General features: G+C 37.5%; 1 long non-coding RNA gene across 1 annotated transcript; it reads right to left on the reverse strand.

Moving 5' to 3' along the window:
• Positions 1-20,933: 20,933 nt before the first annotated feature.
• On the reverse strand, positions 20,934-42,693 carry LOC113886209. The gene is made up of 3 exons (XR_003509387.1): positions 42,576-42,693; positions 22,418-22,505; positions 20,934-21,660 (listed from the first exon to the last, which is right to left on the reverse strand). It is a non-coding gene; the product is annotated as an uncharacterized LOC113886209 (long non-coding RNA).
• Between the last annotated feature and the right edge of the window lie 29,396 nt (positions 42,694-72,089).

Raw genomic sequence — 72,089 nt, forward strand, 5'->3', positions numbered from 1 at the left:
GGAGAAAAGTGACATTGATGATTATACCAGGGAGTACATATAGTTACAGAAAAATGGAGTCTAAGCAACACAAAATGAGAAAGAGAACATGAGGAATTAGTAAAAACCTGAAAGGGACAATTTTATTGGTGTTCAAGTTGTGAGTCAATAATTATTAAAATTGGAAAACTGTAAGAACAAGAGGAGAAGATCAGACAGTGGGAAAGAAGAGTATCAAGATGTAGGGATAATGGTACAGCTACCCTTAATAAGAAACAGGGAGTGGATGGCTACATAGAATGAGCAAAGAGATCAGAAACTGAGGACCTAGAAGCTGAGAAGTCAGAGTGTTGGATTAATGGATATCAATACCACAATGACTATAGTGATAAAGGGAAAGTAGCAAGTAAAATATTGAAATTTTCCTGAATGAGGGAGTAATTATGAGGATTGTAGGTAAGTAAACTATCTGATAGAACAAACTTCAAAAGAGCTAGTGTTTTATGCATATTTGTGGGTAAATAAGAATTTATGTATCTCTATTTATTTGTTTTAATCAGTTCAGTTCAGTTCAGTTCAGTCTAGAGAAGGTCACTTGAATCAGCACGTACAATGTGAATATCCAACTTACCTCCAGGTCCTGTACTGACATAGGACATATGGAGAAAGAAAAAAAAAAAATAATAACATCTCTCCCTTAAGAGAATTCCAGAGAAAACAATGTTTTCTGGGGATGGCCAAGTTAGGATAAGAAGACAAAAGGAAGACAAATGCTATTCTTCATCTCTGTGCTTTGGCTGAATTCTTAAAACAGATTTTCAAATCTTGGAAATCTGCCTATTTTCCAAATTGGAAATCAACAGACATGGAAAGAAGACATTCTAACCAGTGCATTTTTTCTATGGAATATCCTTTTTCTTCTAACCAAGCAGAATGCAGAGGATGACCCTACCATCAGCCCATTTGTCTTGCGATGTGATGGAGATTTCCCCCTCTAAAATTTAATTTGTGGGAATTGCTTATAAACGTATCCTGGGAACAATTATGATTAAGTCCAAATAAATGATAAATAGCATGCTTAAGTCCATTTATATTTATTTCTCCTTTGTTAACCGTGTTGGCAACACCTCAAAATTTAGTGCTATCTGCAAATTTCATTAGCAGGCAATTTATTCCCCCTTGGAGATGATTAATAAAGATGGAAAATAAAACCTGACCTCATGCCAAAGCCCCTGCAGCCCCCCTACTAGCCACTTCCTCGCAACTGGACACACTCCCATTCATCACCCCCTCCCTTTGCACTGGCTCAGCCAGCGCAGCGAATGACGTGACGGTGCTCATATCCAAGCCAACCTCTTACAGGCGGGAATACTAGCTTTTCTGGGACACCCCATTAAATGCTTCCACTGTTTCCCCAATAAAACACAGATCACATTTCACAGTGCTACTAACTTTGTCCTTCCACAAGCAGACCCAAAATTTGGCATAATTTTTTTTTTTTTACAAGTCCGTATAGCCATTTTACTTAGTCTATTTGTTCTGGGGGTGTTTATAGATTCCTTTTCAATATCTGGACTTAAATAAAAAACAAGTACTGACATTACACATATCATATCACACTGGTTACTGTCTTCTGTTTGAAGTTTTGTACTGTCTGTTTTTCCTCAATTGCTTGGCATTTATTCCAGACTTTAATGATGTTTCAAATACTTTTCTAAGTAGTTTAACAAATGTCAGCCCACTTTACCTACTCCTAAGCGATTGTGAGCTAAACAATTCCGATATTAATATTTTTTGAGTTCAAATGTAGCCATGAGATCAACTAGTTTTTGATTGTTTTCTTTCCTCAACTTCATCCCCTCAATTAATATCTTTTGTTGAACAATTCTTGCATAGAATTCTTAATAGAATGTTATAAAATTAGTGTGATTTGGCCCTTAAGACTAAAATGTTAGAATAGCCTTTACTTTTCAAATTTGTTATTTTTTTCTTTTTTACATAATATAGCCTGTATTCTTTTTACACAGAAGTCAATGTGAACTATTACCTTGCAAACCTGATTAAAAAATCAGTTTACCATAAAAAACACTTTAATTTCAGTAGCTGGGGTTTTTATTTTTGGCTTAGTTTTCCTTTCTTGTTTTGCTTATTTCAACATAGGAGTAAAATTTCACAATTCCATATGTTTGGAAAAAATCTGCCTGAGACTCAAACTAGTCTTAAAAATATTTGAAAACTTTATTACTTTTATGTAAACACTAAAACAAATTCCTCCAATTCCCTTTTTTATTATTAAAATAAAAATTCCTTCAAAATTATTTTGTAAAACTCTCCAAAATGTCTGCTTCAAGGAAAACATATAATTAGTAAATAGCTCTTAAAAATCTTATTGTTAACATAGAGCTTCCCAGGTGGTGCTTCCCAGTGGTAAAGATTCCACCTGCCAATGCAGGAGATGTAAAGAAATGTGGATTTGATCTCTGAGTCGGGAAGATGCCCTGCAGGAGAGCATGGCAACCCACTCTAGTGTTCTTGCCTGGAGAATCCCATGGACAGAGGACCTTGGAGGGCTACAGTCCATGGGGTGGCAAAGAGTCAGATATGACTGAAGCACTACTGAAGCAACTTAGCTTGCACATTTTGTTAACATATATTTGATAATCTTGATAAAGATAGAAAAAAAAATGAGCATCCCATCACGTCTGAGGGTAAAATGTGAGCTTTTAATTAAATCAAATAATATCAGAGTGAATACTTTATATTTCGCAGTAGCACTAGGGAACATCTTATTACACTATTAACGTATATATACTGAACAGCCACAGCTTTTTTGATGTAACTGGCTTCTCTAGATCCTTGAGATATTTTGAAGCAACATTATAGTTTATAGACTAGTAGGTGAAATATCCATTAACTTATTTTGCATATGTGTTTTAATATTTCCACTTTAATTTTATCATAGACTGAACTGCTAGTTGCTGGAAATAGAAGTATTTATCTGATTTTCATTATTCATTTCCCAAGAGCTACAAAATTACAAACAAAAGCTATCATGACATGAAAAAATTTACTAAATAATTGATCACTTATAAAACCGTGTATGTGTGGGCATGTGTGTGTGTGCTCAGCTGCTCAATCATGTCCAGCTTTTTGCAATCCTATGGATGTAGCCTCTGTCCATGGGATTCTCCAGTCAAGAACCCTGGGGTGGTTTGCCATTCCTTCTCCAGGGGATCTTCCCAACCCAGGGATCGAACCTGCGTCCCCTGCATCTCCTACATTGACAGGTAGATTTTTTACCACTGCACCACCTGGGAAGCCTTATAAAATTTGCTCCCAATTAATACGCTTTCACACTTGAAAGAACACTGATAGTTGAGCTGAAAATTTTTGTTTGTTTTTTAGACAATGGTATCTTTGTTAGAGCTCATCAAAGTATATGCAACAGTTCCATGACCAGTTTTAGGTTAAAGACCTGCAATGAAGAATGAAAAACCAAAGTAAAATGACAGGAAATAGGAATATTTAGAGATGAGGGGTCAGGCAGAGGTTATTGTAGATGAATCACAGTGACTGAGACTGGAAAGAAAGCTTGCAGACCGACTGTGAAGGGTGTTGAGTAGCATGTCAAGAAGTGAATTTCTTGTGATAGGAAATTTGAAGCTATTAAAGGATTTAAACAAAATTATACAAATAAAGTTGAGCTACAGAACAATTAATCTGCCACAGAATGGAAGTTGGATGCAAAAGGAAAGTTGCTCCCTCTTGTCTGACTCTTTGTGATTCTATGGACTGTAGCCCGCCAGGCTCCTCTGTGCATGGGGATTCTCCAGGTGAGAAAACTGGAGTGGGTTGCCATGCCCTCCTCCAGGGGATCTTTCCAATTCAGGTATCAAACCCAAGTCTCCCACATTGCAGGTGGATTACTTACCATCTGAGCCATCAGGAAAGCTCAAGAATACTGGAGTAGGTAGCCTATCCCTTCTGTAGGAGATCATCCCAGCCCAAAAATCAAACTGGGGTCTCCTGCATTGCAGGCGAATTCTTTACCAGCTGAGCTACCAGGGAAGCCCAACACATCTATGTGAAATCTAAATATATTGCTATGTATGCAGGCTCAGTCATGTCTGACTCTTTTCAACCTCATGGACTGTAGCCTAAAAGAACTCTATCCATGGGATTATAGCAGCAAGAATACTAGAATGGGTTGCCAGTTCCTCTTCCAGGGTATCTTCCCAACCAAGGGATGGAACCCAAATATTCTGCAGCTCTGGCATTGGCAGGCAGATTCTTTACCATTTAGCTACCTGGGAAGCTCAAAAAATTGGTTTAGGTGATCTTATTTACAAAATAGAAATAGAGACACAGTTGTAGAGAATAAACATATGGATATCAAAGGGGAAGAGCAGGGGGTAGTAGGATGAACTGGGAGATTGGATTTGAGATGACCTAACAGAAGCAGAAGATATTAAGAAGAGACAGCAAGAATGCACAGAACTATACAAAAAAGATCTTGATGATCCAGATAACCTTGATGGTGTCACTCACCTATAGCCAGACATCCTAGAGTGCAAAGTCAGTGGACCTTAGGAGCATCACTATGAACAAAGCTAGTGTGGGGAATTCCAGTTGAGCTATTTCAACTCCTATAAGATGATGCTGTTAAAGTGCTGCACTCAATATGTCAACAAATTTGGAAAACTCATCATTAGCCACAAGACTGGAAAAGGTCAGTTTTCATTCCAATCCCAAAGAAAGGCACTGCCAAAGAATGTTCAAACTACCTCACAATTTAACTCATCTCACACACTAGCAAAGTAATACTGAAAATTCTCCAATCTAGGCTTCTCAGTATGTGAACTGAGAACTTCCAGATGTCCAAAATGGATTTAGAAAAGGCAGAGGAACAAGAGATAAAATTTCCAACATCTGTTGGATCATAGAAAAAGCAAGAGAATTCTAGAAAAATATCTACTTCTGCTTCATTGACTATGCTAAAGTCTTTGACTGTGTGGATCACAGAAACCTGTGGAAATTCTTTAATAGATGGGAATACCAGACCACCTTACCTGTGTCCTGAGAAATCTGTATGCAGGTCAAGAAGCTGGATGCTTGGGACTGGTGCACTGGGACGACCCAGAGGGATGGTATGGGGAGGGGAGGAGGGAGGAGGGTTCAGGATGGATTTTCTTTTAAAAATTTAGAAAAAAATAATTAATAAAAAAAATAATAAAAATAAATTTAAGGTGTATCCTACTATATAAAACACATGAATAAAAAAAACTACAATAACACACACACACACACACAAAAAGAAGCAACAGTTTGACTTGGACATGGAATAAACAACTGGGTCCAAATTGGGAAAGGAGCAGGTCAAGTTTAGGCTGTATATTGTCACCCTGCTTATTTAACTTCTATGCAGAGCACATCATGAGAAATGCTGGACTGGATGAAGCACAAGCTGGAATCGAGTTTGCCATGAGAAATATCAATAACTTCAGATATGCAGATGACACCACTCCATGGCGGAAAGCAAAGATGAACTAAGGAGCTTCTTAATTACGGTGAAAGAGGAGAGTAAAAATACTGGCTCAAAACTCAACATTTCAAAAACTAAAATCATGACATCCAGTCCTATCACTTCATGGTAAATAGATAGGGAAACAAAGGAAACAGTGACAGACTTTATTTTCTTGGTCTCCAATCGCTGTGAACCTTGACTGCAGCTAGACAGCATTTTAAAAAGGAGAGACATTACTTTGCTGACAAAGGTCTGTCTAGTCAAAACTATGGTTTTTCCAGTAGTCGTGTATGAATGTGAGAGTTACCATAAAGAAAGCTGAGCATTAAAGAACAGGTGCTTTTGAACTGTGGTGTTGGAGAAGACTCCTGAGAGTCCCTTGGACTGTAAGGAGATCAAACCAGTCCATCCTAAAGCAAATCAGTCCTAAATGTTCATTGGAAGGTCTGATGCTGAAGCTGAAGCTCCAATACTTTGGCTACCTGTTGCAAAAACCCAACTCATCGGAAAAGACCTTGATGCTGGGAAAGACTGAAGGGAGGAGGAGAAGGAGTTGACAGAAGAAGAATGGTTGGATGGCATCAACGACTCAAGGGACATGAGTTTGAATAAGCTCTGAGATTTGGTGATGGACAGGGAAGCCTGGTGTGCTGTGGTCCATGGGGTCACAAAGAGTCATATACGACCAAGTGACTGAAATGACTGACTGACCAATAAAATAGATAACTAATAAGAACCTACTATATAGCACAGGGAATTCTATTCAATACTCCTAAATGAGAAGGAAATCCAAAAATAAGGGTATATATATGTATGTCTGGCTGATTCATTTTGCTATATTGTAAAGCAACTACACTGCAATTAAATTGAAAAAAATAAAATTATAAGACAGAAAAAAAGAATAACTATAACTGATATGTTGAAAATAGACTGTCAGACAGGAGTGGGGCACAAATAGAAGACAAGAGACCCACTGAAATAATAAAAGGTTAAAATACAGAAGTGATCCAGCGGTGGATGAGGTGAGACGTAGTAACAAGGACCTGACTTGGTTTGGCTTTAGAAAGGAAAGGGTTTGAACTAAATGAAGATGGATAGGGCTTATTAACTGTAAATATGGGATATGGATGAAGGAATGTTTAATCACCGCTCTCAGTTTTCTACTTAGGATGACTGAGAGCGCTGCATTGACCTTAATAGAAACATGTAAGTCAGAAGCAGGGGCTAATGTGAAGGAAGAACAGCTGGTTTTAATCACACTAAATGGGAGAAGCCAGTGAACTCTAACAAGGCATAGAACTCAGAGAAGATATCGGTACAAAAAACTACACGTACATAAAAATGTATGGACAGACACAGGTGTTGTGGCCTGAAATTTATCAATTTATGGGGAGGGCATCTTTAAGAAAACTAAAGGAATATTATAAATACAAAATTCTGTTTGGGATTTCGAACGTGACTCGTGGAAATGAGAGGCACACGAGTTTAAATATCACTATGAATCCATCTCTTGTGATACCATGGAATGACTGAAATCTCCAAAGGACTGCACTAGATTTGGCTGTCACTTTTGGCAATTAAAAAAAAAAAAAAAAAACGCTCTTAAAAAGAGGAGAAGGTGGAAGAAGAACCAAGATAAAGTACCATCACTGGAGGCCAGGATTGGATTTGATTTCAGGAAGTAAAAAGGTGCCTGGAATGACCAAATATCTATAATTGTCTATTTGACAAGCTTCATGCTAGATGCTGGGATCCTGTCACCATGGCATATAATGATTAGGGTCTATTTCAAGAGACTGGTGAAAGTCAGATTACAAAGGCTCACAAATGATCCAGAAGGCAAAAATAAAGAGAGTACTCATCTAAGAAACATATCCACATGATTACCTGATTTTCTTACATCTCATACGTATAAGCTTATTATAAGCAAATCACTGCTTTAATGGCTGAGTATGAAAATGTACTGACTCTGAAAATACATTAAATTTCTTACCCGTGAGAGGCGACTTAGCATATCTGAGACCAAGGACTGTAATTCCCTCAGAGACTTTTCTACTTAACTGATCTTATGTGTCTTTGAATAATTTATTTGAATTTACTTACAGAGTTTGCCTCTTTTTGTTTTTTTTCAGGCCAGCAGGTTTTCTGTTCCCTGAGACCTCAAGGATGTCTCATATATATTTCTTTCTATAAAGAAAGCTAAGCACTGAAGAATTGATGCTTTTGAACTGTGATGTTGGAGAAGATTCTTGAGAGTCCCTTGGACTGCAAGGAGATCCAACCAGTCCATCCTAAAGAAAATTAGTCCTGAATATTCATTGGAAAGACTGATGCTGAAATTCCAATACTTTGGCCACCTGATGCAAAGAGCTGACTCATTTGAAAAGACCCTAATGCTGGAAAAGATTGAGGGCAGGAGGAGAAGGGGACGACAGAGGATGAGATAGTTGGATGGCATCACCGACTTGATGGGCATGGGTTTGGGTGAACTCCGGGAGTTGGTGATAGACAGAGAGGCTTGGTGTGCTGCAGTTCATGGGGTCACAAAGAGTTGGACACGATGGAGTGACTGAATTGAACTGAACTGGAGACCTCAAGAGAGTTGTTAAAAAATATTCAATTTTTTTCTTATTTACACAATTACACACATTTCACTGAAAGTAAGTTTAATAATTTTCAAAACCCTCTAACTTTCTAAATTGTTTGGTGTAGGAAAAGTCAAGTATGCTAAAATTACACTATTTTTAATTTCATTGCTTTCCTTATATTTTAGTGATTTGATAACTTTATTCTCACTTTTGTCTGTTTTGTGCAAGGTAGGGAAATTTAATAGGCATTTTTCCATTAATGAATTAATCAAAATATAACTGAGTAATAAAAATAAATGCAAAGGTGGTTTTCATCTAGATATAATATGGATTTAATTTTTTTCTCACACACACAAGCATGCACACACACATACTCTAAATCCATGAGAATTATGGTTTTCTTACCTGAACTTCTTTCCCTAGGGAAAAGAAAAAAGAGCCGAAAACATACTAAATAAGAAAATTAATTTTTAGTAACCTTGTCTTCTCTATTTTCAACCTTAATCCCCAAATTCTGAACTAAATCAACCAGTTACTCTTACATAATCATTGTCAAAGTTTACAAAGATTCTTCTTGAAAATAGTATTTTGAGAATCAATGGACCTTCAGTTTCCTGAATCTAGGAATAATGTCAGATCATGTTTTTTATATCACCAATAGTAACTATCTTTTTATTTTCTCTCAAAAAATTCTCTTTTCTATTATTTAAAAAATTTTGTAATGAAGTATAGTTGATTTACAATGTTGTACTAGTTTCTGGGGTATAGAAAAGTGATTCATATATATATATATATAATTATTTTTTATACTATTTTCTCTTATGGTTTATTATAGGCTATTAAATATAGTACCCAATGCCAATTAGTAGAACCTTGTTTTATGTGTTTTTTTTTTATCTTTTTTTTTCATTTTGGCCCCACCAAGCGGCATTCAGGATCTTAGTTCCCAGAGCAGGGATCAAACCTGTGCCCCACTGCAACAGAAGTTCAGAGTCTTAACCCTTGGACTGCCATGGAAGTCCCTGTTTATCTATTTTATACACAGTAGTCGGTACATGCTATTCCCAAACTCCTAATTGATTCCTCTTCATCCACTCTCCCCTTTGGTAACCTCAAATTTGTTTTCTACATCTATGAGTCCATCCCTTCCCTGTAAATAAGTTCATTTTTATCATACTTTAGATTCCATATATAAGTGGTACCATGTATCTTTCTCTTTCTGACTGACTTTACTTAGTATGACAATATCTAGTTTCATTGATGTTGCTGCAATTGGCATTATTTCATTCTTCTTTATGGCTGAGTAATATTGCCAAATTCAGACTTAAATTGAAGAAAGTAGGGAAAACCACTAGACCATTCAGGTATGACCTAAATCAAATCCCTTATGATTATACAGTGGAAGTGAGAAATAGATTTAAGGGCCTAGATCTGATAGATAGAGTGCCTGATGAACTATGGAATGAGGTTCGTGACATTGTACAGGAGACAGGGATCAAGACCATCCCCATGGAAAAGAAATGCAAAAAAGCAAAATGGCTGTCTGGGGAGGCCTTACAAATAGCTGTGAAAAGAAGAGAAGTGAAAAGCAAAAGAGAAAAGGAAAGATATAAACATCTGAATGCAGAGTTCCAAAGAATAGCAAGAAGAGATAAGAAAGCCTTCTTCAGTGATCAATGCAGAGAAATAGAGGAAAACAACAGAATGGGAAAGACAAGAGACCTCTTCAAGAAAATTAGAGATACCAAGGGGACATTTCATGCAAAGATGGGCTCGATAAAAGACAGAAATGGTATGGACCTAACAGAAGCAGAAGATATTAAGAAGAGGTGGAAGGAATACACAGAAGAACTGTACAAAAAAGATCTTCATGACCCAGATAATCACGATGGTGTGATCACTGACCTAGAGCCAGACATCCTGCAATGTGAAGTCAAGTGGGCCTTAGAAAACATCACTACGAACAAAGCTAGTGGAGGTAATAGAATTCCAGTTGAGCTATTCCAAATCCTGAAAGATGATCCTGTTAAAGTGCTGAGCTCAATATGCCAGCAAATTTGAAAAACTCAGCAGTGGCCACAGGACTGGAAAAGGTCAGTTTTCATTCCAATCCCAAAGAAAGGCAATGCCAAAGAATGCTCAAACTACCGCACAATTGCACTCATCTCACACGCTAGTAAAGTAATGCTCAAAATTCTCCAAGCCAGGCTTCAGCAATATGTGAACTGTGAACTTCCTGATGTTCAAGCTGGTTTTACAAAAGGCAGAGAAACCAGAGATCAAATTGCAAACATCCACTGCATCATCGAAAAAGCAAGAGAGTTTCAGAAAAACATCTATTTCTGCTTTATTGACTATGCCAAAGCCTTTGACTGTGTGGATCACAATAAACTGTGGAAAATTCTGAAAGAGATGGGAATACCAGACCACCTGATCTGCCTCTTGAGAAATATGTATGCAGGTCAGGAAGCAACAGTTAGAACTGGACATGGAACAACAGACTGGTTCCAAATAGGAAAAGGAGTACGTCAAGGCTGTATATTGCCACCCTATTTATTTAACTTATATGCAGAGTACATCATGAGAAACACTAGACTGGAGGAAACACAAGCTGGAATCAAGATTGCTGGGAGAAATATCAATAACCTCAGATATACAGATGATACCACCCTTATGGCAGAAAGTGAAGAGGAACTCAAAAGCCTCTTGATGACAGTGAAAGAGGAGAGTGAAAAAGTTGGCTTAAAGTTCAACATTCAGAAAAGGAAGATCATGGCGTCCAGTCCCATCACTTCATGGGAAATGGATGGGGAAACAGTGGAAACAGTGTCAGACTTTATTTTTCTGGGCTCCAAAGTCACTGCAGATGGTGACTGCAGCCATGAAATTAAAAGACGCTTACTCCTTGGAAGGAAAGTTATGACCAACCCAGGTAGCATATTCAAAAGCAGAGACATTACTTTGCCAACAAAGGTCCGTCTAGTCAAGGCTATGGTTTTTCCTGTGGTCATGTATGGATGTGAGAGTTGGACTGTGAAGAAGGCTGAGCGCCAAAGACTTGATGCTTTTGAACTGTGGTGTTGGAAAAGACTCTTGAGAGTCCCTTGGACTGCAAGGAGATCCAACCAGTCCATTCTGAAGGAGATCAGCCCTGGGATTTCTTTGGAAGGCATGATGCTAAAGCTGAAACTCCAGTACTTTGGCCACCTCATGCGAAGAGTTGACTCATTGGAAAAGACTCTGATGCTGGGAGGGATTGGGGGCAGGAGGAGAAGGGGACGACAGAGGATGAGATGGCTGGATGGCATCACTGACTCGATGGACGTGAGTCTGAGTGAACTCCAGGAGTTGGTGATGGACAGGGAGGCTTGGCGTGCTGCGATTCATGGGGTTGAAAAGAGCTGGACACAACTGAGCGACTGATCTGATCTGATCTGAATATTTTATTATATATATATTTATATATCACATCTTTTTTATCCATTCATTTGTTGATGGATGTTTAGGTTGCTTCCATGTTTGGGCTATTATAAATAATGCTGCTATGAACACTGGAGTGATACTTAGACACAAAAACCAAACTTGTGAGAGAAGACAGAAAGACGACTGTGCCTTTGGGATGCCTGAGTTTGAGTACAGAACCTTTACTACCTCCCTGGGTGACTTCAGGTATGGCATTCTATCTTTCATAATTCTATTTCTATTTAAAATAAGAATAAACATTCTTACTTGGAAGAGATTTGAGTTTGTACATGCCCAACATTTATGTATAAGCAGATTTCTTAGCATTTGTTTTTGTAAACAGTAGGAATTAAATACGGAGAGAAATTAGAATTTATTTTATAATTTTATACAAAGCAATAAGCTGTTTTGTATTTGTCCTCAAAGTTTTTGCTTCTGGGCTTGACTTGCTATTTTAGTGTCTTCAGGATTTAGGATAAAGATATGCATATCTTTACTGTATGATTATAGGAAAAATTTTTCTTGAACATCTAGTTTATTGTATTTGTGCCATTTTCTCTCCACTCAGAGGTCTTACTTTCATCCTTAAGCAATAATCATCTCGATTAACTTTGATCAAAAACTTGATCTAATTATTAAACTAAAGTGTAAAGACCCATACCTTCAAGTTCTATCTCTTAACAGGTTGCCAACATGTAAGTTAAATAATAAAACTCAGAACATTGGATTTCAAAGATATAGCACTTTGGAAGGAAACCCACAAGCAGATTTTTTCCCCTTTTTTGTGATAGAGTGGTAAAGTTGTCTAACTTTTATTTTTCAATATTTTTGGTTAATCTGTGATAAGCAGTTAAGAGACTAGTGTATATTCATTAATTCGTTTGTTCAATATTTGCTCAGCAAATATTTACTAACACAAGCTACTGCTCCTGCTCTTGTCTTTAGGGATATGGCAGTTACCAAAAATTTCTGATCCTTCTTGAAGTTAAATTATTAACAAAGAATAAACATACACACATAATTAATTGCATATTTAATTTAACTTTAGTAATACTCACTAAATGTCACTATTTGTCCCCACTGCCAAATGAGAAATTGAGACACTGAAGACTAGAAATTTAATGATGAGTTTGGGTTACAGAGCTTTAAAGTAAACTTACATGTATATGATCACCAAGACCATGATTTTCCTCCAGACCTTTTCATGTGGATATTCATGACTACCAATTCCTTCCCATGTTTTCAGCATGTCTCCTGAGGCTCTGTTCATCTATATTTAACTTGCTTACTTAAATCTCTCACTTAATGACAAAAAGCTCCCTTGACCCCATTTGACCGCTACCCACTATTCCGCTTCTCTCTCCTCACAGTCTGGTTTGTTGAAAGAGTTGTTTATTCTCACAGTCACTGCTTCCTGGTCTAACATTTATTCATGAAATTTATTATAGCCTGGTTTTTACTTCCCTCATTCAAATGAAACATTGTGTTAGTAGATTCAATGATCACTTGTCAGTCCTTATTTATATGCCAGGGACAAAGATACTATCAATCAAATCATGCAATTACAATACAATTAACATAAACAGTTTAGGGAATAAGTACCATCAATTCTTGGTAGGCCTATAGATCAATGTTCAATATGCCACAGCCATAAATTACCGTATTCCCTAGATTGTCAAATTTTGATAACAGAATATGTCAGTTCAGAGTATTTCATTGGTAAGTATTTCTATTTTTCTTTCACAGTTTTCCAGCAGTTCATACTTCGGCTACTGGCTTACTGAACTAGATATGAGAAATTCACAAAAGTTTAAATAAACTAAAGTTATTTATATGAGTGGACAAGAGAAGCAGGTGAAAATGTTTAGAGCAGAAAAGGAAATACAGAATAGGCCAAAGAAACAGATCAAGAGAACGTTTAAGAAGTTTACATGCATAACATAGTTTTATATGTCCAACTCAGTCTCCATAGGGTATTTAAAGATGTCAACGTTTTCAAGATGTTTTAGAATGATATGGGGCTACTTTTGTTATCATTTTACATGTAAAGTTGTTCCAATTTTATTCAGAATGTATCTAATTATTGGGCAAATTTAAGTATACTGACTGGTATAAAACCTCTTTTCTGTCACATTCAAGCCATTAAAAATGCTGTTTGCACTGCCTAATCACTTTCTTCCCTCGTCCATCAAAATGACTATATCTTCTCACTTTTTCCTCAGGCCTTAACCTTTGAAAATCCTCCCTAACACTAGCTGCCCTCATAATACACAACCCTAATTTAAGTTAACTATCTCCCCTTGTATCCTGTATACCCTATACTCACTGTCTTCTCACATATGACCATTTATCACACTACATTGTAATTGCCTGGAAATCTTTCCGACCTCAATTTCTCCCTTTTATCAAGAATTTTAAGATCTCCAAGGACAAAGATCATCTTTTCTATTTCATTATTTTTAGCAGAACCTAGCACAAATGACTATAAGCATTTAGTAAATATTTGCTCAATGAATCAATTAGTAATTAACTTAATGAATGAATGATTGAATAAACTACATTGCATTTCAATGCCCACCCCAAGATGCTCTAGAGAAAACTGTTCACAATTGGCGGCGTACCATGTATGAAATTTTCCCAAGAACATTTTCTCAGTGCAAAAACTTGAGTACAGCCCTTCTCCACCACAGTCTCTGCCCTCTAGAGTATAATTAATTTTCTGGGAGTTTTCCCTGATAGCTCAGTGAGTAAAGAATCTGTCCACAATGCAGTAGACGCAGGACTGACCCCTGAGTTGGGAAGATCCCCTGGAAGATCCACTCTGGTATTCTTGCCTGAAAAATCCCGTGGACAGAGGAGCCTGGTGGGTTGCAGTCTAAAGGGTTGCAAAGAGTCAGATATGGCTGAGCACACACGTTAACACATTAGAAGGCACGACAGTTTTGAAAAGGCTGCACAAAAAAGCAATCTAATCCACCTTCCACTGAGCTTCTGTGCTGTAGAAGGAAAATAAGGGATGTACAGTGATTGCAAAGATAGCACTGATGGACATCCAGGTACAAATGAGCCAGGTAGCTTCTCTCTGATTCTTGGCATGAGCAAATCCAAATGGATCTCTCAAATCAGATCATCATTCACTAGACATGGCTCTTGGTGGTAGCATGTGTGCTCAGTCAGGTCCGACTCTTTGTGACCCCTGTGGACTGTAGCCCACCAGACTCCTCTGTTCATGGGATTTTCCAGGCAAGAATACTGGAGTGGGTTGCCATTTCCTTTTTTAAGGTCTTTGTGGTAGGTGAATTTTAAAATTTTAGGTTACAGAGGGCAGTTACACACAATGGTTTTGTTTGGAAAAGGTTTTGTTTTGACATTTTACTGCCTTCAGGATTTCTGTCAAAAATGCTCATGCTACAACTATAATGTGGATTCACATGGTGGCTGACTGTTTTTGCATTTGAGAAAGTTCAGATAATTGAGGTAATTAAATACCTCATTTCTCTGAATTCTGAGTAATTAATGAAGTGTGTAGGAATTAGCAGCTGGAGGTAACACACTGATATTTTCCTTGATCATTGTCCACAGGAAGTGTTTAAAATAAGAAAATCATTCATTACTTGCTCTACTTATCAGCATTAGTTTAAAAATGCAAGAGAAATAGGAAAATATGGTGGTTTTGTGGTGAGTTTCTTGCTATGCTTCATCTTTTTTTTTTCAAACCTCTAGTTCAATAACAATATGTTCTTACAAGTGAGGAGTTACACACTGGTAGATAACAGATGCCAGCACCAGAGTGTGCTATATTAACAGACTGTGTGCCATAGGAAACATGGTTTGCCATGCTTTTGTTTGTTTTTGCTATAGAGGCATGGTTTGTCGTCTTTTGTCATGAATTTGCAATCAGAAACTTAAACTTGTGTATCAAAGTTATCAGTTGTCAAAATTCTCTATAAATGCTGGAAATACAGGCAAAATCAGTCAGAAAGCAAAAGCACTCTCCTAAACCAGATGTTTATGAATTACATTTTTTCTTTTTAACCCCGCAGGATGCCTGAAATTCCTGTGTGTCCAAAGTGATGGATGTTATCAGAGTATGTGCTTATCTCCTTCCTCTGTAGCTGTGCAATTTCTACTCATTGCAAGTCTCACTTCTCATCAGGATTCCATACCTAGAATCTTAATAACCATTCACTCTCTTAAATGATCCGGTTCTCCCAGCCCTTTGCCAAAGTGTCTCTAGCCATGAGATAACTGTTACAAGACTTCTTTTGAAAGTAATTTTAAATGTCTTCTCTTGTGATGGATTAACCGTTGATCACTATCCAAAGAGACATTTTTCATGAATATTCTTTTCAGAAACTTTCACACTAGTGCACAGTTTTAACAGTAACCATGAACTAGGCAGTATTCTACTGTCCTCTGCAAGCCCATGTGAGTTGAGGATCCTCTTAAGAGGGCCACACTAACCTCTTAATTATATTATTGTTCAAAATGTATCCTGCTGCTGCTAAGTCACTTCAGTCTTGTCCGACTCTGTGCGACCCCATAGATGGCAGCCCACCAGGCTCCCCCGTCCCTGGGATTCTCCAGGCAAGAACACTGGAGTGGGTTGCCATTTCCTTCTCCTGCATGACAATGAAAAGTGAAAGTGAAGTCGCTGAGTCCTGTCTGACCCTCAGCGACCCCATGGACTGCAGCCTACCAGGCTCTTCTGTCCATGGTATTTTCCAGGCAAGAGTACTGGAGTGGGTTGCCATTACCTTCTCCAAAATATATCCTAGCTTTTGCGAATTTTCAGTACTCAAACTTCTCTCTATAGGAAAGAACACTAAGGTCTGAAATCTCTCTTCCAAATGATACTTGCCTAATTCACCTTCTTATGCAAGAGGGAAACAATATAGCAAAAAAAAAAGTTGAATTAAAGACCACAGTGACCCAAAGATATCAGAAGTCCAATAAGACTAGAAAATTGTTCTAACTGACATGAGGAGCCTAAACATTTATGTTTATATTAACCTCTTAAAATAAAATCTCAACTCTGCAAATCTCACTGCTTTCTAAGGTTCAGGGAAGTTCAATACAAAAAAGCAGATTCTCTTTAGAAATAAAAGGAATTATAAATTAACTCTGATTGAAGAACCTTTTCCTTTCCTTGAAAATCGTTGAAGCTCCTCCCTTCAAGGAACTGCAGTCAGCTCCCTGTCCTTCACCTGATGTGATGTTAATTATATACCTGTCAGCCTACCTACTCTATTTAGAAGGCAAGTTGCACATTTTCTAACAACCCACCACTTAGTTCTCTTCCAATTTTTAAATAATGCTGACTGGTACTTTTTAATTAAGATTTGACAGTTGAAATTTGCATTCCAAAGGCTCATTGACTTCTATGGAATTAGATTGCCTATTTGCTCTACACAGACACACGCATACACACACACACACACCACCACCACCACCACCAGTCATTCCTAGGCCACTCTGTTAAGTGTACAAATATACTATCTTCTGCTTGGTCTTCAGTATCACAAGTTCTGCGGACTATAGGAAATTTGGCCTTTAAGCCATTTTAAATTGGCATTTGCAATTTGATGTTTTGTTAATGCAATATAATTTGGCATGATGGGGAATTTGGATAACTGTTAAAATACTTGTTCTTGTCATATTCATTATTAATTTATATTAGCTACAAGCAAAGGAAATTTTTACAGCTTACTGGATTTTTTTCTTATAACTGTGGCTAACACTGAGATTTTGATATGTACATATTAAGTGACAGATACTACACAGAGAGCTAAATATTTCATTCATAGCAGAAAAATCTAGATTCACAGAAAATTATGATAATGCCAGTGTTTTTATTTGAAATAACCAAAGGCTTACTCTATTAACATAAAAGAACTGATTTTCTACATATTTTAACAGCATATAAAATAACTATCAGTTTTCAAATATATTACTTACCAGCTATGCTGATAGCAGAAATGGCTTTCCACAGTCGATAGAATTCTAAAATATTTTCCATTATATATCAAATAGTATCATGTTATATATCATAAACATTGTGCTGCTGCTACAAATGAAAGAATAAAACATATTTTAGAAGCAAAGTTGTGTTATTTAACAAAAAAAAGAGGTTAATTGATAAACTACATATGAATATAGAATTCAACTTGTACCTAAATGTGTATAAAGAATGCTAAACAATTCATCACATCAGCTGATATTTCAAAATCATTGTGGAGTGGTTTTATTTCAAATCACAAAAACCTCCTTTGGTCTCAATCTACCAGAAGTCAGTAATGGAAGCAAGAGTAGAATTGAATACAGGAAGAGTTTTTGTTTTGTTAAATATCCAACCAGTCCACTAAACCATGTTAATTAAATTTATACAATATAAGTCAAAGTATTGTTCCTATTAGGTGAACTTAATATAAAGACAAATTCCTTAGCTGTCCCTTTTCAACATAATGACCAAACCTATGTACATTCAAAATTGAAATTCTTAAGCGGCTATTTAGTGATAAAACATATTTTATTAATAATATTATTAATAAATTAATAATCACTACTATAATATCAATACATTACATAATTAATGTATTTCAATAACATTAATGAATTATCACTAATTACTAATGTAATATTTATAATTAATGAATTAATATATGTGTGTGTATATATTACGTGTGTGTGTGTGTGTGTGTCTGTGTCTGTGTGTGTATGCATACATACAATGTAATATTAGTCAGGAAAAGAATAAAATTTTGCCATTTGCAATAACCTGACTATATGTAGAGGACATTATGCTTAGTGAAATAAGTTAGAGAGAAATAAATAATCTATGTTATCACATATGTGGAATATAAGAAATAAAATAATGAATGAGTATTACAAAACAGAAATAGACTCACAGATGCAGAGAACAAATTAGTTATTACCGGTAGGGAGAGAAAAGGGGCTGGACAAAATGGAGTAGGAGATAGATACAAATTACTATGTATAAGATAAACAAGCAATGGAGATATGTTGTACAACACAGGAAAACATGTCCTTTTTTGAAATATTTTAAAATGGAGTATAATCTGTATAAATGTCGACTCACTAGAGTATACATCTGAAACTAATATAATATTGTAAATCAGTTATACACCAATTAAAAAAAGAAATCAACAGAGGGCAAATGAAATGCAAAGCAAACAGAAGGAAGGAAATAAAGAGCAGAAAGTAATAAAAGTAATATAATTAAAAACTGAAAAACAACAAAAAGTCAAAGAAACCAAGCAGCTTTTAAAAAGTTGGATAACATTGATAAACCTCTAGCCAGACTGGTAAAGGAATAAAAAATAAAAATGACACAAATTTTAAATGTAAGGAATGAAGGAGGCAATGTCAATACAGATCCTAAAGACATTACAAAGCTAATAAGGGATTCTTAAGAATAATTCTATGACCATAAATTCATGTAAATAAACTTAGCTAATTTCTTGAAGAACACAAGCTATAAAAACTCGGAAAGATCAATAATTTAGATAATACCATATTCACTAAATAAATTGAATTCATACCTATAAATATTTCAATAAAGAAACCTCCAGGTACAGATGATTTTATCCATAAATTCTATCAAATATTTAAGGGTGAAATAATACCAATTGTGTCAAAACTCTTCCAGAAAATAGAAAAGAATCAAATATTCCCTAATTTATTTTTATGAGGCAAGATTTTTCCTGATACCAAAATCAGACAATGACATTACAAGATAAGGATATTAAGTACAGACTCAATTTTCTCATGAATATAGAAACAAATTTTCTCAATTTATTATTAGCAAACCAATCCAGGAAATATAAATTAAATGTCATGAATGAATGGGAATTTTCAGAGAAAGGAAGACTGTTTCAAAATTTAAAAACCAGTCAACATAATTGACCATGTGAAATGATTTATGTATATATATTAGTTTAGCTATATAGAAAATCCCTTGGAACCCACAACAAAAAAGCTCATGAAATTAATATATTTAGGTTGAAAATTTCAAGGTCTATACAGATGAAGTGCTTTTTTTTCTATGTACTAGCAAAAATAATTGAAAATTGAAATTAAAGAAATTATATCATTTAAAGTAGCATTAAAGTTATGAAATACTTAGATATAAGCCTAACAAGCTATGTGCAAGATATGAATGCTAGAAATTACAAAGCAAAGATAAAAAATGATTCAAAGGCTTAAGTAAATCAAGAGAATGATAGTGTTCATGGTCTGGAAGACGCAATATTTTAAAGATGTTAACCGCCTGTATTAGTGAAGATTCTCCAGAAAAAGAACCAGTAACATGTGTGTGTGTGTGTGTGTGTGTGTGTGTGTGTGAGAGAGAGAGAGAGAGACTTTGGATTAGGCACCTATTTCTTGAATATGCCTCCAAAAGTAAAAATTCATAAAAGGAAAAAAGCGTATAAATTGAACTTCATCAAAATTAAAAAATTCTCTGTGGAATCACGATGGCAAGAATGAAAGGGGAAGTTTACAAAATATAAGTAAGTATTTGCAAAACAAATATCTGACAAAGGACTTCTACTTAGAATATGTAAAATTCAGTAAAAAGAGAGTTTTAAAAATTAAAAACAACTGAAAAAGATTTGAACAAATACTTCATCAAATAAAATATACTGATGGTCGATAAGCACATGAAAAGATGTTCAGCATCATAATCAAGGAAAAGCAAATAACATCTATAAAGATATACTTCTACAACTTATTGAAATGGATAAAATTAAAGAATAAAATACTTGACAGTACAAATACTAGGGAAGAATCATCATATTGGTGTAAAAAAAAAATGTTACAGACATATTGGAAAACAATTTAGTGTTTGCCATTCTTATAACACTAAAACTTTGCTTATTATATGATCCAGCAATTCCACGCTTCTTATTTACCTAAAAGAAATAACTTGTACATGATTGTTTATCAGGGGTTTATTCATAATCCCTCAAACTGGAAACAACCCAAATATCCTTCAACTATGAATGGATAAACAAAATGTGATAGTCATACATATCCAATAACAAAAAGGAATTTACTGAAACATGCAAAAAATCTGTATGCATTGTTGCAAGTGAAGGAAGCCAGACTCAAAGAACTAGATGCCGAATGAATCCTTTCATAGAACTTCAGTAAAAGGCAAACTGAAGTAACAGAGGGGCTTCCCAGGCGGCGCTAGCAGTGAAAGAACACGTCTACCAATGCAGGCGACAAGAAAGGTGGATTCCATCTCTGGGTGGGGGAGATCCCGTGGAGGAGGGCACTGCGACTCCCGCTAGTATTCCTGCCTGTAGGATCCCATGGACAGAGGAGCCTGGTGGGCTACAGTCCATAGGGTTGCGAAGCGTGGAACAGGACTGAAGTGACTTAGCATACTCGTATGCACATAGTAACAGAAAACATGTCTGTGATTTGGGGAGTGGGTTGACACAAAGGCACAACAAAGTGTTTGCAGTTAAACGATTGCAAGGAACTGTCAAAACCAAAGAACTCTATACACACACAAAAGTAAATTTTATTAGTTTCAAATAAAATAACTGATTAAATATATTACAATAAAAAAGATCAGCAATGGAATCTCTCAGAGATTTTATTTTGATTGGCCTTAGTGTGTATTCTGGGCATTAGTGGCTTTTGTTTGTTTAATTTTCATCTCTTTCCGTGTGCACAAAATGCAAGGGGACGTTATCACTTAATTCTCCTTCATGGATGGATGAATTGGAATCTTCAAATTCCGTTCTAAAAATCAAAGAGCAAATGTATCACAAGTTTAGGAAGGTGATTCCTGTGGGGTACTAAAAATACCACCGAACTGCAAGTCAGGAGACCTGTATTTGCGATTCTGGCTCTATCGCCTACTTGCAGTCTGTTCTCAGGCAAGTAACATGGCAGCTCATGGTGTACTTGCTCTGGTTATTACGTAAGAGGTTTGACCTCATGGGCTCCACTCTCTTCTCCTCTGCCATGCTAGGATATGGGAGACCAAGATTCCAGCTCTGGATTGGTCCTTAATTTGGTGTGTGGCTTCCAAATCATCACTTTAATTCTTCTGAGTCTCAAATTCTTCACCTGTTAAGTTTGAAAAAGCAGAATAGAAAGAAATTTATATACTACTTCTCCCTGTGATCTTTTGTTGTGGTTTAGTCACTAAGTCAAGCCAGATTCTTTGTGATCCCATAGACTGTAGCCCACCAAGCTCTTCTGTCCCTGGGATTTCCAAGGCAAGAACACTGAAGTGGCTTGCCATTTCCTTTGCTAGGGGATCTCCCTGACCCAGGGATCGAATCTGCATTGCATTGCATTGTCTCCTGCATTGCACGTGGATTCTTTATCGCTGAGCCACCTGGGAAGTCTCTCTTCAGTCAGTCAGTCAGTTCAGTCGCTCAGTCGTGTCTGACTCTTTGCGACCCCATGAATCGCAGCACGCCAGGCCTCCCTGTCCATCACCAACTCCCGGAGTTCACCCAGACTCATGTCCATCGAGTCAGTGATGCTATCTAGCCTCTCTTACCACACAGTAAAATAGAAACTTCTATTTTTTTGAAAATAATCAGTAGAAACCACTAACTACCCTCTCTCGAATTTTTACTGGCTTCTCCCCACAGGCACTAAGAATAATCTATCAAGTTGTTAAAATGGCAAGAAGCTGATGGCCATCTATGCCTGGAGAATCCCAGGGACAGAGGAGCCTAGTGGGCTGCTGTCTATGGGGTCGCACAGAGTTGGACACGACTGAAGCGACTTAGCAGCAGCAGCAGCAGGGAGGGTAATATGCTAAAGGCCATTTGCAAAGGAGACTCTTCCTCTAAGGGCTCTCTGCTCTCACCTCGATGTGCTTCAAATCACGATCCTCTTTTCAGCTGACTGCTGACTTATCCCACAGGTAGGTCCCAATTTCCAGTTTGAGTTGGAGGCTAAGGAGTGTGAAGAAAACCATTTTGGTTACAAACACTAGTGAAAAAATGCTTTATTACTGGATTTTTGAGGACCTGGCTGAGCTCTGACATTTTCTGATTTCTCCAGGTTAAATAGACCAACTGTGTCCAGTTTTAAGTTACCAAAATGACATCACTGAATGTGAAGCTGGGCAGAGATGCTTGCTTGAATCCTGCAAACCATATAGCAACTTTAGCACAGCACTAGCTGTAGATTCCAGTTATGTAATTCAATCAAATTTTACAAGCAATAAAGCTGATACTTGGAAACAAACTACACTAAAATACTTTTTCTCCAGATTCACAGAAATGCAAAAGCTTAACAATATTCTCTGTTGGTGAGTCTGTGCTCCTGATTGCTGCTGGGAGTACAAAATGGTATTAACCTATGGATGAGATTCATCAACGTCCATGAAGTATACATAGATATTTATCTGTCACTAATCAAACACCTTTACCTGGATGAAGTTTTGTTGGTGAATAGGATATTCACAGAACTCAAAGTATCACAGATCATTTTTTTAAACTGTCAGTGGAAAAAGTTCTATTTAAAAATTTTAATGCATATATTAATAATAATAATTTTATTAAACTTATTTTAATAAATGCAATATATATTAAACAGACACCACCTTAATTAAGTGATGAAATTATTATTGCCAGTAATAGGAGAAACTGAAATCATGTGTCTTCTGATATGATGCACTGACAAGGACACATCAAACTATATAAAATTCCTGCTAAAGGCAGATTATGATAAATTAAATTAGTGGGTGTTTTGCATCTGAATTTTTAAAAATTATTTATTTCTGGTTGTGCTAGGTCTTCTTTGCTTAGTTTCTCTAGCTGCAGCGAGCAGGGCCAGTCTTCACTGCAGTGCACAGGCTTCTCATCAGAGTGGCTTCTCTAGCGAAGCACAGGCTCTAGGTGTGAGAGCTTCAGTAGCTCAGGATGTATGTTAAGCAGTTGCAGGTATGGGCTATAGGGCAAGGGCTCAGTAGCTGTGGTCCAGGGGCTTTAGTCATTCCACGGCGTGTGGAATCTTCCTAGACTGGGGATTGAACCTGTGTCCCCTGCTTTGGCTAGCAGATTCCTATCCACGGTTCCACCAGAGAAGTCCATTGCATCTGGATTTTTTTAACACCATTAAGAAAATTATTTGGACAATTGGTTTGGCTTTTTGAATTAGTTTTCTGAATTTAGTATTTGTACCATGATCACATAAGAGTATACTGTTTTTAGGAGATACACACTGAAATAGGGATGGGGAGTCATGAAGTGTGCAAGGTGTTCTTTAGTAGTTCAGAAAAAATTGTATGACTATGTGTTAATGAGAGTAATAAAATAATTAACAGAGAGAAAGCAAATACAGTAATTTTTAAAGAGTTAATGAAGCAAAGGAAAGGACAAACATGTTATTATGCATAGGACTATTCTTTTAAATGGTTTGTAATTTTGACACTTTCCAATAAAGATTTTCCAGAATAAAGTTGAGAAATAATATATACATGGAGGCAAAGTCAAATATGCATACATACACATAAGTATGTTTGCTGCTACAAGACCTTTTAGAACTAACACCCAAAAAGATGTCCTTTTCATTATAGGGGACTGGAATGCAAAAGTAGGAAGTCAAGAAACACCTGGAGTAACAGGCAAATTTGGCCTTGGAATACAGAATGAAGCAGGGCAAAGACTAATAGAGTTTTGCCAAGAAAATGCACTGGTCATAACAAACACCCTCTTCCAACAACACAAGAGAAGACTCTATACATGGACATCACCAGATGGTCAACACTGAAATCAGATTGATTATATTCTTTTTAGCCAAAGATGGAAAAGCTCTATACAGTCAGCAAAAACAAGACCAGGAGCTGACTGTGGCTCAGACCATGAACTCCTTATTGCCAAATTCAGACTTAAATTGAAGAAAGTAGGGAAAACCACTAGACCATTCAGGTATGACCTAAATCAAATCCCTTATGATTATACAGTGGAAGTGAAAAATAGATTTAAGGGCCTAGATTTGATAGATAGAGTGCCTGATGAACTATGGAATGAGGTTCGTGACATTGTACAGGAGACAGGGATCAAGACCATTCCCATAGAAAAGAAATGCAAAAAAGCAAAATGGCTGTCTGGGGAGGCCTTACAAATAGCTGTGAAAAGAAGAGAAGTGAAAAGCAAAAGAGAAAAGGAAAGATATAAACATCTGAATGCAGAGTTCCAAAGAATAGCAAGAAGAGATAAGAAAGCCTTCTTCAGTGATCAATGCAAAGAAATAGAGGAAAACAACAGAATGGGAAAGACTAGGGATCTCTTCAAGAAAATCAGAGATACCAAAGGAACATTTCATGCAAAGATGAGCTCGATAAAGGACAGAAATGGTATGGACCTAACAGAAGCAAAAGATATTAAGAACAGATGGCAAGAATACACAGAAGAAGTGTACAAAAAATATCTTTATGACCCAGATAATCATGATGGTGTGATCAATGACCTAGAGCCAGACATCCTGGAATGTGAAGTCAAGTGAGCCTTAGAAAGCATCACTATGAACAAAGCTAGTGGAGGTGATGGAATTCCAGTTGAGCTATTCCAAATCCTGAAAGATGATGCTGTGAAAGGGCTGCACTCGATATGCCAGCAAATTTGAAAAACTCAGCAGTGGCCACAGGACTGGAAAAGGTCAGTTTTCATTCCAATCCCAAAGAAAGGCTATGCCAAAGAAGGCTCAAACTACCGCACAATTGCACTCATCTCACACACTAGTAAAGTAATGCTCAAAATTCTCCAAGCCAGGCTTCAGCAATATGTGAACTGTGAACTTCCTGATGTTCAAGCTGGTTTTAGAAAAGGCAGAGGAACCAGAGATCAAATTGCCAACATCCACTGCATCATGGAAAAAGCAAGAGAGTTCCAGAAAAACATCTATTTCTGCTTTATTGACTATGCCAAAGCCTTTGACTGTGTGGATCACAATAATCTGTGGAAAATTCTGAAAGAGATGGGAATACCAGACCACCTGATCTGCCTCTTGAGAAATTTGTATTCAGGTCAGGAAGCAACAGTTAGAACTGGACATGGAACAACAGACTGGTTCCAAATAGGAAAAGGAGTACGTCAAGGCTGTATATTGTCACTCTGTTTATTTAACTTATATGCAGAGTACATCATGAGAAATGCTGGACTGGAAGAAACACAAGCTGGAATCAAGATTGCTGGGAGAAATATCAATAACCTCAGATATGCAGATGACACCACCCTTATGGCAGAAAGTGAAGAGGAACTCAAAAGCCTCTTGATGAAAGTGAAAGTGGAGAGTGAAAAAGTTGGCTTAAAGCTCAACATTCAGAAAACGATGATCATGGCATCCAGTCCCACCACTTCATGGGAAATAGATGGGGAAACAGTGGAAACAGTGTCAGACTTTATTTTTCTGGGCTCCAAAGTCACTGCAGATGGTGACTGCAGCCATGAAATTAAAAGACACTTACTCCTTGGAGGGAAAGTTATGACCAACCTAGATAGCATATTCAAAAGCAGAGACATTACTTTGCCAACAAAGGTCCGTGTAGTCAAGGCTATGGTTTTTCCTGTGGTCATGTATGGATGTGAGAGTTGGACTGTGAAGAAGGCTGAGTGCCGAAGAATTGATGCTTTTGAACTGTGGTGTTGGAGAAGACTCTTGAGAGTCCCTTGGACTGCAAGGAGATCCAACCAGTCCATTCTGAAGGAGATCAGCCCTGGGATTTCTTTGGAGGGAATGATGCTAAAGCTGAAACTCCAGTACTTTGGCCACCTCATGCAAAGTGTTGACTCATTGGAAAAGACTCTGATGTTGGGAGGGATTGGGGGCAGGAGGAGAAGGGGACGACAGAGGATGAGATGGCTGGATGGCATCACTGACTCGATGGGCGTGAGTCTGAGTGAACTCTGGGAGTTGGTGATGGGACAGGGAGGCCTGGCGTGCTGCGATTCATGGGGTCGCAAAGAGTCGGACACGACTGAGCGACTCATCTGATCTGATCTGATATGATGGAACAAAATATTGCAAGCAAACTCAGGTTCAGTATTAACAATGTCATTGAGTAAACTATGTTTCTATATGATGGATACAATAACTAAAGTGATGATATAGAGTTTTTAACTTACTATAATAGCCTTTGGGTATCGAGATTTCACCTAATTTGATTATATTTTCTTGTCCTTTATCACTTTTTTCTGAAATGTTTTTTTTGTTGCAAAAAGTAAAACCTTAGCATCTATAATTATAGCAAACCTGAAAAATTGTTTTAAAACACACACAAAACATAGGTTCTTAATATCTGTTAGATATAACAAAGTCTATTTCCTGATGGGGATTCCAGATCTCTTGAAGAAATTTTGTGTAACTTCTACAATATGAATGTTTCTCAGTGTCAATTTTTCTAGAAGTCTACTTCGAGAATTGGTCCTTTTATAGATTTAATGTTAATACATTTGATATGTAATACATTCTCTAATTTTTATTACCTGTTTTGTACTTCTTGTGTTCACTTATAACGAGTTTTCTTTTTTTTTTTTTTTAAGAATTGTGTTTTGGAAACATGGTGGTGTTTTACTATTGAAAAGAGAGTTCATTTATTTTAATTAAAATTATTTTTAATAAATACCTACGTTTCTTATTAGAATATTTCTCACACTTTTTATGTGGTTGTTTAATCCCTCAGTCCCACCCACTTTTTGCGACTCCATCGACTGCTGAACGCCAGGCTTCCAGGTCCTTCACCATCTCCCAGAGCATGCTCAGACATGTCCATTGAGTTGGTGATGCCAATCCAACCACTCATCTGTTGTCCACTTCTCCTGCCTTCAGTCTTTCCCACCATCAAGGTCTTTTCCAATGAGTTGGTTTTTCGCATCAGTTGGTAAAAGTACTGTAGCTTCAATTTGATCATCAATCCTTCCAATGAATATTCAGGACTGATTTCCTTTAGGATGGACTGGTTTGGGCTCTTTGCAGTCCAGAGGACTCAAGAGTCTTCTCCAACATCACAGTTCAAAAGCATCAGTTCTTAGGCACTCAGCTTTCTTTATGGTTCAGCTCTCACATCTATATATGACTACTGCCAAAACTATGGCTTTGACTATACAGAGCCTTGTTTGCAAAGTAATGTCTGTTTTTTTTTTTTAATATGCTATCTAGGTTTGTCATAGTTTTTCTTCCAAAGAGCAAGCATCTTTTAATTTCATGGCTACAGTCACAATTCATAGTGATTTTGGAGCCCAAGAATAAAAGTCTGTCTCTGTTTCCACTTTTTCCACATCTATTTGCCATGAAGTGATGGCATCGGATGCCATGATCATCATTTTTTGAATGTTGAGTTTTAAGCCAGCTTTTTCACTCTCCTCTTTTACCTTCATCAAGAGGCTCTTTAACTCCTGTTCACTTTCTGCCATCTCCACCATCTTACTCTGTACATCTTCTTTGGGGAAAGGAGATGGTGAGACAAATTGAGAAAATAGCATTGACACATAAGCTACCATGTTTAAAACAGCTAGCAGGAACTTGCTATATATCACAGAGAACCTGGCTTGGCACTCGGTGACAACCTAAAGGGTGGGATTGAGGGTGGGTAAGAGGGAGACTCAAGATGAAGAGAATATATGCATGCAGTTATGACTGGTTCACCTTGCTGTAGGGCAGGAAACAAAAATACATTGTAAAACAATTATCATCAATTTTTTAAATAAAGATTTTTAAGAAATGAGAAATTGTCTACTACAAATATTTTTATTGCAAAATACTATAAATTTTCTTTATTGCATATTTTTTTACACAAAATATTAAACTGTCATTCACTGCTCTGTAGAAGATTGAGTTTCTTTTTTAAAGTTTTCTTTTAAATTTTTTTTTTTTTTGTAAGTATTCTGTGACACCAGACACTTCAAAAACCCCAGCCATAAACTATCTTTTGTAGATCCAAATCTATACTTCAGGGATGAAAATATGCCCTGACCTCTTGCTGTCTTTTGTGATAAATCAAAGACTTTGTGTACTATACTGTTATCTAGAGCACAACTCTGTTTTCAGACTTTCTAAATCCTTGGATTATTTTTAAAGCATCAGAATGGTTGAAACTCAAAACCTTTGAAATGGTCCTCCAAGGGATAAGTCCTATATACCTATAGTGCTTTCTTATAATAATCTCCCTTGCGCTCTTTGGGCTCACTAGAAATAGAATCATCATCATAATAAAGCCTCTGAGATCAGGAGGCACTGTGTGAGAAGGCAGGCCATGAAAAGCAGAGCTCATGGGGCACTCTTTGACAGCTCTTATAACTCTGTTTGTGCCCCAAGCTGCAGGCATCACAACAGCTGTTTTGCTTCCTCGGCTGGAACCGCTGAACTCCAGCCTGACTCCCAGTGGCATCTTTTTAAAGCACAATATGCATGTCTGATCTCCCTAGCCTGAGCAGAAGGATCATTAAACACAACCAGGAGCCTATACCACATGGTTTCCAATAGACCAGATTTCTCCATGGCATATGGAGGATGAAATATCAGAACAAGAATTTGCAAACGTTAGGCCAATCTTAATTTCACTATTCAAGACACTTTTGATGGCCAATTTCTTCTGAGTTATCAGGGCATAGGGCAAAGGACTTAGGATTTAGATTCAAAATATTAAAGGCCAAAAAGACTGACATCCCAGTGGCTCTAGGAAAAATACTTAACGTTTGGTAGAAATCATTGTAATCTCTGACTGGTTTGTTGTGAAAATTATAAAAGATAAAAAGAGGTTGGCGAAAGCAGAAAATCCAATTAAACAATAGCCCAAAACTTCAACATACACCTCACCAAAGACAATCTTAAGATGAAAAAGGAGCATATGAAAAGATATCACACATTATAAATCATTAGGAAAATGAAAACCAAAATAGCAATGAGATACCTATACTCACCGATTATTGTTCAGTAGCTAGGTTTACAACTCTTTGCAACCACATGGATTACAGCATGCCAGGCTTCCCTGTCCTTCACTATCTCCTGGAGTTTACTCAAACTCATGTCCCTTGAGTCAGTGATGCCATCCAACCATCTCATCCGCTTTTTCCCACTTCTCCTCCTGCAGTCAATCTTTTCCACCACCAGGGTCTTTTCCAATGAGTTGGCTCTTTGCATCAGCCAAATTCCAGAACACTGACACCTGCAAATGCTGGCGAGGAGGTAAAGCAGCAAGAACTGTCACTTGTTACTTGCGGGAAAGTGAATGGTATGGGACAGCCCCTTTGGAAGACAGTTTGGCCGTTTCTTTTTGCAACCCCATGGAGTGTAGACCACCAGGCTTTTCAGTCCATGGGATTTCCCAGGCAAGAATACTGGAGTGTGTTGCCATTCCCTTCTCCAGGGAATCTTCCCAACCCAGGGATGGAACTCGGGTCTCCTGCATTGGCAGGTCAAATCTGTAACACAAGGTCCAGCAATAATTCTCTTTGGTATTTACCCAAAGGAGCTGGAAACACTCCCATACAAAAACTTGCATTCACATATGTAGAACAGCTTTATTCATAACTGCCAAGCTTGGAAGCAACCAACATGTCCTTCAGTAGGTGGATGGATAAATAAACTGTAGTATACACAGGCAATATTATGGCACTTAATACTAAAAAGAATTAAGCTATCAAGCCATGAAAAAACATGGAGGGAACTTAAATGCATAACATGAAGTGAAACAAACCCATCTTAAAACGTTATATACTGTATGATCCAGCTCTATGGCCTGTGTGCAGGCAAAGTCACTTCAATTGTGTCCAACTCTGTGGGGCCACGTGGACTGTAGCCTGCCCATGGGATTCTTCAGGCAAGTATATTGGAGTGAGTTGCCGTGCTCTCCTCCAGGGGATCTTTCCCACCCAAGGGTTGAACCCATGTCTCTTAAGTCTCTTGCATTGGCAGGCAGGTTCCTTATCACTCGTGCCACCTGGTAAGCCCGTATGACCTTTTGGAAAAGGCAGATGTATAGAGACAATAAAGTCATCTCTGTTGCCAGGGGCTAACAGAGTGTGGAAAGATGAATGGGGGAAGGCATGGAGGATTTCTAGGAAAATGAAAATACTTTGCATGATATTATAATGATGGTCAGGAAGATCCCTGGAAAAGGGAATGGCGATTCACTCCAGTAATCTTGCCTGGAGAATTCCATGGACAGAGGAGCCTGGTGGGCTATAGGCCATGATGTTGCAAAAAGTCAGAAATGACTGAGTGAGTAACACACACACAGACACACACACACAACACTGAGGATGCAAAGACAAATCAAGACTTCCATTGAGGGTACAAAAGCAAGTACAGTGAAAAGTGAGGCATTTAAAAGCATGTGAAGAACTTAATGAGAGAATTCTGCAGGAGAGCTTGGGTTTATCCCCTCAAGATAGGTTGTGGTTTTTAAAGTCTTTGTAATGGTGCTTCCCAGGAGATGATAGTAGTAAAGAATACCCCTGCTAATGCAGAAGAAACAGGAGATGTGGATTGCATCCCTGGGTCTGGAAGATCCCTTGGAGTAGGAAATGGCACCTCACCCCAGTGTTGTTGCCTGGAAAATTCCATGGGCAGAGGAGCCTGATGGGCTACAGTCCATGGGGCTGCAGAGTCAGACATGACTGAGCACACACATGAATGAGATGCATACACACATACACATACTCAATTTTTTTTAAAGTTTAGCTTAAGTTCTGAGTATGTTTCTACATTAGAATTTGTATTTCGATTTTAGAATAAGTGCATTATCTCTTAGTGACTGTTTTTAAGAGAAAGCATTTTTTTGCAGGTTTCCATTGCCCTTCTGTTAAGGTACGTGTCATATATTCTAGTTTTTAATGCTATTTATGATATATGAAGATGTTATCCTCTAAGTTGTTATACTAGATTGTACAAACACTAGTTTGTATACTATTTACAGAATAATTATACTAAGATATAATTCTCTAAGTGGTTGGTCTTCCCAGCTAAATAATGAAACTATTTCCTATGAAGGACTATATCTATCAGTAGGACAATGGAATTAAAGCAGACGGGTCCTAGGTAGCGATCATCACATTTCCCTGTGCTAATTAGGAATTACAGCAGGACAGCATGACCCATTCTACACTTTAGTTAAAGTTCCATTTCAAAAATATGGTACTCAGTTTCTGTGAACAATGACAGCCCACTGCTGCTGATCATTCCCCCGTGTGTCTTTGCTGCTTTTTTTTTTTTTCCCTTTTTTTCCCACCCACTTCCTCAATATATGTCCTTCCTAGTGAAAGAAGTCTGCTTTTAGAATTACACTTCTTTCAAGTCTGAGGGAAACAGATTGAAATCTCAACTTTGACTCGTCATCTCTTCCACCCTCAACCTCCTCTTCTCAAACTTATAATTGCATGCTCTGTTCTTGGACGGCTGTGTTGACAGTAGTTTTATGACCCAGGATTTTTCAATTTCTTATCCAAAGCCAGCCTCATCTCAAGTCCTAAAATTTATGGGCATAGGAGATGACATATGGGATTAAACTCTTGATAGATTTTGAACCTGCCTTTGGCAGTGGCCAAGGCTTTCTGCCAGAGGGAACTGTGAGGAAAACATGCTCTCTCTGCAACAGGTGGATATCATCTTGCTTTGCAGGAAGTCACTCACCACCTGCCACCCAAACACAACCAACCCTGATGAAGACTCATTCCCTTTTCTAAATGACTTCAAATGTTAGGAAATTATGATTCTCTTATAAAATATTAACTGTGACCAACTTCAAATAAAACAGTGTTGGAATGTAGCTGAATGCCCATTTGTTCTCCTAAGTGGTTTCTAGGTTCGATTGCTCTTCTAGATTTTGTATCGTTTAAGAACTACCTGTATCCATCTGGCCAGTCCTCTAGCCTCCTCTCTGGGATTGTCTCTGGACAAAGATGAATTATTGTTGTTTTCTCCATTTTGCATCTCTTGGTTTTATCTTTGAGATGCTGATATCCTCTTTCCTTTCTATAGTAAATAATTTCCCCTTGGTCGATTTCTCAACATCTGTGAAGCTAGCTTTTCTAAACATCCTTGTTACTCTTTCCTGGACTTTGTCCAGCTTTCCTAATTGGCTTCAGGACTCTACTCTTGAAGAACTGTCAGAAATAGTGAAATCATGTCAACCAACAGTAGATAAATGTGTTATCTATCATTTAGGAGATCATCCTCTTAAATCAAAAAATAATTTAAGCATTTATAAAAATTACCTCTGGTCATATATTCAAATTCAAAGAATTTTGGAATCCACCAACTCAGCATCACAAGTACCAATTTATTACTGTGGAGCTAATGTTTACCAATTATTTAAAAAATAATTTTCCCTTGTAATGATAAATATGGGATAATTTTCAAATAGGTACCAGTTCAATTTATTTATTTTTGAGTGCAGAAGTACAGTATTAATTTATTCTAAGATTTAGGGACTTAAGCTAGAAACCATTTTCTCTGATAATTCATCACTACACAACACAAATTCATGTATTTCATCAATGCTAGCCTAGGATAATTAGAACACCAGAACAAAATTTAAATTCAACTTTAAGTCCATATACATTTATACATTATACCTAGAGATTTGGTTCACATTCAGCTAGGTTAGGTACACCGATTTTAGGTCATATCCCCTACCTTCAAACACCTTTTTTTCTGTAACTTAACATTGCAGAGGCAAAGATTTCCCATACTTTTAAGTAAAAAGGCTTTTGTTGTTGTTTTTTCTTTTTTTTCTGTTGTTACTGTTAAATTGTTTCTAAACTTCTGTTTTATTTTCCCTGAATACTTGCAATATCTCCCTATTCTAAACCCTAAAAATTCAACAACTTCATCTTTGCATATCTAGCTATTCATTGTTTTTTAGTTTGCATTTTTGGATTTTATTTTTAGTGCATTTTGAGTGCAACTTTTGGGTAAACGCTTCTGTGTTTTGTGTGGTTTTTTTTAATATTTATTTATTATTTGGCTGCATCAGGTCTAGCTGCAATACACAGGATCTTCCTTGCATCATGCAGGATATTTCCTTGTAACATACAGGATTTAGTTGCCCCGTGGCACGTGGGATCTTTGTTCCCTGACCAGGGATGGAAACACACTGAGAGGCAGAGTGCTGATGGCTGGACTGCCAAGGAAGGCCCTACACCTTGTTTCAGTAACTATTCTATGAGACTTTTTGATCTGCAGACTCAGGCTTTTCTTCAGTTTAGCTTTTTTTTGTTCCTATTTTTGTTCTGTTTACTCCTTCGTTGCATGTTGCATGTCAACTATTTAAATAACTTGGTTCTTTTGTGCTTGTTTGTTTTTAATCACTTATATCATCTTTTCTTTGTCCTCTGAATGCTGTTAGAATTTTTAAATGTTGTTTTAAAATCTGGAAATTTGCTTGTTTTTTGCTGTTAATGATTTGACTTTGAGTAGTCTAGATTCTACTCTTGAAGTGAAATGAAAATCGTTCAGTTGTGCCAGACTATTTGTGACCCATGAACTATATAGTCCATGGAATTCTCCAGGCCAGAATACTGGAGTGGGTACACTCATTGTATTTTAAATTCTGTGTAGCAATTCTTCACATTTTCTGATTAAAATTGATAGTTATTTCTGTTATATGCTATATCATGCTCTTATTTTCATTAATTTTCTTTTTTAAAATGTATTCTTAATTGTTATTGTGGATATGGGAATGGCCCAGCATGAAATTTACATCTTCCACCCCGGATTGTCAAGGGCCAGCGAGAGCTCACGAAAAGATGCCAGAATCATGACACTTTCTAAGAAGAAATATATAAGTAGTGTTAAGTATATTCACATTTTTGTGCAACTAATCTCCACAGCTTATTTATCTAATTTAAGCAACAACATTCCAATTCCCACTCTCTCCAGTCCCAAGAGATAAGATGGTTGGATGGCATCACCGACTCAATGGACATGGGTTTGGGTAGACTCCAGGAGTTGGTGATGGACAGGGACTTTCTTTCCATGAATTTGACTACTCTAGATGCCTTAAATAAATGGAATCACACAGCATTTGGCTTTTTGTGACTGACTGATTGTACTTAGTATAATCTCTTCAAGGTTCATCCATATTGTCCTGTACCTTGGAACTTTCTTCTTGTTGAAAGATAAATAATATTCCATTAGAGTATATACCACATTTGTTACCTCTTCATTAATAGATATTTGGTCTGCTTCCACCTTTGGCTATTTTGAACAGTACTACTATGAACATGAGTGTGTTATTTTCTTTAACTCTCTTGAGAATAAAAATTGCTTTCTCAAGTATTTGTTTGATGTGATAACTAAATACATTGCAGAAGACAAGAGTTTATTTGAGTATTAAGAAATACTGTTCAGAAGACATACGTTCAGGTAGAACTGAAAGAGTGCTCCAGGGAAGAGAAAGTGTTGGGGGTTATACAGATAAGAAGCCATTTGGCTGTTAAAAGTTGCCTGGAGAAAACTGTGATTGACTCTTGACTTTAGTGAGGAAATACTTGTCCTTAAGTAGTCATGAGTACTTTTAGACAGGGGTCTGATACACAGATAGGCTATTACTAGTTATTTTAGGGTTCAGTTCAGTTCAGTTCAGTCGCTCAGTGGTGTCCGACTCTTTGCGACCCCATGGACTGCAGCATGCCAGGCCTCCCTGTCCATCACCAGCTCCCAGAGTTTACTCAAACTCATGTCCATTGAGTCAGGTGATGCCATCCAACCATCTCATCCTCTGTCGTCCCCGTCTCCTCCTGCCTTCAATCTTGCCCAGCATCAGGGTCTTTTTCAATGAGTCAGTTCTTCCCATCAGGTGGCCAAAGTATTGGCATTTCAGCTTCAGGATCAGTCCTTCCAATGAATATTCAGAGCTGATTTCCTTTAGGATGGACTGGTTGGATTTCCTTGCAGTCCAAGGGACTCTGAAGAGTCTTCTCCAACACCACAGTTCAAAAGCATCAATTCTTAGGCACTCAGCTTTCTTTATGGTCCAACTCTCACATCCATACATGACTACTAGAAAAACCGTAGGTTTGACTAGATGGACCTTTGTTGGCAAAGTAATGTCTCTGCTTTTTAATATGCTGTCTAGCTTGTTCATACCTTTTCTTCTAAGGAGCAAGTATCTTTTAATGTCAAGGCTGGAGTCACCATCTGCAGTGATTTTGGAGCCCAAAAATATAAAATCTGTCACTGTTTCCATTGTTTCTGATGGAAGGTTCAATAAGTATCTTGTGTTTCTGACAGAAGTTCTGGATGACTTCTTTAGAAAAATAAGTGGTCAAAAGACCTGATTCCATCCAGGCTGAGACATGCACAAGTCACACTTTCTTAATGACCTCCTGGCTCCATTTAAGAGCGTTATCTTGGCAAACATTTTTGTTTCATCAATAAAACATTATAAAATATGCTCTCATACTCCAGATGCTCTGAATATATATTTGTACATGCAACTTTTTAATTTGATATCATTTTTACCTGTTTGCTTATCTTTGAGTAAGGACAGATCTACCAACCTGCTATGAGACTGGATTCTCTACAGGTCCCTTCCTGAATGGCCTATAGCACTTTCTTTAAGGAGTAAATTATAACATCAACTGATACAGGTTTTTAATATCAGTTCAGTTACTCAATAACTTGAGGTTGTTGATAGGAAAGCACAGAATTTTGTTTCTGTGAACTTTATACCTCTGTTTATTTTAATAGCTGAAGGAGATATTTACTTTCCCTATCTTTTTGTCTCTCTTCAGACATTTAGCTATGCCTAGTTTTAGGAGAAGGGAATGGCACCCCACTCCAGTACTCTTGCTTGGAAAATCCCATGGACAGGGGAGCCTCATAGGATGCAGTCCATGGGGTGGCTGAGGGTTGGACACGACTGAGCGACTTCACTTTCACTTTCCACTTTCATGCATTGGAGAAGGAAATGGCAACCCACACCAGTGTTCTTGCCTGGAGAATTCCAGGGACCGGGGAGCCTGGTGGGCTGCCGTCTCTGGGGTCGCACAGAGTTGGACACGACTGAAGTGACTTAGCAGCAGCAGCAGCAGCAGCAGTCTTCTTCCCAGAGTTCATTTGTCCATATTTGAAGGATTGACCAATTTGTGCATATATTCTGCAGTTTTAGAAGATGCTCCTTGTATTGAGGTTAAATAAAACTCACTTATTATCTTTATAATTAATCATGCAATTGTCCACCTGAACAGCACAGTTTAGTCATTCCAAACTGTGAATTTGAAAAAAAATTACATAAATATGAAAGGTAGTTTTAACTGCTTAAGGTGATAGTGAAGTTTCATGGGATGAGAAAACTTTATGATGGATAAGAAACCCCAAGCGATCAATATCTTGTTCTAAATAGCTGAATGTCTTGGAAATTGCTAAGAATTACCTTATAGCTTTAAAGTGCAAAATTTTTGTAATGTATTACTTTTTTATCAAATTAAATTATAGTGGTCTAGAGAGCCCACTTGTCAAGTTGAGAGAAGGTCCAGAACCAGTGTCACTGTTGAATGCTGATCTTCCACCATCTGACATACTGGTTGATACAAATTGCAGCCAAGTCTTTCAGGCCTGGCTCCCAGAACACGGCATGTCCATTATAGGAGGTTATTCTATGGAGATTTGGCTTCCTGAGAGTCTGCTCACTCAGCTGTCCCTGCTGCATTTTGCAAGAACTAACTTTTATATCTACTTGTTAAGCATACAGCCATTCTCATAGGTACTGGATCAGATTAGATTATCTGCTCTTAAAGAATTTACAGGGTTCTCCACCTTTCCAGGCTCTAAAATCTCATCCAGGATAGGGGCTTTCCTTTTTAGACCCAGAAGATTAATAGGAGTGATTCATTTGCATCCAAGCAATAGAGAGTTCCACACCCTCCTCCAAGGGAGTCTTTAAAGATTGCTTTCCAAGTTAATTAATCTCTTCCCCTTTAACTTAATCACAAGTACTCTCCTTTGCTTCAGTAAAGGGATTGGATTGCCTCTGACAGAATCATTCCCTGAGGGAAAATGATTCTATTTTTCTTTTGTTTTGCTTTTTAGGGATAATGTTGGTGGTGGAAGGATCAAGGAGATGATTTCCCTGCCTTAGCAATAATTTTAGGTAAACTGACTCCTTGTCATTTTTCCAGGTATAGCAGAGGTGAAAAGAAGTGTTTTGTGAAAAGACAGTTGAAGGCATACATACATGTTCATTTAAGATGATCATTCTTATATGTAAATGAAATAACAGACATGCTATTTGAAGGACATGTCAAAATTGTCTTTTCTAAGTTTATCTCACTGATTTCCTGTAATCTTTGTGATTCTTTTACATTATTTAAGGGACAGTATCTCTTTAAATGGACTTCCCCAGTGGTTCAGATGGTAAGAAATCTGCCTGGAATGCAAGAGACACAGGTTCTTGCAATCCCTGAGTTGGGAAGATCAAGATATTCCTTACAGTAAAGCCATTCTGTGAAAACAATAATGGTACCACTACTAGCAGATCAAAAGTTTCATGCTTTTTTTTTTTCCTTTTAGGAAAATAGAGATAAATTGTCTTTAAGAACTATTCCCTAGAAATAAGGAAGGATTATTTAAATTGTAGGAAGGCATGATGGGTCACCTTCCCTTCCTCCACAAGGGGGCCAAAGTGTATTATTTTGATGCAGAATATAATATGTGCACATACTAAATGGCATTAGACACTTTTCATGCATAATTTCATTTAAACATTTTAATAGTCTTATGCTGCAGATATTGGTATAACAATTCACTTTAGGAAAAATTCTCAAATGTATTATGTAACCTTTCACAGTTCACACAACCTGCATTTGATTCAGACGGTGTTCAAACACTGATCAAGCTGATCACCATCTCATTTCCTTCATCATATGCTATACTTATTCCTTCATGTTTTATAAACTGTTTTCTTACAAGTCATTAAATTTTCACAGCAATCTGTTGAAATATCTAGAACTGTTAAGGGAAGCACACTGATTGAAACCGCCCACCCTGGCCAGGCACCATAGTAACCATTTGCATGAGTTGTTTTATGACAGGAGATCTGATAAGGAATAGGGAACTAATAAGCCACCACCCACTGGAAGAGTTCCGGAAAAGTCTAAAGGAGACACCAGATGTCTGTCCATTTCCCCAAATCCCTCTCACTAGCATCCATCTTGGCTGAGAGATGAGTAAGCCACCAGGAAAGACTCTGAATTAGAATGATTGGCCAAAGACCACCCAGAAACTAATCCCATCACCGTAAAACCTGAGACTGCGAGCCATGCTGCAGAGCAGTTCTCCTGGGTTCCCTTACCCTACTGCTCTCCACCCAGGTGCCCTTTCCCAATAAAATCTCTTCCTTTGTCAGCACATGTGTCTCCTCAGACAATTCATTTCTGAGTGTTAGACAAGAGCCCAGTTTCGGGCCCTGGAAGGGGTCCCTCTTCCTGCAACAGAACTATTGCTGTCCCCATATTACAGGTGAAGAAAAAGTTTTGAGAAGGTTTATTGGAAAAAGCAAGAGAGTTCCAGAAAAACATCTATTTCTGCTTTATTGACTATGCCAAAGCCTTTGACTGTGTGGATCACAAGAAACTGTGGACAATTCTGAAAGAGATGGGAATACCAGACTACCTTATCTGCCTCTTGAGAAATCTGTATGCAGGTCAGGAAGCAACAGTTAGAGCTAGACATGGAACAACAGACTGGTTCCAAATAGGAAAAGGAGTACGTCAAGGCTGTATATTGTCACCCTGCTTATTTAACTTATATGCAGAGTACATCATGAGAAATACTGGACTGGAAGAAACACAAGCTGGAATCAAGATTGCTGGGAGAAATATCAGTCACCTCAGATACGCAGATGACACCACCCTTATGGCAGAAAGTGAAGAGGAACTAAAAAGCCTCCTGAAGAAAGTGAGAGTGGAGAGTGAAAAAGTTGGCTTAAAGCTCAACATTCAGAAAACGAAGATCATGCATCCAGTCCCATCACTTAATGGGAAATAGATGGGGAAACAGTGGAAACAGTGTCAGACTTTATTTTTCTGGGCTCCAAAATCACTGCAGATGGTGACTGCAGCCATGAAATTAAAAGACGCTTACTCCTTGGAAGGAGGGTTATGACCAACCTAGAAAGCATATTGAAAAGCAGAGACATTACTTTGCCAACAAAGGTCCATCTAGTCAAGGCTATGGTTTTTCCAGTGGTCATGTATGGATGTGAGAGTTGGACTGGGAAGAAAGCTGAGCGCCGAAGAATTGATGCTTTTGAACTGTGGTGTCGGAGAAGACTCTTGAGAGTCCCTTGGACTGCAAGGAGATCCAACCAGTCCATTCTGAAGGAGATCAGCCCTGGGATTTCTTTGGAAGGAATGATGCTAAAGCTGAAACTCCAATACTTTAGCCACCTCATGTGAAGAGTTGACTCACTGGGAAAGACTCTGAAGCTGGGAGGGATTAGGGGCCGGAGGAGAAGGGGACGCCAGAGGATGAGATGGCTGGATGGCATCACTGACTCGATGGACGTGAGTCTGAGTGAACTCCGGGAGTTGGTGATGGACAGGGAGGCCTGGCGTGCTGCGATTCATGGGGTCGCAGAGAGTCAGGCATGACTGAGCAACTGAAATGAACTGAACTGAACTGATTCACTTGACTGAGATCCTTCAGCTAGTAAAGCATGGAAGACCAAGATCTAGCTGCCTCCAAAGCCTCTGTATCAGCACTTTAGGACAGATCTATTGATGCCAAAAGCTTGGCTTCTCTGTACACCATTGCCAATCCAATCTCAGAGGCATAAGCTTTCTGAATAGGAAAGAATATCTTTATCACTTTGCCAGGCAAAGGGGGCCACAGTGGGTTAACGCCTTCAAAACCATATGTCCCAACTTGAGGAAGACTGAAAATTTTTATAGTAATTGTTCAAAAAGGGCGTGATCAGCTTGTGGACATTCTTTTGATGAGTTGGTGGTGAGGTAAGTAGGAGTCAGCATCATCAGCCTTCAGATCCAACTGATCTGGGGTGTTTATGTCTGTGGGCAGCATACCATCATTAGCCATTAACTTATCCCACCTGGAGGGACTTTCAGTATCTGTAAAATAGCTCAAAGATATTGCTGTGTGTATGCTTTGATGGGGAACTAGAACCTTGTCCCAAAGCTGCTCTTTACTCTTCCTCCCTGGTCTTGTATTCCTTCTCTTCATTAATTAACAGCTGCTTGAATATGCACACTAGAACTCAGGAAGGTCATGGAGACTGAATGTTGTTTCCTATAACCAAAGAAACAGGTTCACAGAAAGGCCTACTGCCCAGGAGCCACATGGCCAGGTAAGAAAAGAATAAAATAAAACATGAAACTGTCTCTTCAGACTTGTTTAGACCTGTAAAAATAAAAAAGGATTGTAACTATAAAATATACCCTAGTTTTCTCTTCACAACTTCAAGCACATTTCTGGACCAACACCTTCATTCATTAGTAAGTTTTAGGACAGAACTATTGGGATAACATGGTGTTATCACTGACAGCTTTGTGCATTAACTAGTCTTCATAGGGTTATTTTGATTTTTTGTTTGTTTGTTTTGGTTTTGCATAGCTAGCATTTTGTGTGTGTGTGTGTGTGTGTGACCTTGTCATACCTTTAAAGCAGTGACAATCCATTCAACTACAAGCACTCAGGAACTGTAATGAATACATATTTGGTCATTCAGATAACTAAACTATATTTTTAATATATTTGATCTTCATTCATTGTTCTTGATTCACAGCTCCTCAAATCCTTGGGATTTCTTCAGTGATAAGAGCAAAGAAATCATCTTTTTAAAATAATATTTTCTTTCTTGTCTTCAGCTGCTGAAATGCTTTAGAACCATAAAGACAGAGTATATCTCTTGTTATTCATAAGAAACCTCCTTTTTTTCCACTGCAATTGTGTATATGTTAATGAGGAAACTTTTGCAAAGCATCTAGGAGAGGTACTGGTTGCTAAGAAACCAACCAGGAATAGAGGGTTGGGGCTTTCAGTTCAACCCCTTGGATTCCAGGGACTGGAGGAAATCTAGACATGGAGTCAATCACCAGTGGCTGATAATTTAATTAACCTTGCCTATGTAATGAAGCTTCCATAAAACCCCAAAGGCTTCAAAGAGTTTCCAGGCTGGGAAACCTGAACACTTCCGTATGTCACCGTGTTGGTCTCAGCTTCCAGAAGGACGAAGCTCCTTTAGTTGTAACCTCACCCTATTTACTCTTCATCTGGATGTTGATTTCTGTCCTTCAATATGCTTTGTAATAAACCAGTAATCTAGTGTGTAAACAGGTTTCCCAAGTTTTATGAAACACTCTAGGAAATCAATCAAATCCAAGGAGGGGAGCCTGGGAACCTCTAATGTGTAACGAGAGGTTAACAGACTGAGATTGCGACTGGGTCTGAAGTGAAGGGCTGTCTCGTGTTGGGCCCTTTATCTGTGGAGTTTGACGCTATCTGTGGATTGATACTGTCAGGACTTATTTAGTTGAATTCTTGGACACCCAGCTGATTGTAATTGGTGATCGTAATCCAAAGACTTAGTTTAGAGGGCAAGACAGTAGATTATTTTTTCTTGAAGTTGTATAATGTGCTTTACTAACTTGGAGAAGGATAGGCACTTCAGTGCTCCCTCTCATCCTTCTGAGCAAATTAAGGGAGTAAATGAAGCATATTATTTTTCCTATGGTTGAGAAGTATCTGGATAAATGCAACATCATGGATGTAAGTCCTAGAAAATTCCAGTTTACTTTTACTGGGATTTAGTAGACATTTAACAACATATCAGTCTTTCAGTCCATTGCTAACATGTTATATACAAAGAGAAACAAAAATTAACATGTTATAAACACACCTGTATTTAAAGTACACTCAGAGAAAATATAAAATGCAGATTGCCGTTGATCTTTCAGGAGTTATTATCCCTTTCATGAAATCTAGCCTGTACATTTATGAAGTGTCTGAGTTTCCCTTTTGCTTCAAAATTTTCCTCAATGAAAGAATCATAAAGAACTTACCATGGCATCAGCAGTGCAGCTTCCAAAACTCCAATCTTCAGGAGCAACAGATTTCCTTCTCCACCATTTATCCAATCAGCTCCCTGTGAAATAAAATTCATACTTTATGTGAAGGAAAATTTTTAAATAAAAAATGTTCTCTGCCTTTGGTCCTCCTCTTTCCCCTCTTTTATCCCTTGTGTATCATTCTGTGTAAACAAATCTCCCCATTGGCAGAAATGTCTGTTCAGCCATAAAGAATAACATTCTCCTAGTGCCAACAAGAAAACTCCTTAAAAGGTAACATTCCTTCTTGATCTTGTAAGGGGTCACGATGACCTACCACTTTGTACTTGCAGATCTGATTATATAAACTGTCAGTAATATGTCATTTAATGTACAGCCCTCTTTCTCAAAAAACATAACTATGCCTTGACTTCTAATGGGCAAAAGAGTTCTCAGAGCTTTCTGAGATGCTGTTCCTAGGTTATAATACTCAACTTGGCATGAATGAAATTTTCCACTTCTTTCTTACATTAACTGATTAATTTTCCTAATGAAATCCCCATAAAACCATTCTTGACCTCAATATTGCCAAGTCCAATTAACACTGTTCTCTTCCTATCTTGTACTCTTAATATCATGCCATAATCTTGGTTTTCTGTTGTTTCTTCTAATGGTCCACCCTCAGTTGCCTTTATCAACTCCTTTCTATTTAAATAATAATTACTAGAATTACTCAGGTGTATTCATGGTCTCAAATTTTCATTTTGTCACCCATATTAGCCCTTTAGAGCCAAAGGATGTTTTCCCTGATTTATCTCTGCTTCAAAAGTACTGTTATTTGACACAGATGTTTTGCAGTCATGCTTTAAGAGATTTGCAGTGGTCAACTGCCCTAAACTGACTTTGACTTGACCAGAGGAGGTGCTTGTACAGAGGAGATTTGATGGTATCTGTAAGTTACCTTGGCTGCATTACCATGTTAAGTTCTCAGATTCATACTCTGCTGGGCACAATTTCTGCCATGTGCAAATAAGCCTGGAAGACTGCATGTGCCCCAGATGCACCAGGGTGCCCCTGGCTGCCCCTGAAAATTTTTGCCTCTTTTCTAGAGCCCTGGTGACAGATGTACTTCTTACCCTTTAAAACTCCCTTTCTCCCCTTCCTTTGGGGAGAAGGCGTTTTTAGAATACAAGCTCTTCCTTCTCTATTCCTCGATCAGTGAATAAAATTTGTGCTTTGGTATACTGAGCCTGATTTATTTGACTTGCATTTGTTTCTCCAGGTAAAGGACCCATTAAGGGGTCATGGACCCATTGTGGATAGGTAACAATTTACAACTCTGCCTCATCTCCATCATTTGAATGACTCACAGTGCTTGCAAACCAAATTATCAACCTACTACAACTTGCTCTTTCTATTTTCCTCCTATTTTGATCATCTCAGTAAGTGGCAACTTCATCTACCCATTGTTAAATTGTGAAATCTGGGTGTTATTCCTAGCATACATCCTTTTTCATGTCCCACATCCATTCCACTGCATCTCTCTTCATTTCTACATGAAAAATATTTTTGAATCTAACCAGTTGTCTTAGCCTCCATTGTACCTACACCTTTTATACTTCTAATCTAGATGATTAGAAAAGCTTCCTATTTGGATATACTGCTTACATTCCCTCTGCACTTAGCAGCCTGAGTTGTTTTTAAAAATTATCTTTCATATCACTCTTTCCTCCCACATTACAACTCCCCTGTGTAGTCAATCTCTTCTTCCCATTCACTTCTTCAGTCAGTTCAGTCATTTCAATCACTCAGTTGTGTCCGACTTTTTGCGACCCCATGAATCGCAGCACGCCAGACCTCCCTGTCTATCACCAACTCTTGGAGTTCACTCAGACTCACGTCCATCGAGTCAGTGATGCCATCCAGCCAGCTCATCCTCTGTCGTCCCCTTCTCCTCCTGCCCCTAATCCCTCCCAGCATCAGAGTCTTTTCCAATAAGTCAACATTTCGCATGGGGTGGCCAAAGTACTGGAGTTTCAGCTTTAGCATCATTCCTTCCAAAGAAATCCCAGGGCTGATCTCCTTCAGGATGGACTGGTTGGATCTCCTTGCAGTCCAAGGGACTCTCAAGAGTCTTCTCCAAACCACAGTTCAAAAGCATCAATTCTTTGGTGCTCAGCCTTCTTCACAGTCCAACTCTCACATCCATACATGACCACTGGAAAAACCATAGCCTTGACTAGACTCCCCAGATAACTCTAAATCACCTTTCATCTCTCAAATCAAATGTTAGTTCTTGAGAAAGTCTTTTTCTAGCCTCACAACGTAAATTAAATCTTTCTCATTACAATATTTCACAGAACCTTTGTGACATTAAAATATAAAATGATGTTCAATGGTACTTACCATGAAGTTTCAGTTGAAGCCTGGATATGAACATAGGGTACTGTACCCTTACATTCTAAAGGAAATTTCAGGACATATTAAAAATATTAATATTAGTTCTTCAGCCATCAACATTTTTCACCAAACTCTAGGGGCAAAAAGTAGAGGAAGAAAAGAAATAAAGGGGGGGGGGATATTTTAAGACCCAATGAGCATAGATTTTCTTCCTTCTCTGTAAAGGAGTAGTGTTTGTTCCATAATTCCAAGTCAAAATGTGTAGTTAAAAGATCATTTGATGATTTCCAAGATTAAAGAGATTATATACTTAGAAGGCAACATGTACTGCAATACAAATGAATCATTAATGAAATACACTTTAAAAATGCTTTTCTTTTTTTTCCCATTTATGTAACATTGTTTTTTTTAAATTAATTTATTTTTTTAAATTTGAGGCTAATTACTTTACAATATTGTTATGGTTCTTGCCATACACTGACATGAATCAGCCATGGGTGTACATGTGTTCCCCATCCTGAACCCCCCTCTTACCTCCCTCCCCATCCCATCCCTCAGGGTCATCCCAGTGCAAAAGCCCTGAGCACCCTGTCTCATGCATGGAACCTGAACTGGCAATGTATTTCATATATGATAATATACATGTTTCAATGCTATTCTCTCAAATCATCCCACCCTCACCTTCTCCCACAGAGTCCAGAAGACTGTTCTTTACATCTGTGTCTCTTTTGCTGTCTCATATATAGGGTCATTGTTACCATCTTTCTAAATTCCACATATATGTGTTAGTATACTATATTGGTGTTTTTCTTTCTGACTTACTTCACTCCGTATAATAGGCTCCAGTTTCATCCACCTCATTAGAACTGATTCAAATGCATTCCTTTTAATGGCTGAGTAATATTCCATTGTGTATATATACCACAGTTTTCTTATCCATTCATCTGCTGATGGACATCTAGGTTACTTCCATGTCCTGGCTATTGTAAACAGTGGTGCAATGAACATTGGGGTATAAGACCTATATCTAATAGCAAACAAATGAAACAAACAGAAAATAATGTGAGCTGAAATCAGAATTACAGGTGGTGTTTAAAAAGCCTCTGAAAGCCAAATGAGCTAAACCTGACACTTTTAACATTGAAAGGAGCGCAAGAAGTCCTGTATTGGTTATACTCTCCTGGAAGAAGCAAGCAAAATCTTCTTTGGGGAAAAGTATCTCCATAAACTGGGCTTACCAGATGGAGCTAAGGATAAAGAACTCACCTGCCAATGCAAGAGATATAAGAGGAGGGCATGGCAACCAATTCCAATATTCTTGCCTAGAGAATCCTATGGAGAGAGGAGCCTAGTGTACAATGGTCCATAGGATCACAAATAGCCAGAAACAATCTCCATGATGTGCATGCTAAGTCATGCAGGACTCTTTTGTGACTGCATGGACTGCAGCCTGCCAGCCTCCTCTGTCCAGGAGATTTTCCAGGCAAATATATTTGAGTGGGCTGCCATTCCCTCCTCTAGGGAACCTTTCTGACCCAGCAGTGGAAGTTGAGTCTCCTGCATTGGCAGGAGGGTTCTTTACCACTAATCCACAAGGGAGAGGATCCCAAAGGCTCAATTACGATAGCTGTAGTCACTGAAGATGTTGATCCTCCCCTTCAAATTCTCTTTTCCCTAGTTTAGGCCTGAGAGGATCCAGAAGCAGAAGAGGAAACTTTAAAAATAAAGCACGAGTGAAAAAAAAAGGGGAAATATTTTATTACCTGTAATATTAGATATGAGAATTTGAACTGAATTTGAGATTTTGACTGGATCAGATGTTCTAATGTATAAAATAAGACTATTCTAGCTCAAAGAGACGTGAAATTTATGGATCTTCTTGAGATGTTCTTATCAATGACTGAGGAAGTTTGGTTCATCAGAATATGTTTAATGTCAGTAGTGAAAGAAAAATAAAGCTATACTCTAATGTGTCCAACCAAGATCTGCCCATTCAGTAAAGTATTGTGTATATACAATATACACAATAGTATGTATTTTTCTTTAATATTCATCTCTCTTGATAGATTACAAATTCCTATAAGGGCAGGAGCCATGTCTGACACCTTAATCAACAAATGTTGACTTGGTAAATATATATATATTTTTAAATGCTTTCAACTCAGATTACAGAATGCAAGTAAATATCTCAAGAAAATCAGAAAAAGGAAGAAGAAGAAGAAGAAGAAGAAATAACTGGTCCCAAGGTGAGTTCTTATCCACATTTCTATTTCTCCAAACAGTGAAAGAAGAGTGGGCATGACAAAACAGTGACATAGACATCCTGCACCACTGGGATGCCTGGTGGTTAGTGCTGTGCAGGAGCTGAAGGAGGAGCCACAGGGGCTGAGGCCACTGTTCCAAGTGCTTTCCTGGATGAAAGTGTGAGATCTGTGCAACAACCCTCCCAGGTGGATTCTTTATTGCTGAGCCACCTACTGGAAAACAGAAGAACATAGGTAGGAGATCAAGCCCTAAGCCTTTGCAGAGGGAGAACTGACTCCATGACCCTAGAATACCAGAGAATTAACCCTACAGAGTATCAAATAGTGAGAATGCACACAAAGGAACTCACTTGAATATAAGGCCCAGCATCACCTAACCATCAGTAGCACCCTGTGCAGGAATCCTCACCTAGACAATAAACAAACAAAAATACAAACCCAATCATCAGCAGACAGGATTACCACCTCACTCAGTTTTGCCCATCAGAAGAAAAACAAGCAAACAAACAAAGTTCAGTTCAGTCGCTCAGTCGTGTCCAACTCTTTGCGACCCCATGAATCGCAGCACTCCAGGCCTCCCTGTCCATCACCAACTCTCGGAGTTCACTCAGACTCACATCCATCGAGTCAGTGATGCCATCCAGCCATCTCATTCTCTGTCCTCCCCTTCTCCTCCTGCCCCCAATCCCTCCCAGCATCAGAGTCTTTTCCAATGAGTCAACTCTTCGCATGAGGTGGCCAAAGTATTGGAGTTTCAGCTTTAGCATCATTCCTTCCAAAGAAATCCCAGGGCTGATCTCCTTCAGAATGGACTGGTTGGATCTCCTTGCAGTCCAAGGGACTCTCAAGAGTCTTCTCCAACACCGCAGTTCAAAAGCATCAATTCTTCAGCGCTCAGCTTTCTTCACAGTCCAACTCTCACATCCATACATGACCACTGGAAAAACCATAGCCTTGACTAGATGCACCTTTGTTGGCAAAGTAATGTCTCTGCTTTTCAATATGCTTTCTAGGTTGGTCATAACTTTTCTTCCAAGGAGTAAGCATCTTTTAATTTTGGTTTAAACAAACAAAAACTCAGCACAAATCTCACCCTATACAAACCTTACACAAACCACTGGACCAACCTTAGAGGGGCAGAAACCAAAAGGAAGAAAGAATTCAACCTTGAAGCCTGGGAAAAGGAAGCCTCAAACACAATAAGTTTAAAAAAAAATTAAAAGGCAGAGAAATGCTACACAAATGAAAGAACAAACTAGAAACACAGAAGTCCCAAAAAATGAAGAGGAAATAGGCAAACTAACTGAAAAAGAATTCAGAATAATGGTAGTAAAGATTATCAAAAACCTTGAAAACAGAATGGACAAAATGCAAGAATCAATTAACAAAGACCTAGAAGAATTAAACATACAGTGACAAACAACACAATTACTGAAATTAAAAAATAATCTAGAAGGAATCAATAGCAGAATATCTGAAGCATAAGGACGAATCAGTGAGCTGGAAGGTAAAATGGTGAAAATAACTTCTGAAGAACAGAATAAAGTAAAAAGAATGAAAAGAACTGAGGATAGGCTCAGAGACCTCTGGTTCAATATCAAATGCACCAACATGTGGATTATGGGGATCCCAGAAGAAGAAGAGAAAAAGAAAGGGTATGGGAAAATTTTTGAGGAGATTATACTCAAAAATTTCCCCCAATGGATAAGGAAACAGTCAATCAAGCCTAAGAGATACAAAGAGCCCCATACAGGATAATCCCAAGGAGCAACACACCAAGACACATACTAATCAAAATAACAAAGATTAAACATAAAGAATCTTAAAAGCAGCAAGGGAGAAGCAATAAGTAGCATGCAAGCGAAACCCCATATGTTTAACAGCTGATCTTTCAGCAGAAACTCTGCAGGCCAGAAGGGAATGGCAGCACGTATTTAAAAGACTGAAAGGGGAAAATCTACAACTAAGACCACTGTACCAGGCAAGGATTTCATTCAAAATTGATGGAGAAATAAAAAAAGATTTTCAGACAAGCAAAAGTTAAGAGAATTCAGTACCACCAAACCAGCTTTACAACAAATGTTAACGGGACTTATATAGTCAAGAAATACCAGAGGAGAAAAAAGATCTACAAAATCAACCCCAAACAATTAGGAAAATGGCAATAGGAACATATATATCAATAATTACTTTAAACATAAATGAATTAAATTCTCCAAGAAAAAGACACAGACTGGCTGAATGGATTCAAAAACAAGACCCATATATATGCTGTCTACAAGAAACCCACTTCAAACCTCAAGACACATACAGACTGAGAGTGAGAGGAAGGAAAAATATATTCCATACAAATGGGAAGCAAAAGAAAGCTGGAGTAGCAATCCTCATATTTGACAAAATATACCTTAAAATAAAGAAGAATATAAGAGATAAGGAAGGACACTACATAATGATCAAGGGATCAATCCAAGAGGAAGACAGCACAATTGGAAATATCTATGCATTCAAAAAGGAACACCTCGATACATAAGACAAACACTAACAGACATAAAAGAAGAAATGACAGTAACACAATAATAGTAGGAGCCTTTAACACCCCACTCAGACCAGTGGACAGATCACCAACACAGAAAGTTAATAAGGACACACAAATCTTAAATGATACATTGTATGAGATCAATCTCATTGATATCTTCAGGGCATTCCATCCAAATGCAGAAGAATACACCTTCTTCTCAAGTGCACATAAAACATTCTCCAGGGTAGACCACATCTTTGGTCACAAATCAACCCTCAGTAAATTTAAGAAAATTGAAATCGTATCATGCATCTTCTCTAACCACAATACTATGAGACTAGATATCAATTACAAGAAAAAAACTGTAAGAAACCCAAACACATGAAGATTAAACAACACGATTCTAAATAACCAACAAGTTACTGAAGAAATCAAAGGAGAAATCAAAAAATTTATAGAAACAAATGACAATGAAAACATGACTACTAAAACCTATGGGATGCAGCAAAAGCCGTTCTAAGAGGGAAGTTTATCGCATAACAGTCCTACCTCAAGAAACAAGAAAAACATCAACTAGACAACATAATTTTACACCTAAAACAACTGGAAAAAGAAGGAAAAAAAACACTTAAAATTAGTATAAGGAAAGAAATTATAAAGATCTGAGCAGAAATAAATAAAAAGAAATGAAAGAAACAATAGTAAATATTAATAAAATTAAAGACTGGTCCTTTGAGAAGATAAACAAAATTTACAAACCTTTAGCCAGACTCATCAAGAAGAAAAAGAGAGAAGAATCAGATCAATATAATTAGAAATTTAAAAGGAGAGGTTATAACAGACAATGCAGAAATACAAAGGATTCCTTTGTAGTTCAGTCAGTAAAGAAACTTCCTGCAGTGCAAGAGACCTGGGTTTGATCCCTGAGTTGGGAGGATCCCCTGGAGAAGGAAATGGCAACCCACTACAGTCTCCTTGCCTGGAAAATCTCATGGATAGAGGAGCCTGATGGGCTGCAGTCCATGGGGTAGCAAATCAGACGTGACTGAGTGACTAACACTTACTTACTTATTGTGAACAACTATATGGCAATAAATTGTATAACCTGGAATAAGTGACAGATTCTTGGAAAAGTTCAATCTTCCAAGACTGAACTGGTAAGAAATATAAATAATGAACAACCCAATTACAAGCACTGAAATTGAAGCTGTGACCCAAAATCTCCCCAAAAATGAAAGCCTGGGACCAGATGGCTTCACAGGAAATTTCTATCAAACATTTAGAGAAGAGCTAATGCCTTTCCTTCTAAAACTCTTTAAAAAACTTGCAGAGTAAGGAACACATCCAAACTCATTTTACAAGGTCACCATCACCCTGATACCAAAATCAGACAAAGACAACACAAACAAGGAAAACTACAGGTCAGTATCACTGATGAACATAGATGCAAAAATTCTCAACAAAATTTTAGCAAACAGAATTCAGCAACACATCAAAAAGCTCATACACCATGATCAAGTTGGGTTTATTCCAGGGATGCAAGGATTCTTCAATATATGCAAATCAATCAATGTGATACACCAAATTAACAAATTGAAAGATAAAAACCATATGATAATCTCAATAGATGCAGAAAAACCTTTGACAAAATCCAGCACCCATTTATGATTAAAACTGTTCAAAAAATGGACACAGAAGGAACCTACCTCAACATAGTAAAGGGCATATGTAATAAGCCTACAGCAAACATTATTCTTAATGGTGAAAAATTGAAAGCATCCCCTCTAAGATCAGGAACAAGACAAGGGTCTCCACTTTTACCACTATTATTCAACATAGTTCTGGAAGTCCTAGCTACAGCAATCAGAGAAGAAAAAGAAATAAAAGAAATCCAGATGAGAAAAGAAGAACTAAACTTCTCACAGTTTGCAGATGACATGTTACTGTACATAGAAAACCCTAAAGATAATATCAGAAAATTACTAGAGTGAATTACTGAATTTAGCAAAGTTGCAGGATACAAAATCAATACACAGAAATCACTTGCATTTCTATATACCAACAATGAAAAATCAGAGAAATTAAGAAATCAATCCCATTCACCATTGCAACAAAAAGAATTAAGTATCTAGGAAGAAACTTACCTAGGGAGACAAAAGAACTGTACACAGGAAATTATAAGACACTAACAAAAGAAATCAAAGATGACATAAACAGATGGAAAGATATTCCATGTTCCTGGGTGAGAAGAACCAATACTATGAAAATGACTATACTACCAAATGCAATCTACAGATTCAGTGCGATCCCTATCAAATTACCAACAGTATCTTTCACAGAACTAGACCAAAACATTTCACAATTCATATGGAAACACAAAAGACACCAAAAAACCAAAGCAGTCTTGAGAAAGAAGAATGGAGCTAGAGGAATCAACCTTCCTAACTTCAGATTATACTACAAAGCTACAGTCATCAAGACAGTATGGTGCTGGCACAAAAACAGAACTATAGACCAATGGAACAAGATAGAAAGCCCAGAAATAAACCCATGCACCTTTGGGTACCTTATCTTTGACAAAGGAGGCAAGAATATACAATGTGGCAAAGACAGCCTCTTCAATAAATGATGCTGGGAAAACTGGGCACCTTCATGTAAAAGAATGAAATTAGAATACTTCCTAACACCATACACAAAGAAAAACTCAAAATGGATTAAAGACCTAAATGTGAGACCAGAAACTATAAAACTCTTAGAGGAAAACATAGGCAGAACACTTGATAATATAAATCAAAGCAAGATTCTCTATGACCCACCTCCTAGAGTAACCGAAATAAAAACAAAAATAAACAATTGGCATCTGATTAAACTTAAAAACTTTTCACACAGCAAAGGAAACTCTAAGCAAGATGAAAAGACAACACTCAGAATGGTAGAAAATAATAGCAAATGAAACAACCGACAAAGGATTAATTTCCAAAATATACAAGCAGCTCATACAACTCAGTGCCAGAAAAACAAACAACCCAATCAAAAAGTGGGGGAAAAAAACCTAAATAGACATTTCTCCAAAGAAGATATACAGATGCCTAACAAATACATGAAATAATGCTCAACATTACTCATTATTAGAGAAACGCAAGTCAAAACTACAAAGAGATATCACTTATACCTGTCAGAATGGCCATTATCAAAAAGTCTACAAAAAATAAATGCTGGAAAGTGTGTGGAGAAAAGGGAACACTCTTGCACTCTTGGTGGGAATGCAAATTGATACAGCCACTACGGAAGACAGTATAGAGATTCCTTAGAAAAACTAGGAATAAAACTACCATATGACCCAGAAATACCACTCCGAGACATATACCCTGAGGAAACCAAAATTGAACAAGACACATTTATCTCATTGTTCATTGCAGCAGTATTACAGTAGCTAGAACATGGAAGCAACCTAGATGTTCATCAACAGATGAATGGATAAAGAGGTTGTGGAATATATACACAATGGAATATTACTCAGCCATAAAAGGGGATGCGTTTGAGTCAGTTCTGATAAGGTGGATGAACCTAGAACCTATTATACAAGAGTGAAGTGAGTCAGAAGGAGAAAGATAAATATTGTATTCTAATGCATATATATGGAATCTAGAAAAATGGTACTGAAAAATTTATGTGCAGGGCAGCAATGGAGAATCAGACATAGAGAATAGACTTATAGGCATGGGAAGAGGGGAGGAGAGGTGAGATGTATGGAAAGAGTAACATGGAAGCTTACATTACCATATTTAAAATAGTTAGTCAATGGGAATTTGCTGTATGGCTCAGGAAATTCATACAGGGGCTCTGTATCAACCTGGAGGGTTGGGGAGGTTCAAAAGGGGGAGGATACGTGTATACCTATTGCTGATTCATGTTTGGGTTTGACTGAAAAGAACAAAATTCTGTAAAGCAATTATCCTTCAATTAAAAAAAAAGAAAAAAACAGTTATATAATTTAAGACAAGGTAATTCATGCTCAGCTTTGTTTTCTTCCTCATCTGTTAAATGTAAAGCCATAATCTAGGCCTACTTGTTGAACTTAAGTCATTTGATGTAGGCTACTATTTAAATTATATGTTACTGCCTGTCAAACTAGCTCCAAACGTTGTGGCTTAAAATAACAGTTATTTATTTAGTGCTCATGTTTCTGTGCCTTGGGAAAGGACAGTTCTGCTGTTCTTCTTTGGGGTCTCATGTTTATAGTCAGATGCCATCTGGGGCTGGGCATCCACATGGTTTTCACACATGTCCCTTGCAGGGATATATATTTCAGAGGGAAAAACCCTCAGTATTCAAGGGTTTATGAAAACTCTTCTTTTATCACACTTGCTATTATTCCATTGGCAAAGGCAACTCACATGATCAGAACATGCCTAGAGATAATGTAATTAGGAACTACACAATGATGTGAATAATATGCTCATTGAAGATCTCCAATGTGGCATCACACCACAGTTATACAAAAAGCTCAAGTTGAATTCAGATTTGTCTGACTCCAAGGTTATCACATCACCACAGTACAATGACTTCTCAGTCATTAATGTAGTGATTTTTTCATTGTAACTTGAAAATTTAGTAATAATAAGGCAGAAGAGAAAGATAAGGGGAAAAAAAGCCTAACTACCATTGTTTCCTCCTACAGTTCTGTTTTCTTAACTAGTGCTTGACTATACTATTCATGGAGAAGGCAATGGCACCCCACTCCAGTACTTTTGCCTGGAGAATCCCAAGGACAGAGGAGCCTGGTGGGTTGTACTCCATGGGGTGGTGAAGAGTCGGACATGACTGAGTGACTTCCCTTTCACTTTTCACTTTCATGCATTGGAGAAGGAAATGGCAACCCACTCCGTATTCTTGCCTGGAAAATCCCAGGGACTGGGGAGCCTGGTGGGCTGGTGACTCTATGGAGTCGCACAGAGTCGGACACAACTTAGCAGCAGGAGCAGCATACTATTCATACTAGATGTAGCCAGAGCAGCATTCGAAGTCATCTTTTTTTTTTTTTTTTTAAATAAAAACCTAGTGATTGTGCTCTCTTTCCCTGTATTTTTCTTGAATATATTTCTGTTACCTAAAATCTCTTGATAAAATAGATGAGGAGTGACATTTCCTTGGTGCAGTCTTCTTATTCCATTCCCGAAGTTTCAGAAATGTGTACACACACACACGCACACACACGCACACACACGCACACACACTCTACAGTGTTGGGTATACCAAGAACCATTTTATTAGATGTTTTATATGTTTCTTGACTTTGTTGTTTAGTGGCTAAGTCATGTCTGACTCTTGGCAACCCCATAGACTGCAGCATGCCAGGCCTTCCTGTCCATCACCATCTCCCAGAGTTTGCTCAAACTCATGTCCATGGAGTTGGTGATGCCACCCAAGAATTTTATCCTCTGTTCCCCACTTCTCCTCCTGCCTTCAATCTTTCCCTGTATCAGGGTCTTTTCCAAATGAGTCAGTTGTTCACATCAGGTGGCCAAAGTATTGGAGCTTCAGTTCAGCATCAGTCCTTCTAATGAATATTCAGGTTTTATTTATTTATTTATTTATTTTAGAATTGATTGGTTTGATCTCCTTGCTGTCCAAGAGACTCTTAAGAGTCTTCTCCAGTGCCACAGTTCAAAAGCATCAATTTCTTGACTACATGATTATAGTATTTCCACTCTATAGAGGTCTTGGAAACATTAAACAATGCCTATAATACTACTTCAGAGGTTATTTCTAAGACTAGCCCTAAATTAGCCTTTCTAAAATGACTTAAATATCCTATGTTTAAAACTTTTATAAGTGATAGCAAACATTCCCAAAAAGTAGCATGAAAACTTAAAGCCAGACACCATCTATATACAAAATAATGAATAAAGGAAAAGATGTGCAATGGATTTCAGTAAAAGCTAGTGGATGACATGATGTATTCTGACAAACCAAAGTTTAGAAAGTGAGGACATGAGGCAGAATTCTGGCAAGATTAGGTAGCATTGACAGGTTGTTTTTTTTTTTTTTTTCAAGTGTGAAAGATATTAATGGAAACAAGATATGGACCAATTTCAAAACTTGTGATGAAATTTTGAACTTTAAGAATGTACCATATTAGAAATACTAATAACTTTGCTCTGATTTTTTATGCACTTGGCCTTAGTACCCCCTGAAATTACAGAAGTATGAAGGGATTGATCCATTTTCATTTCTCGAACAATGATAGTCCCACTATGTCACTAATTATAATCATTCAGTTCAGTTCAGTTCAGTGGCTCAGTTGTATCCGACTCTTTGTGACCCCATGAATCGCAGCACGCCAGGCCTCCCTGTCCATCACCAACTCCCGGAGTTCACTCAAACTCATATTCATAGAGTCGGTGATGCCATCCAGCCATCTCTTCCTCTGTCGTCTCCTTCTCCTCCTGCCCCCAATCCCTCCCCGCATCAGGGTCTTTTCCAATGAGTCAACTCTTCGCATGAGGTGGCCAAAGTACTGGAGTTTCAGCTTTAGCATCAGTCCTTCCAATGAACACTCAGGACTGATCTCCTTTAGGATGGACTGCTTGGACCCCTTGCAGTCCAAGGGACTCTCAAGAGTCTTCTCCAACACAGTTCAAAAGCATGAATTCTTCGGTGCTCAGCTTTCTTCACAGTCCAACTCTCACATCCATACATGACCACTGGAAAAATCATAGACTTGACTAGATGGACCTTTGTTGGTAAAGTAATATCTCTGCTTTTTTAATATGCTATCTAGGTTGGTCATTGGAGAAGGAAATGTCAACCCACGCCAGTGGTCTTGCCTGGAAAATCCCAGGGATGGGGGAGCCTGGTGGGCTGCCGTCTATGGGGTCGCACAGAGTCAGACACGACTGAAGTGACTTAGCAGCAGGTTGGTCATAACTTTCCTTCCAAGGAGTAAGCGTCTTTTCATTTCATGGCTGCAATCACCATCTGCAGTGATTTTGGAGCCCCCCAAAATAAAGTCTGACACTGTTTCCCCATCCATTTCCCATGAAGTGATGGGACCAGATGCCATGATCTTCGTTTTGTGAATGTTGAGCTTTAAGCCAACTTTCACTCTCTTCTTTCACTTTCCTCAAGAGGCTTTTGAGTTCCTCTTCACTTTCTGCCATAAGGGTGATGTCATCTGTATATCTGAGGTTATTGATATTTCTCCCGGCAATCTTGATTCCAGCTTGTGCTTCTTCCAGCCCAGCGTATAATATATGTAATGTATAATCATTACATAGATTCATATTTTTATCCATGACTTTTGCATATCAAGATCATGCAATATGCTTCACAAAATAATAATAACATGCCATTAAAATCTGATACTATACCTTTAGGTTAAGAAATTGATGTAATAGCTTTTCCTTCACTATATAATTGGGTTAACAAAATATTTCACTTAGTCTCTCATGTTGCAGGTATGAAGTAAACAGAGTGTTTGCTAGGCAAGGTTAATATATTAATTTCTTCCTATCCCCAGGTCTGATATGCACCTGGCACTTGTTAGGAAGTTAAGATAGCATAATTAGGTGAACTAATTTTTTTTTGTTGTCACTGAAGAACTGATTTAATATCCCTTGAAGTAATTATTTCAATCCTGGGAAATAGACAAAAGAATCTACACACTGCATAGATGGTCCTGCTATATCTTATATGACACAGAATTCCAATATTTATTCAGGAAATGAGCCATAATGCCTTTCTTGATTGAACACAACTTTGTTTTGGAAAAGAAAACAAGCTTTTGTTATCCTTGAAGCCATTTTTTGGGTATCAGTTGGCTCATTTGGACAGATGGGTTATAAATTGCACTGCTAAACTGTAACTGCGTTAGTTGGTTTCGTAATCTTCTTTCTACTAGTAACACCTCGTAAACAGGTATGGTACAAGCTTAAATTCTCAAGAAACTGAGAAACTAGTTAAAGGCAGAAAGTTTATGATTTGCTGTCATAGAGATGATTGAATCTCTTTGGTAAAGCGACTAAAAACCTTTGCCAATCGCTCTGAAAGAACTTACATATGTTAGTGATAGACAAAATGTTTATAAAGACCAGCTAGCTTATCTATCAGAGATTACTTATTTCTATGGGAAATCTATTAACATATCCTCTACATGGAACATACAACTTGAAGAAACTATGAGTTTTCATGAGCCTATTTAAGTGCCCATCAATTCATTAAAATATTTAAAGATTTTGGCTTTTGGTTCTTTGCCTCCAGATGCTAGCATGACAGGCTCACTTAGGAGCACATGTTCTCTCTCTATTTTAGACTTTTCTCCTATAGTAATTAGTGCTAGGTAGAATGGTTTTACACAAATATATTTAGCAGTGTTTCCTTCAGCTTTAAATCTGGTTATTTTAAAAAATATTTTCTGAATGAGTATTTAAAAAATCCCCTAACACCTTAAATCTCTCATGACAAATTAGATTTTAACATAGTTTAAATATATATTTCACTTTTTCACAAATTTCTTAATCTTTTTGAGTTCTCACTTAGATGATGTTTGGGGATTTTTCACAAACTTTATTTAACTTAAAGTTTGGGCTGTTCTGCTATGATCACTAAAGAACGTTAGATAATATTTTATCACATTTCATTCAAACCACGTCAACATGACATTGACAAATTTTGACTTCTTAATTAAACATTGGTGATAAGTAAATTTTTATTCTTCTAGAAATACATATGCATGAGCTCAGGACAGAGTTCTTTCAGCGTGTCCCCTGACCACATTTGCATTCCTTCCCTATTTCATTCCATCTGGAGATGAAATCTCTAGTTTTCCTCATAACCAACATGTATTCCTTTATCACACTGCTCACCTCTTTTTTAGATTTTAACATATCGGTTTAAATTCTGTGTCCCCCGGTTGACTATAGCTGCCACGAGAGCAGGGAAAGTTCCACATTTGTCAATTGCCTGGGGCAACAGCTTTTTAGAAATGTGTTTATTGTCTGTGACCAACACTGGGGAGGGTAGGATAAAATAACAAAATCTATCTTCAAGACACTTCTTTTATGCTTTCTAAGGCATCTCTCTTCAGACAACCTGGAATGCAAATTAATGAGAGAGATGTGACATTATCCTGTTGTTTCTCTCTTCACCTACAGCTCCCCTGTAGGAAAATGGCTAAGAAATTTGGCCCACCTGACAGATTAAGATTAATTACACAAAATGCAAAGTGTTTGTTACCAGGCAAAAAGGCTTCCTCAGGCAACAATTTATTTTATATTAAGCTAGGGAAAACATTATTGTGTTGTAGCCAAGCATTCCGGGGAAACAAACTCACTCAGAAGGACAATGCAGATAGTGAAGCACAGTTTATTGCATCAGTGGGCCTAAGGCAGAGTTTCCTCTTAGCCAAGGATCCTGACCAGTTTTTGTGAAAACCTTATATACCCTAAGTGTATGTGCCCAAACTCACCTCCCCAAATTCCCTGAAACTAGTCTGAACAAAGGAAAAGAATGATATAATCAAAGTTAACCGTGATTCATATGCCTTAAGCCTAGGTAGTTAACAGTGGACAATTATCAATAGGCCTGTGGTCATACCCCAATAAGCATAATAGAATTTATGATTCTATTCAGTTACACAGATAATTAAGGTATTCTTTTAGGAGTGTTTAGGGGCAACCCACTCCAGTGTTCTTGCCTGGAGAATCCCAGGGACGGGGGAGCCTGGTGGGCTGCCATCTATGGGGTCGCACAGAGTCAGACACGACTGAAGCGACTTAGCAGCAGCAGCAGCAGCAGAGGCTTTTAGAAGCCCTGGGGCTCTTCCATCCTGGAGGTCTGGTTTTCCAGTTGGTATGTCGTTTCCATAGATACTGGGCATATAGCTCAAAGTCCACAGCCCGGCCCAAGATGGAGTCCAGCTTTCAAGATGGAGCCTGTTCTGTCTGTTTCCTCCTTCAATTGTTTAGGCTTTATCTCAAAAGATAGTTAACAATGGGATAATAATTTACTCTACTAACTCACGGGAGAAAGTTCCTTAAAAATATTTTTATAATAGTCTCTTTTCTACAAAATAGTCTTTCTCTAATTGATATGTTTTAAACTCTATGACTATTATTTATTTTTAATAAATGTTATCTCAATAGTAATATGATTACAATACTTTGAGGAAACCTCTCTGTACTTCATCATTATTGTTATCTTTAAAATCTCAATCTGGAAAGGATAGTGGTTTATATAACTTTATCATTTATTTGGGACTTATGAATATAATAAGATGGGTCATTCTCTGAACAAGTAAACATATTATCTTCATATGCATTTTAAACTTCATTTCAAGTGAAAGAAAGGCTTTCTGAGTAGATTAATTATTACATTTCAGCTTAGGTGTATGTTATTCACTTTTTATTCAGATAGGTACTGAGATGTTAAACTCAGATGTAGAAAATAGCTCAGTTTCTGACTTACCATCTTAATATACTGGAGAATGTGTCAGAGTAAATATTAGCAAGAACTTCAGCTTTCCTGTCTCTTCCCATTTTGATCCGCTTGGGAGAAGAGCCTCCAGACATAGCCAGTGGGCTAAAGAGCTTAGTTACTTGCTATCTGAACTCCCCAAAGATCTGCAGGCTATTTCTTTGCCTGTGGGGAGGAACTTCAGATTTCCATCATTACAAAAGAAAACAAATATGTCAACATAATTGACCAGCACTCTTCAAGATTGTAAAGATCGTGAAAGATATGAAAAACCAGACACAGATTTAAGGGGATTAAATGCAAAATCAGATCCTGGAAACAAAAAAGAGATTCTTATTAGAGATTTTTGCTTAAAAAAAAAAAAATTAGTGAAATTAGAATGAATTATAAAGTTAATAATAGCATTATACAGATGTTAATTACTAGTTTTTATAATTGTATGATGGCTATGTAAAAGCTTCATATTAGAAAAAGCTGAGTGGGGGAATATAAGACCTTTGCATTATTCTGTCACTTTTGTATAAATCTAAAATTCATTGAAAATGGAAGCTTAAAAAATAGTTTTTAAAAATAGATGGACTTTTTTTTTTAGGGCATTTTCTTTAAATGAGCTTTTCCCAATCCTGTAATGACATATCAACATTTGCATACAGCCAGTCTGTATTATTTTCTAAAATGCCAAAATCACAACACAAAATTCTATGTTGCTATTCATGCAAATTCTTTATTTACCAGAATGTGCTATTTAAATGAGGTAATAAAATGATTAGCAACATAAAATGATTAGTGACTCTATTCTTTGTTTTAATTTCAGATGTTATTAAAAGTCCAGTTCCAAATATTTTGAAAACCATGGAATTGTCATTCTTAAAGTTACTTCATTCAATAAAGGATATACTAGAAACTAGGGAACAAATAGTAAGAAAGACTTGCAGGCCTCTGACTGCCTTCTCAAACCTCTATCATTAAGACAGGGGAGATTATGTGCCAACTGGCCAGTTGGCTGAGCAATACTTCCTCAAGAAAGAATGCTGCAGGGGATTTTCTGCTAATAATCTCTCTGAGGATGGGCTGCAAGAATTCTTATTCCTCAAGATGTAGCAGTAAGACTGCTAAAGAAGACATACAGATGGCCAAAAGCACATGAAAAGACTCTTAACATCACTAATTATCACAGAAATAAAAATCAAAAGTACAACGTGGTAGTACCTCACACCAGCCAGAATGGCCAGCTTCAAAATGTACACAAACAATAAATGCTGGAGAGGTGTGGAGAAAATGAAACCCTCTTACACTATTGGTGGAATGTAAATTGGTATAACCACTATACAGAATGGTATGAAAGTTCCTTAAAAAGCTGAAAATAGAACTATCATATGATCCAGCAATCCCACTCCTGGGCATATCCAGAGAAAACCATAATCCAAAAAAGAAACACGCACCATGATGTTTATTGCAGTGCTACTTACAATAAAAAAGACAAGGAGGCAACCTAGATGTCCATTGACAGAGGAGAGGATAAAGAAGATGTGGTACATATATACATGGAATATTACTCAGCTATAAAAAAGAATGAAATAATGCCATTTGCAGCAACAGGAATGGACCTATGGATTATCATACTAAGTGAAGTAAGTCAGACAGAGAAATACAAATATATACTATAACTCATATGAGGAGTCTAGTTTAAAAAATGACACAAAAGAACTCATTTATAAAACAGAAATAAACTTAAAAATCTCAAAAACAAACTTAAGGTTGCTGTTGTTGTTGTTTAGTCACTATGTCATGCCTACTCTTTTTGCAACCCCATGGACTGTGGCCTACCAGGCTCCTCTGTCTATGGGATTTCCCAGGCAAGAATACTGGAGGAGGTTGTCATTTCCTTCTCCAGGGGATCTCCATGTCCCAGGTATCAAACTCGTATCTCCTGCTTGGCAGACAGATTCTTTACCACTGAGCCACCTGGGAAGCCCAATACTTATGATTACCAAAGGGGAAACATGGGGAGGAAGGTAAATCAGGAACTAGGGATGAAAATACAAAACTACTATATATAAGATAGTAACCAATAAGATCATACTATATATCATAAGGAACGCTATTCAATGTTCTCGGACAATTTATAAAAGAAAAGAATCCAAAAAATAATGCATAGATGTATATGTATAACAATCACTTTGCTGTATACCTGAAACTAACACAACATTGTAAATCAACTATACTTCAATAAAATAAATATAAAAAAGATGTAGCAGTAAGGAAATTACGTAATTAATCTTCCAGACTTGAAGATCAGCACAGATCTGATGTCCCACATTTAAGAACCACTAAGACTTTACAGAAGTAAGATCTTCTATTCAGGGCTAAGCAAATTTTTCTGTTTAAAAAAAAAAGTATATATTTTAGGCTTCATCCTACAGAGTCTTTTTTACAGCTCTCATGTTTATCATTGTCTACTGAAAGTAGTCATAGACAATAATAAAACAAATAAGCAAGCTTGCATTCCTATAAAATTTATTTACAAAAGCATATGATGGGCTAATTTCTGGACCATTAGCTACAGTTATCAGACCTCTGCTCTATTTCTTAATCTCTTAAAAATTATGACTTTACACCTAAAAGTTCTAAACTATAAAATTAACAAACTTTTTAGAGATGCTTAGCCAGGGAAGTGGTCTAGATAATTCTCTGAGACAGACCAAACGTCATGAAAACATTATTTAAGCACTTGTTTGTACATCTTCCATTTTAATGTACCTTTGCTACATCATAAATAAGGTTATAGAGTAGTTTTTGTACGAACATATGTATTGATTTTTGAAACAGGCCAACTTGGACTTCAGTTCTTGCTATTATTTGCTAGCTGAACAAGCTTTTTTTTTTTTTTTTTAATTTTTGACCTTTAGTTCCCTCATCTATAAAACAAAAATAAAACATACTATTTAAAAGTTAAGAATGATGGCAACACGTTTGTATACTGTACATGAAATAGGGCCCTCCATTTTCCTGAAAATAATATAACTTTCAAGGAAGATTATTCCAATATTTCAAAGATCATGAACATAAAAAGTGTTAGTCGCTCAGTTCTGTCTGATTCTTTGTGACCCCATGGACTGTAGCCTGCCAGGTTTCTCTGTCCATAGAGCTTTCCAGGCAAAAATACTGGCATGGGTATCCATCTCCTTCTAATATTTAATGTAATATTCAATATTTAATCTTTCAGAGAGAATTTCAGGTAATTCTAGTTTATAATATCCAGTAACTCTTCTTAGCAGTCTCTGTTTTCTTTTGTACATCTTGTTTATATACCTGAATAGCTAAAGAACCTCCCTCACAATAAATTCTCAACCTTTTCCAGACAATTATTCCTTTTACTCCCTTCTTTTCCAACTGTTTATTAAACATGTTGATCTGTCACTTTTGACTTTTCTTCTTTTTTCTCTGATCTACACATTTTCTTCCTCTATGATAAAAAATTTACTTATTTTCTATGTTAATAGAGTAGTGCTATTTTCTCTTTGCTGAATAAAAATTCTGTGAAGGCAGGAATGTTTTCTCTTTTGTTCAGTTGGTATGTTTCACATACCCAGAACAGTGCCTAGCATAAAATGAGTACTTCATAAATATTGTTGAAGAAATGAATGAATGAATTGTAATTTTATATTACAGAGGCTCTAGGAACCAGTCTGGCAAAGATAAAATTTTTCCTGTGCTAGAAAGAAAATTGAAAGAGGAGAAATTGTGGTGGAAAATTCAAGTTTATTTTGAGATCAGGGGCAACTGAAACAAATTACACTTTAGGATATGCTGACCTCAGTGTTAACATACATTGCTTAACAGCAAGAAACCTTATAACAAGTAGGAGTTTTTCTACATAACCTGTATATTAATATTTTTATTACACAGAATTGTGACATTTTAAAATCTTTTCACAAGGATATTTCTGCCTGAAATAGCTGAACAAACAAGACAGACTGTGTGAAACAACAGATTTTAAGACATTGAGTATACGGAAGTAAAGGACAGTGATCTCTGAAAAATAGGACATGTGAAGATAAATCCTAGATTGCTTTGACTTGTTACCTAGAGACAGTTGCCAAGTAATGGCATGGAGAAGTAGAACCCAGTTGGAGGCCTGAGTCAGGAACCAGCAGTCAGTTTCCCTGAGTTTAGGAGAAAATAGGCAAGAGCTGAGAGGGCAGAGTATCAGGGAGGAGACTGGAGTGCAGAGTGAGAATTTTGGAGATCTGCAGAATCTTCATCTCAGGACTAATCACTGCATTTGTGTGAGGATTCTACCCAAGAAGGAATCTCTTGGAAAGATTAGAGGAAACCATTTCCAGCACTCACATATGACTGGTAATAGTACCTGATCACACCAGTAGTGGAAAATCATATAATTCATGAGACATTGGGTTTAGTACTCAGAAAGGTTTTGCCACAGTACTGGAGCAAAATTAGCCCTAACTAATGTTGCCAACAAAGGTCCATCTAGTCAAGGCTATAGTTTTTCCAGTGGTCACGTATGGATGTGAGAGTTGGACTGTGAAGAAAGCTGAGTGCCGAAGAACTGATGCTTTTGAACTGTGGTGTTGGAGAAGACTTTTGAGAATCCCTTGGACTACAAGGAGATCCAACCAGTCCATTCTAAAGGAGATCAGTCCTGGGTGTTCTTTGGAAGGAATGATGCTAAAGCTGAAACTCCAATACTTTGGCCACCTCATGTGAAGAGCTGACTCATTGGAAAAGACTCTGATGCTGGGAGGGATTGGGGGCAGGAGGAGAAGGGGACGACAGAGGATGAGATGGCTGGATGGCATCACCGACTTGATGGACATGAGTTTCAGTGAACTCTGGGAGTTGTTGATGGACAGGGAGGCCTGGCATGCTGCAATTCATGGGGTTGCAAAGAAGTCAGACACGATTGAGCAAATGAACTGAATTGAACTGAATGTTACCCTGGTTCTCCCTAGAAGACTAAAAAGCAAGACCCAAGAAGATCAAAGTGTTTCTAAGTAACTAAACTGAATTCCAGAAATAAAAGCCAAGAATAGCTGATGAATGCAAAATTATAAAGCACCCAAAAATTTACAATATTTAGCAACAAAAAATTACCAGGTATGCAAAGAGGTATGAAAATACAACCCTTATATATAAGCGAAATATTAAATATAAATATTTATAAATATTATATATAAGAGAAATATTAAATATAAGAGAAATATATAAGAGAAAAATTCAATCAAAACCCAAACAAATGGCAGGTGATATGACTAGTAGAAAAAAGTATTAAGATAATCACTGTAACTGCATTCCATCTGCTTAAGAAGCTAGATGAAAGGTTGAGACATGGAAGATACTTAAAAAGAAAAGATCCAAATAGAACTTCAAGAAAATACAAACAAAAATATCTGAGATGAAAAAGGCATTAAATGGGATTAATAGCAGATTAGATGTTACAAGTGTGAGTGAATGAAAAGATATGGCAATAAAAAAATTATCTAACAGGAAACACAATTTAAAAAAAGAATTAAAATGAATGAATAAACTAAATGAATAGAACATAATTTATTTGTCAGACAACTTCAACCATCTTATTATATGTATAATTAGAGTCTGAGAGAGAGTTGGTATTGACTTGGATAGAAAAATATGAAAAGAAATAATAGTTAGATATTTGTCAAATTTGATTAAAATTATAGATACAAAAAGATCAACCAATACAAAGAAAGTAAAATATGAAATTACAGAAAAGGCAAATTACTTAAAACCAGAGAAGATCCTAAAAGATACCTTAAAATTAAGAATTTTTCATATATACAAAAGCTGAAAACATTGATCACTAGGAGACTAACAGTTTGATAAATATTAAAGACAGCCCCCCACCCCCACCCCCTGCCCCAAGTAGGAGGAGTCTGGATCTGCAATAAAAAGAAAAAAAAAAAAAACCAGGATGGCAGATATGGTAACTGCTGGGTAAATATAAATATTTTTCTAATTTAAATTTCTTCAAACAAAACTTCACAATTGCTCTGTTCATTTGGATTCTGCTTCCTAACACCTCTTTCTATTCTTTAAAACTAGGAGTTACTCTGAAAGTAACTTAATAGTAAGACTATTCTAACTAATGTTACTAAGAAGGCCTGGAAAATGTTTTTTGGATGCAACGTGAATACACTTTGTTAGCTTGAATACAAATGGGGCATGGCTCTCTTCATCCCTTAGGTCCCTCTGCTTTATCCATTCCTTACGTTACCCAGCCTTACTGTCTTCTTTCCAGTAAGTACTATTAGTCCATGTTTGTCTTATTAGATAACTTCAGGTTCATGAATTTCTCCAGAGAGTAGCCTTGTCTCTACTTGTTTTGTTACTACTGGTGTTGATTATATATCCTAAATTAGAAAAACTGGGTCTTCTCCAGCACCGTAGTTCAGGAGCATCGATTCTTGGGCGCTCGGCTTTCTTCGCGGTCTGGCTCTCGCATCCGTGCATGGCCACTGGAGAGGCCCTGGCCTTAACTGGACAGACCTTTGTTGGCAAAGTACTGTCTCTGAGTCAACTGTATAGGACCTACTATATAGCACATGAAGCTCTGCTTAGTGTTACATGACAGCTTGCATGGGAGCGGAGTTCTGGGAAAAAGGATACATGCATATGTATAGCTGAGTCCCTTCCCTGTTCTCCTGAAACTATCACGAACAACATTGTTAATCGGCTATACCCCAATACAAAAGAAAATAGTCCTTACATTTTAAAAAAAATAATGATCCATCAACATCAAAATAAAATAAAATCAAAATCAAAAAAAAAAAAGAAAAACTGTGAAACTAATCAACATTCTTTTCACTTTCCTGACAATAATTGAGGTGGTCATACTGAACTAGACAATGACGTTGGCATCTAAAGTTCTTCCTCTGGGCTCCATTCCCATACTCAGCCTCTCCAGTTTTTGTTATCTTTCTATTTATTTTCTGAAGACACTTTCAAATCTCTGACAGGTTTCACTAAAAGTCAGTTTATATTTTATTTTTAGGATTTGTTTTGATCAATCAGAAAAAAAAAACACACAGTATGAAAATGACACAAAAGCATAAATGAGAGTTGATTTCTAATAAGGCAGCAAGACATTAAGGTTATGGAAATATTTAGACTTCCAGGCTCTGAATGACACACAGAAACTTTTTCAAATTGCCTGAGGCATTGAAACCCTGGGGACTGTACAATCTGTAGTGATCAGCAAAAAAATCATTAAACAGAGCTTTAACCAAGCAAGACCCATATGAAAGATTCTTCCAGAGGTATTTTTACAGAAAACACATTTACATGACTTGCTAATTATCATTCACTTAACAAAGCATTTTGAGCATCAACTCTGTGTTGATCTTTGTTTTCAGCACTGTAGATTCAAGCTTAAATATGATATGACTTTGCTCTAAAGGAGCTCACAGTCTTGGGGGAAACACACAAGTTGGATTATTAAAATAAATTTTATGTTATATAAGTGCTATCAATTCATGCAATCACAGATGTGACAAATGTCTATTATGGTGTCATGCATTTAATTGTATCTCACCAAATTTCATATGGTAAAATCCTAAATCCTCAATATATCAAAATGTGACCTAATTTGGAGAGAGGGTCTTTATGGAGATAATCAATAAGAGTAAGTAAGGTCAAAAGTGTTCCAACATGTTCCTTAATCCAACATGAATGGTGTCTTTATGAAAAGGAGATATCTAGTCACAAAGATATGTTAAAAAGACAATGATAGGAAGATACAGGAAGAACAACATATGAAAATGAAGATGGGCCTTTACAAGCTGATTAGAGAGACTTTTAAGAGATCCTTCCCCCAAAGTCCTCAAAAGGAACCAAATCTGCGAAGTCCCTGATCTCAGATTTCTAGTCTCCCAAACCGTGAGACAATAATTTTTGTTATTTAAGCCATGCAGTTTATGGTGCTTAGTTATAGCAGCCTGGAGAAACTAATACATGTGGGTTGTGTGCATGCTCAGTCTTATCTGACTCTCTGTGATCTCGTTAACTGTAGCCCACCAGGCTCCTCTATGCATGGAATTTTCCAGTCATGAATACTATAGTGAGTTGCCATTCCCTCCTCCAGGGGATCTTCCCGAACCAGGGATCAAAACTGCTTCTAGTGCATTGGCAGGCGGATTCTTTAGCACTCAGATACCTGGGATGCCCCATATGGATTAGGTACTTTATTATGTTCCATGGATTCCTGGAGTGGCAATGTAAAAAGATAATTGCTTTGAAAACTTTATACCTAAGAATAAATCAAGAGGCTCTTTAGTTCTTCTTCACTTTCTGCCATAAGGGTGATGTCATCTGACAGGAAGAGAAGGGGGCGACAGAGAATGAGATGGTTGGATGGCATCACCAACTCGATGGACATGAGTTTGTGTAAACTCTGGGAGTTGGTGATGGACATGGAGGCCTGGCATGCTGCGGTTCATGGGGTCGCAAAGAGTCGGACACGATTGAGTGACTGAACTGAACTGAAGAATAAACTGGTTAATCTGTACTATGATTAAGTAATCATAATACAGAAAAAAATATCTCCTACAATAAATGAGCAGAGAATGCTACCAGACTGCACAGTAAACAAAATAAGGCTAATATCTAGAGTGAGATATTACAGTCAACAAGGAAAGGACAGGAAAATGATATTTTATAACACAAAAGGCATAGACATCCATTTCGTGGTTGGGTCTGTACATCTTTGCTTCCTTGCTGTCTCTTTTGTCTAAGTGTTTAAGCTTAGAAATATATGACAAACATTTTTGAGTACTTGTGGCAAATGAGTCATGTGTGTCCATTTGTGTAGCATCGGTCTATCAGATTATATTATTGATGTAGATTATGGTCTAGAATTTTTACACAAAATCCAGTTGGAACCAACTCTACAATGTTATCTCTTGATAGATTCTTGAACAATTCCATTTCTATAGAATCAATCTGCTTTTCCTCAGTTCAGTTTAGATCAGGTCACTTGCTCAGTCATGTCTGATTCTTTGCGACCTGGTGGACTGCAGCACGCCAGGCTTCCCTGTCCATCAACATCTCCCGGAGCCTAAGCAAACTCATATCCATTGAGTCGGTGTTGCCATCCAACAATCTCATCCTCTGTCATCCCCTTCTCCTCCTGCCATCAATCTTTCCCAACATCAGGGTCTTTCCAATGAGTCAGTCCTTCGCATCACGTGGCCAAAGTATTGGAGTTTCAGCTTCAACATCAGTCCTTCCAATTAATATTCAGGACTGATTTCCTTTAGGATGCACTGATTGGATCTCCTTCTGGTCCAAAGGACTCTCAAGAGTCTTCTCCAACATCATAGTTCAAAAGCATCCTTTGTTCAGTGCTCAGCTTTCTTTATAGTCAAGTCTCACATCCATACAGGACTGCTGGAAAAGCCATAACTTTGACTAGATGGACATTTGTTGGCAAAATAATGTCACTTCTTTTTAATTTGCTGTCAAGGTTGGTTATAACTTTTCTTCCAAGGAGCAAGCGTCTTTTAATTTCATGGCTGCACTCACCATCTGCAGTGATTTTGGAGCCCTAAAAATAAAGTCTCTCACTGTTTCCCTTGTTTCCCCATAGATTTCCCATGAAGTGATGGGACCAGATGCCATGATCTTAGTTTTCTTAATGTTGAGTTTTAAGCCAACTTTTTCACTCTCCTCTTTCACTTTCATCAAGAGGCGCTTTAATTCTTCTTTGCTTTCTGCCATAAGTGTGGGGTTATCTGCATATCTGAGGTTATTGATATTTCTCCTGGAAATCTTGATTCCAGCTTGTGCTTCATCAGCCCAGCATTTCTCATGATGTACTCTGCATATAAGTTAAATAAGCAGGGTGACAATATACAGCCTTGACATACTCCTTTTCCTATTTGGAAACAGTCTGTTTTTCCATGTCCAGTTATAACTGTTGCTTCTTAATCTGCAATACAGATTTCTCAGGAGGCAGGTTAGGTGCACTGGTATTCCCATCTCTTGAAGAATTTTCCAGAATTTGTTGTGATCCACACAGTCAAAGGCTTTGGCATAGTCAATAAAGCAGAAAAGTGAAAGTGAAGTTGTTCAGTAGTGTCCAACTCTTTGGGACCCTGGGGGATTTTCCAAACAAGAGTACTGAAGTCGGTTGCCATTTCCTTTTCCAGGGGATCTTCCCAACCCAGGGACTGAACCCAGGTCTCCCACATTGTAGGCAGACACTTTACAGTCTGAGCCACTAGAAAAGTCCTAATAAAGCAGAAGTAGATGTTTTTCTGGAACTGTCTTGCTTTTTTGATGATCCAGTGGATGTTGACAATTTGATCTCTGGTTCCTCTGCCTTTTCAAAATCCAGCTTGAACATCTGAAAGTTCATGGTTCACGTATTGCTGAAGCCTGGCTTGGAGAATTTTGAGCATTACTTTACTAGTGTGTGAGATAAGTGCAACTGTGAGGTAGTTTGGACATTCTTTGGCATTGCCTTTCTTTGGGAATGAAATGAAAACTGATCTTTTCCAGTCCTGTGGCCATTGCTGAGTTTTCCAAATTTGCTGGCACATTGAGTGCAGCACTTTCACAGCATCATCTTTTAGGGTTTGAAATAGCTCAACTGAAATTCCATCATCTCCACTAGCTTTGTAGTGATGCTTCTGAGGTCCACTTGACTTCACATTCCAGGATTCTGGCTCTAGGTGAGTGATCACACCATTGTGGTTAACTGGGTCATGAAGATCTTTTTTGTATAGTTCTTCTGTGTATTCTTCTGCCACCTCTTCTTAATATCTTCTGCTTCTGTTAGGTCCGTATCATTTCTGTCCTTTATTGAGCCTCTTTGCATGAAATGTTCCCTTGGTATCTCTAATGTTCTTGAAGAGATCTCTAGTCTTTCCCATTCTATTATTTTCCTTTATTTCTTTGCATTGATCATTGAAGAAGTCTTTCTTATCTCTCCTGGCTATTCTTTGGAACGCTGCATACAAATGGGTATTTCTTTCCTTTTCTCCTTTGCCTTTGCTTCTCTTTTTTTCACAGCTATTTGTAAGGCTTCCTCAGACAACCATTTCACCTTCTTGCATTTTCTTTTCTTGGGGATGGTCTTGATCACGGCCTCCTGTACAATATCATGAACCTCTGTCCATAGTTCTTCAGGCACTATGAGTACCAGATCTATTCCTTTGAATCTATTTTTCACTTCCACTGCGTAATCGTTAAGGGATTTGATTTAGGTCCCTACTTTCTTAAACTTAAGTCTGAATTTGACAATGAGGAGTTCATGATCTAAGCCACAGTCAGCTCCCGGTTTTGTTTGTGCTGACTGTATAGAGCTTCTCCATCTTTGGCTGCAAATAATATGAATTATCTTGTTTTGGTATAGACCATCCGGTGACATCCATGTGTCGAGTCTCCTCTTGTGTTGTTGGAAGAGGGTGTTTGCTATGACCAGTGCGTTCTCTTGGCAAAACTCTATTAGCCTTTGCCTTGCTTCATTCTGTACTCCAAGGTCAAATTTGCCTGTTACTCCAGGTATTCCTTGACTTCCTACTTTTGCATTCCAGTCCCATATAATGAACAGGACATCTTTTTTTGTGTGTGTTAGATCTAGAAGGTCTTGTAGGTCTTCATGGAACTGTTCAACCTCAGCTTCTTCAGCACTACTGGTTGGGGTTTAGACTTGGATTATTGTGATATTGAATGGGTGCCTTGGAAATGAACAGATATCATTCTGTCATTTTTGAGATTGCATCCAAGTACTGCATTTCAGACTCTTTTGTTGACTTTGATGAATACTTTATTTCTTTTAAGGAATTTTTGCCCACAGTATCTACTACTAAACCTCCCCATTTCTGT

Source organism: Bos indicus x Bos taurus, chromosome 29, assembly GCF_003369695.1.
Source record: "Bos indicus x Bos taurus breed Angus x Brahman F1 hybrid chromosome 29, Bos_hybrid_MaternalHap_v2.0, whole genome shotgun sequence".
NCBI lineage: Eukaryota > Metazoa > Chordata > Mammalia > Artiodactyla > Bovidae > Bos > Bos indicus x Bos taurus.